General features: G+C 39.2%; 1 protein-coding gene across 1 annotated transcript; it reads left to right on the top strand.

The window, feature by feature from the left end:
* The first annotated feature begins 40,149 nt into the window (after positions 1-40,149).
* On the top strand, positions 40,150-44,163 carry MID1IP1 (MID1 interacting protein 1). The gene is made up of 2 exons (XM_007991403.3): positions 40,150-42,034; positions 42,307-44,163. The coding sequence occupies exon 2, from the start codon at positions 42,571-42,573 to the stop codon at positions 43,120-43,122; it is 552 nt and encodes a 183-aa protein (XP_007989594.1). The 5' UTR covers positions 40,150-42,034; positions 42,307-42,570; the 3' UTR covers positions 43,123-44,163.
* Positions 44,164-72,089: the final 27,926 nt, after the last annotated feature.

Below are 72,089 nucleotides of genomic sequence, written 5' to 3'. Positions count from 1 at the left end.
GCTACTTGGGAGGCTGAGGTGGGAGGATAACTTGAGCCCAGAAGTTTAAGTCTGCAGTGAGCTATGATCACGCCAGTGCACTCCAATCTGGGCGACAAAGCAAGACCCTGTCTCAAATAAACAAACAAAAACCCAAACAAATAGTAAATTAAGAGAAAATAGCAAATAATCTTCCTAATGGTGAAATCCCCATATATCCTTGAAATGAAATTTGGCTTTGTCTAATTCATATAAAATTCTTTACATATTTGTTTCCAATTATTCTACATTAAGTAAAATATGCAATATTGCTATGTTCTACCCAAATATTCTTCTCCCTCACGTATCTAAATCCTAACACATCTATAACACTCGTTTGATGAATAATAACATTTCAGTGCACTAGGTAATACATATGTTTTTTATTTGCCACAAAGAACTGTGTTTCCTCAACTGATTTATGTACCACCTGGACAAAATTATTTTTATTATGGTTTATTTCATTTTCTTCAGCATCCACAACTGAAAAATACTTGTAAACTGCCAATGACACAATGATAATGTAAAAAAAATAAATAAATAAAATAAAAAAGAACAGTCTTGGAATTCAAAAGCAAATCTCCACATTTCTTCAGAGAAACCCAATGAAAAATGTAGCTGCAACAATTTTAAACTAGCAAATTCAAAGTAAAATCAAACAGCAGCCTATCTTTTTGCTGTGTTCCCTTATGGACAACTACATAAAATTCACAGGCAGTCCCAAAGTCTTTGAAAACAGAGATAACCATTTAGGTTTAGAGTTTGCATAAGGGACTTATAAAGAAGCTATCCAAATCATAAAAAAGGTCATGAAATAATAACAAAGAATGTTAATGATATTTTCTAATCATATGACTTCATTTCTTGAATTATACTTCATGTAGAACCTGAGAAAAAGTACAAGAAAACTTCTCCTGTTTCTAAGTTAAAAGTACTCCTTCACAGATCATTGTAGGTATATTGTCTTGACGACTTCTACTTAATTTTCTTGATAATATTTAAACCAACTCAATTGCAACATGTTGAAGCCAGCAATTCACAGGATGTTTGGGAAACATCTCAAATGTTTGAGGCCATTTGCCTAATGAATATAACATGGACCCATTTCATTCCTCCTTTCCTGGAATTACTTTGAATTTCAAACATTTGTTAGCCATTAACTATACTTTGCATCTAATACTTCATATGTGTATAATGCATTTTAGAGTCCACATGTAAAACTAACTTATTTGTGATCCTATACCTATACTAACGGTCCTGCACAACAACCACTAATGTCAATCTCCCCTCTCCCTACACTTGCATCTGAACAATTAATTCTAACTTGAGCTAAACAGATCAACAGGACCCTTTATCCAAAGATACTTTCTGTGCCTTTCAAAGTAACCCAAGTAATGTTCTCAAGGAATTTCTCTAAAAGGTTCATTGTTTATTTTTCTATTTAGCTTTAACTTCTATCTAAGTCAGCATTTGCTTTACTATAAGCCCTCCTTCAAAATTTGGTGATACTTCAGTTACTTTTGAATGATTCTGTGAAGTCAACCAAAATAGACATGTTCATTTGCTAATGAACAGGCCCCTAAAAATAGACCATAGCACATACACACACAGTCACAATGTAGGTATTTCTTGACTCAGGAATAACTAACTTATGAATATCCTTATGGATACAGATAGCTAACCAACTTACAAATAACTTTGTGGGTTGCCTTAAGAGTCTTTTCTAGACAGGGCACGGTGACTCGCACCTGTAATCCCGGGACTTTGGGAGGCCAAGGTAGGTGGATTGCTTGAGCCCAGGAGTTCCAGACCAGCCTGGGCAACATAGTGAAACTCCATCTCTACTAAAAATACAAAAAATTAGCCAGCCCTGGTGGGCCACACCTGTAATCCAAGCTAATTGGGTAGCTGAGGCACGAGAATCGCTTGAACCCGGGAGGTGGAGGTCGCAGTCAGCCAAGATCATGCCACTGCACTCCAGCCTGGGTGACAAGAGTGAGATTCTCTAGTGCCCAGTTTTATTCTCTCCTCTGACCGATCCACAGACTTTGTGGAGGGGAGGGTGAGGTGTTCTGAATTATACCAAATAACATACACATTTGTAAATTGTGGATTTACAAAGTAATTTGCAAAGTAATTACACATTATGCCCGCCCCTATGCACACATACACTCATATACATGCTCACAGAGTTGTGGCTCTATGTGTGATCTCTATAAACACTCACATGCAGACAGAATATCTCCATGTGCATTATGAATTACCTATAGCTTCTAGAGCAGGTGCATCCAATCTTTTGGTTTCCCTGGGCCACACTGAAAGAAGAAAAATTATCTTGGGCCACACATAAAATACACTAATACTAATGACAGCTGATGAGAAAAAAAAAAAAAAGTCGCAAAAAAATCTCATGATGTTGTAGGAAAATTTACAAATTTGAATGTTGGGCCACATTCAAAGACGTCCTGGGCCTCATGTGGCCCATGGGCCTCAGGTAGAACAATCTTGTTCTAGAGCCTTCCAGATACATTACACACAACTGATTTGGAACCAGCAGTATCGAGTAACTTGTATAATCTAGTTGGGAGCTGCAAGCTAGTTCCCAGAATTGCGTAGCCTAACCCACATAACAGCCAGTATACTCTGCTGGATGGCTTGAGTTATTTCTCAGCATCCCCATAACAAAAGTGATTTTTTTCCTGTGGACAAGCCAAACAGAAAATTCTCTCTCATTTCTCTACTGAAGAGTGAATTTATTTTACATTTATTGAGAACGTACTGTGCTCAAAGCCGTGTTGCTTATGGAAAAAGAGGACAGACACACACACACACACACACACACACATACTACAAGACCAAGGTGAATATGGTAACTGCTATCAGGAATGTCCAAATGGAAATAAGAATGTAGAGGCAGGAGATATTACTTTTGACCAAGGAGTTCAAGGGTGATTTCATGAAGGAAGTCTTGGTTTGGCTATTCCTTAAAGATAGGTGTGAATTCAGTGGGTGGGAATGGGGTTAGAGAAGGGAGTGGGCAAGGAAGTAGAAAAAGTAAAAAAAGTCACTGAAGAGTACAATATGATCTGAGCATGGTGTCATGATGGAGAGATGATGAAGTCAGACAAGACCAGTAGCTGGGAGCAGACAAAGGGAGCTCCAATTAATACGGTGAAGAATTGGGTGGGCAATAGAGATCCGTAAGAAGGTTTTCATTATATGTTTTTAAACCGTTTTGTATTATGAAATATACCACAAATTCAGGGAAGTATATAGAAGTGTTAACTAAAGAAATTGTCATCAAACAAACACACAGGTCAAGAAACAGAACATTTGCTAGCACCTCAGAGGCCCCCTCTTGAAGTGTTCTTCTAATCACTTCATCACTCCCTCAAAGGTAACCACTAATCTGACTTTTATGATTATGGTATCTTCACTTTTCTTTATAGTTTTACCACCTAGGTATGCATTCCTCAAACATAGTTTAACTTTGCTGGTTTTGCAAACTTTGTGTAAGTGCAATGATGTAGTATATATTATTTTGCATCTGGTTTCTTACATTCAGTGTTGTATTTGTGAGCTTCATCCGTGATGCTGTGGGAGCTGTAATTCTCTTTTTTCTTTCTTTCTTTCTTTTTTTTTTTTTTTTGCTGTAGGGCATGTTTGTTCAACCCGCAGCCCATGGGCCACATATGGCCCAGAATGGCTTTGAATGTGGCCCAACACAAATTCGTAAACTTTCTTAAAACATTATGAGATTTTTTTTGAGATTTTCTTTCAGCTCATCTGCTATTGTTAGTGTATTTTATGTGTGGCCCAAGACAATCCTTCTTCCAATGTGGCCAAGGGAAGCCAAAAGATTGGACATCCCTGCTATAGAGTATTCCTTTGTGTGCATATACCACATTGATCCATTCTACTGCTGGCAGATATTTGGATTGTTTCGAGTTTGGGGTTACCATGAATCGTGTTGCCTTCTTGTGCCTGTCTCTTGATGCATGTATCGTCTCCTGATGAGAGGAGTGCTGCACTTCAGGCCAATCAGCGTCACAGTAACACATAAAGATAGAGTAGCCTGCAGAGAGACGTGCGACCTGAAAACTCCTTTGGAGATCAGGAACCTAGGTAGACATCCCTTAACTAGTCTTGAGGGTCCAACTTGGATTGTTGCCTCAGTTGGCAAAACTCACTAGGCGGAAAGTCTTCAGTTTCCAATATGCAAATCAAAGTAGGAGTAGTTTCTCTTCTTCTTCTTTTTTTTTCCCCCCCTTTTAGCATTGGACTGCAGGAGCAAGGAGTTGGTCCATGACTAACTCCATCGCTGGTCCACTCCACTTATGACCTACTTTAATTTTTCATTCTAGTTTTTGGTTAGTTTGAATACTGTAATAAGCAACTGCAAATCCACAGCCCCAAACAAAAGACAGGACCTTGGTAATGACCACAGTTAACTGTATGTTTCCCTCATCATTCCATCTTCTGCCCTCTCCCTACCTCGTGCAGAGGTATTTTTGAACATTACATAAAACCCTCAAAAAGGACTATTGACCCCAAGTAAGTATCCATTTGTGCTAGGCAAGTAGAAAAGAATATTGATTTCATTCTCTTTATGTCCTATTACTTCCAGTGAGGCAGACAAATGATAAAACGATAAGTTGTGTGAATCATGTGAACACACATTCTTCTGGGACAAAGCAATTGCAAAGTCTTTACAGTTTTTTTCATCTGTAACTACTCATTCCTTTTAGAAAGATTTCTAGCAAAAAATATAGCTTATGCAACAACAGACTTCAAGATGATCCGGGCTATCTGAGAAACCTATTCCTTGACGATAAAATCGAATGGCAACATGAAGTTTAAATGCCTCTTTAGTATGTTTTGCTACCAAAATTGCTTAGTTTTCAATTTAACCATACATTTAATCCTTTGGTGGACTGGGTAACGCCAGGACAGAGTGTGAAGGAATTGGAACATCATGAGTTTGAGAAAAGGACCATAAATCCAATATTGCAAAATTACAGTAGATGGTGCTAGATGGGTGCAAAAGACTCCAACAGCCATCTGGGCCACCTTCAAGATTTCTCCTGAGCTTAGCAGTTTAGAAAATGTGCAATTTAGATTTATCAATTCAGGAGAGGTACTCAGATAAAACAGTTGAATTAGTGAGATCAATGAATGCAGAACCCTATAATTAGACAATGTTAAGGTTTTTATGGAAATTAACAATGAAGACAACTTTAAAGCCGAGGTCAAATCGTCGATCTTTCTGGGGTGTTGGTGCCAATGTTAAATTACTAAAAGAATGATTTTCCATTCATTTAAAATAATGTCATTTGTAAAGTTAATTTTTAAACGAATTTGCTCTTGGTATTAGTTATTTATCATTTATACAGTATTTGTACACTTTGTAGGTTAGCTTTGAGATTTAAATGTCCTATATAGTGTATGCAAAGTAAATTACAAAGCATTACCTAGTATAAATTATTCTACACATGTGAAGTATTATTATTTTTATTATTATTAGCTAAAGTACTTATTAAATATTTGTATTTATTACTTTTTTACAGCCACTTTGTCCTGGTTATTCTTCTTATTATTCTTTTAGCTTTTCAGGTGAAACAGCTGAGACATAAGATAATGAAGTGAATAATTTTGAATATGTATATATTCCCCTTGCAGCCACAGTACAAAATGACTTTCAATCAATGAACCAGAGATCAGGCAAGCACCTGTCCTTAATGAGAGGGTTATCTAGGGTTAACCCTAGATGCAATGAAAATTAACAATGGGAGCAATTCCAAACCATCTCACTGTTGTGTCTCTATAACAGATGCTTCCCTCCCATGATCTGCTGAGCACTTGGTGGATGTGTTGGTCCTTGGCTTCCTTGAAGAAAGGAGCAACATGACAGCACTAACCACACTCAGGATGTGACTTATCAGAATTTGTCAGTGACTGCAGGAAAATGTTGGATTTGGCATTAAGTAGCCCTTTTTCTCTCCCCAGAGCCACATTCAGTTGAGGTTCATGTGTCGGACAGGGCGTGGAAGAAATTCCTTTTCTGAAAGGTAACCCCTATTGTCCAGCATCTGATATGTCCAGCCTAAAATATTCTCTTAAGTGCATATTAGCAAATCCTTGGAACTCCAAAGGCTTTTTCAGAGGCTGAAAGGTCAGACGTTTAAGTGAATTCTCTATATTTATGAATCATTATGGCCTATTGATTGAATGTGTGAGATGTAGTTCTAATGTCTGTCTGCCTTATGTAAAAAGTTCTATGGACACGGATACTATCCACAATGAGGGGGTTTTAATGGTGTTTTGATTTTTACAGGACCTAGCACCTAAATCGTTAAATAAATATAATTAATATTAGTTTTTGTATTTAAAAATAATAGTCAAGTGAGTATTTCTTTTATTTATTTTCCAATATGTGTTTAGTATTTACTGTCCCAGAAAAATATGCGTCGTCTTTGCTGTGATCAATAGTCACAGTAGTCATGGTGGAAATGTCTTCTCCAATCACACTGACAGTTTATGCAGAAACTAATATGCAATAGGTCTGTCCAGTAAGTATGAGATGAAAAATCTATCTATATTTTTACTTTGATTATTTATTTTGAGACGGAGTGTTACTCTGTCACCCAGGCTGGAGTGCAGTGGTGCGATCTCAGCTCACTTCAACCTCTGCCTCCCGGGTTCAAGTAATTTTCCTGCCTCAGCCTCCCAAGTAGCTGAGATTACAGGCTCCCACCACCACACCCGGCTAATTTTTGTATTTTTAGTAGAGTTGAGGTTTCACCGTGTTGGCTAGGCTGGTCTCAAACTCCGGACCTCAAGCAATCCACCCACCTCAGCCTCCCATTGTGCTGGGATTACAGGCTTGAGCCACCGCGCCCGGCCTAAAAATCTATATTTTCTAATGTCATAGAAGCTATTGCTGTAGTCACCCAGCATCCGACTTTCAAATGTTAATAATTAGGCTGTGGGCCAGGCCTATTGCTCAGCAGCTAATGCACTGTGCATGCCGCGCAGGAGACCTCGGTCTGGTGCTAGCCGGAAGCTCTGCTGTCTTCCAGCAGGAGCGAGGAGCACTGTGGAGGTGACACTGGGCGTCTTAGAGGAGAGAGCTGCATGATGTATCACCACTCACCAGCCCTTGCCGGAGACCTGTTTAGAGTGAGATTATAGTCTCACAGAGCCTCTCATTTCTCCTGGTCACGGGGTTACAGAGCACTTTACAACTTGTGCTACAGGAAGGCAGGGAGGGATTTAAATGAGAGACTGGAAGAGACCGTCCATAAACCTCAGCCAGAGCAACCCTGACTCACAGTAAGTTTCTGCTTCCACTGGCTTCGAGATAGCCAGATCAATGTTTTTAGAAAAATGTAAGCTTTAAACATGGAATGGAATATGAATTGGCCATATTTCATCTGATCACAAATGTAACAGACTACTTGGGAAGCCTCTGAAATTCTGGCACTAAAATGGTTCTTTCTCAGAATTGGGGTATCTTTACTATTTATCTCTACGGAGCACCTACTAACACTAATGGGAGAACAACCCTAATAAGGTCAACAAAAATGTTCTTGTAATAGTGTTCATTAACAGCATTGCTAGGTGACTGCTTAAAATCGTTTCTGCTATAGTCTCTCCCGTAGACGAACTCATTTGCTTCATTTTTAACCGTTGCTTGGAATTCTATGCTTTCCAAACCTTCATCTGTGTACCTTACCTTTAAGATGTGACTTAACAATTTTAATTCACAATTTCTGGGGCCAGGTTCAGCGCTTTTTGAACACTAATCTGCCAAAACATGAGATAATATTCCTTTCTTGAAATTGCTATCAGTATTACCATCCGAGGGCCCCCATCAGCTGCCCAGGTTCCTAACTTCATCACTTTGCTTTTTCTCCTCTCCTTTGCCTCCCACATACAATTTACCACAAAGTCAAGCGGTTTAGTCTTTTTTCTCCACAATATCTCTAATATGTATTTGTAATCTCATAAATATTTATGAAGTGCTAGGAACAATGCTACAAATGGGAGTTCTGTGCTAGGGCTGCGCATGGGCTCTATTTCTTTTCATGGTCATCACCTTGGACCATGTCCGTGGTGGACCAACGAATTCTTTGACAGTTCGCTCATTGAGAAATTTTATACATTTAATGAGATTATAAACCTTTTAAGGTATAGGCTCTATGATCTATACATGAATTGAATATATGACCCAGCACGGCTAACATTTGTTAGCCCACCAAAAATATTCATGTCAATTAGAACTTGACAGAATCCTGTCAGTGTTGATGTGATTCCTGAGAGTCTTCCCAAATATTTGAAAAGGCTTTTATCTCTAGAATCAGTAACTTTATTTATTTATTGACTGAGACAGGGTCTCACTTTGTTGCCCAGGGTTGGCGTGCAGTGGTGCCATCTCAGCTCACTGCAGCCTCAAATTCCTGGGCTCAAGTGATCTTGCCACCTTAGCCCCCAAGTAGCTGGGACTACAGGCACCTGCCACCATGCCCAGCTAGTTTTTTGTAATTTTTGTGGAGACAAAATTTCACCATGTTTCTCAGGCTGGTCGCGAACTCCTGAGCTAAAGCGATTCTCTTGCCTCAGCCTCCCAAAGTGCTGGTATTTCAGGCATGAGCCACTGTGCCCCGCTGAGAATCAGAAACTTTATATTGAATTGTCTAAATTTCCCTTGAAAAAGCTTATTACAACTTTTTCTTATGATGGTTTATAAAAATTGTGATTTTTTTTCCTATAACATAAAGAAGTAAATATTTCCAAAGGCTTTTCGTGTATTTTAACAGATCAGATCTGTACACCTGGTAGAGACTCCATAAATAGTTTGAATCTGCCATGTAAATTTCATTGGGCAGTGATAACTCATGTACTTAGATTAATTTTTTTAGCTTTATTGAGGTATAATTGCTGTACCAAAAATACGTACATGTAATGTATGCATCTTGAGTTTGGTCATGTCCTTAAATTTAAATGCTGATTTTAAGTTATCAATAAAACACTTAAACTCTACAAGTGCTTTGCAGTCATTCTGGATGGAATCTAACTAGCTTAATTTGAAATTTAGTGTAGCTGACAAAAAGCTATTAAGAGTAAAGCTGATGTGTCAAAGCATGGTAAGTTTAAGACTACATAAATACGCTACACAAACAAAAATAACGACCTTCCATTGTTCAGATAATTCTTATTTCTTCAGTAATTGCTTTAGGCCTTCACCCACCACTCAGTTGAGTAAAACAAAGCAAGTAAAAGGATGAGTGACATTCTTTTTTTTTTTTTTTTTTTTTTTTTGACATGGGGTCTCACTCTGTCACCCAGGCTGGAGTGTAGTGGGGTGATCTCAGCTCACTGCAACCTCTGTCTCCTGGGGTCAAGTGATCCTCCCACCTCAGATCCCTGAGTAGTTGGAACCACAGTTACACACCACCATGCCTGGCTAAGTTTTGGTATTTTTTATAGAGATAGGGGTTTCACCATGTTGCCCAGGCTGTTCTCAAACTCCTGAGCTCACGCGATCCACCCATCTCAGCCTCCCAAAGTGCTGAGATTACAGGCGTGAGCCACCATGCCCACCCGACATTCATTTGTTTCTCAAAGCCATAAGCGATGTTGGCCCTGGTTATTATGTGTGCTTTATTTTTACAGACATTTAATAAAAACAAACAATTGAAGGAATATACATTGATCACTTTACCATGTAAAAGCTCTGTGCAGAAATTGTTTTTCTGTGATCTACTGAGGTGGAGGGGGAAGAAATATACATAAATAACCAGAAAATACTGCAAGATGTAAGTTGCAAAAATGAAATATAAAAATACAAGCATGATGCTTTAGGTAGACCAGGGTGGAAGAGATTAATTTCACTTAGGGGAAGGTGTGGATGGGGACAGGACTCAGAAAAGGAATCCTGAAGGAAATTACTTTTCTTCTAGGCATTGAGGAATAATTTCAATCAACATGAAGGGCAGAGGTGGAAGGGGAGGGACTGAAAGGAAGAATAATTCTGGTTGAGGGAACTGCATGAGCGATATACAGGGTAAATTTGAGGAATGGAGAAGGCAGGTTCCACTGTGGCTGCCACACAAAATACAAGGTGGATGGGGGAGAAAAAAAGTGTGAAAAAATAGACTGGGATGGACTTTAAAAGACCTTCTAAGGCATTTGGATTTTGCAAGTGATAGAAAGCCAGCGTTTTTTGAGCAGGAGAGTGACACTGCTACCAAATTTATTTTTTATTAAATTAAGTGTCAATAAAAGTATTTGAAATAACCCAAATGTTCAATACAGAAGATTGGTTGGAAATAGAATAGTATATTCCCATAATGGAATATTATGTCCCCATAAAAAAGAACAAAGGTGGTTTCTATACATAAATGCATCTCCATGATATGCCATTAAGAAAAAAGATACAACCTAACGTATTTTGCATGCTATCTTATATTTAAGAAAGGGAGAAAATACTAATAAATACACACAGACACACATTTTGCTTGTATTTGCCAAAAATGAAAAAAATAACTGAAGGACAAATGAAGAACTAATGAAAATATTTACCTATAGAGGAGAGGGGGAAAGCAGGGTGGAGGGCACAGAAATAGAAGTGAAATTTTTCTAAACATAACTCGTTATATTACTTTGACTGGAAATATAGATCCATTTTCTATACTTAAATATAATTTAAACAGGAAGAATTTGGTGGCAAATATAGCAGGGAGACTGGAAGCAAGGATGACGCTTAGAAGGCCATTGCAAACCAGTCCGGTCAAGGAATGAGAAGTTTTCTGAACTACGTTACTGGTGGAAGGTGGTGGAGAAGAGGTGCAGACACTGGTGGTGGCAAAGGTATCGCTTCTAGATGCTGCTTGTCCAGGTCTATTGGAAGTGTCTGCCTGATTAAGGAGAATTCATGCAACTTTAGAGTTCACCCACAGGATAGCAGAAAGTAGTGGATGAGCCCCTACACCTGTATGAAGTAAGTCGTCTGGGAAGTGAAACTTACATTTTATTAAATATTGATTAATCCTTACTTGCCCAGTCCACACTAGCCAGGAGTGTGGACAGACAGGGGTGTGGGTAAAAATCGCTTTGATAATGGAAAGATAATGGAATGGCACTGAGCTCCCTGAACCTCACAGAGTTGCTAAAACCTCGAAGTTCATTCACTTCCCTCAGAATGACTCAGAGCCACTCAATTAGGTAGCAAATTAAACTTATCTCCTCTCCTTAGCTACTTAAGTTTTCCTGCTGCCACTACAGGTGCTGTCACTGGCTATGCTGTCATCCTTACCTTGTCCACCTAGAGTGTTCATCACCAGCTGTTTTTGCCCACTTGTCTCTCAGTCACTGTCCATTTTGATAAGACTGCTCCTAAGGCCACTAAAGCTGCCTCATTGCGTGACCTTACTCTGATTTCTCCTACTTCTCTTGGTGCAGAAGTTTCCTGAGAAGGACATACCTGAGAAGCATCCACCAGAACTATACTCACACCACCCAACTGATCTGGACCTTCTGGAGAGGCAAAGGGCCTGCTCTAACCTGAGCAGTGGAGGAGATTTTGTCTTCTTTACATTGAGGAATCTTAATCCTAGAGCCAATGTTATTTAATACCAATTGTGATCACTTCTATGAAGGCTATTTTGAGGATCTGTCACAGGCAAGTGTGTGTGGCTTAAATGGGGCGTTGGGTTATTTTTGTTCTTTGTATCATGATTCTCTATACTTACATATAAGTTATAATTTTTTTTGCCATCTATTCAATACTTAATCAATGTTTTAAAAATACTCAATTGACACTTCAGGAGAGGTGTTAAGTCTTATTCATGTGAGTTCAGGTTCAGCTCTAGCACTTACCAGCTGTGTGATTTTGGGCAAGTTACTTAACCTCCCTAAGCCTTGATTTTCTTATCTGTGAAATGGGAATGTCAAAACATTTACCTCATGGATGGTTGTGAGGATTAAATGAGAAAATGCATGTAAAGTACTTATCTCAGTAGTACTGTGTACAGAGTAAGTGCTTATTAATGTTCACTATAACTTAAAATATGATGATGGGAAATGATAGCATGGGAGAATACTCATGATTTGACATATGTATAGGTTATGTAATGATTACCACAGTCAGATTAACACATCCGTCACCACCCACGCTGTACATTAGATCCCCTGAACTTGTTCATCTTGTAGATTGTATCCTGTGACCAACATGTCCCCATTCCCCCAACCTCCTACTCTGGTAACCACCATTCTACTCTTTGCCTCTATGTGTCCGACTTCTTTACAGTCCACATGTAAGTGAGACCATGCAGTATTTGTCTTTCTATGTCTGATTATTTCACTTATCTTACTGTCCTCCAGGTTCATCCATGTTGTTGCAAATGGCAGGATTTCATTCTTTTTTATGGCTAAATAATATGATATATAAATATGAATATATGCTATATATACACAATGGAATATCTATACACATACACATATACATATATCAATCACATTTTCTTTATTCATTTGTCAATGGATACTTAGGTTGTTTCCATATATTGACTATTATGAATAATGCTGCAATGAACACAGGGGTGCAGATGCCTGTTTGAGATACCAATTTCATCTCCTTTGGATATATACCCAGAAGTGGGATTACTAGATCGTATGGTAGTTCCATGTTTAATTTTTTGAGGAACCAGCATATTTTTTGCCATAACGGCTGTATTAATTTACATTCCTACCAACAGTATGCTAGGGTTTCCTTTTCTCCACATTCTCACCAACATTTGTTTTATCTTGTCTTTTTTGCTACTGGCCATCCTAACAGCATGAGCTGATATACCACTTTGGTTTTGATTTGCATTTCCCTAATCATTAGTGATGTTGCACACCTTTACATATATATGTGTAAGTCATTTGTGTGTTTTCTTTGGAAAAAATGTCTATTCAAGTTCTTATCACATTTGTGAATAGAGTTTTTTGTCTTTTTGCTATTGAATTATCCTTTCATGATAAAAACTCTCAACAAATTAGGCATAGAAGAAATGTGCCTCAACATAATAAAGGCAATGTATGACAAACCCACAGCTAACATCATACTCAGTGGTGAAAAGCTGAAAGCTTTTCTTCTAAGATTAGAAATAATACAAGGGTGGTCACTTTCACTACTACTATTCAACATACTACTGGAAGTCCTAGCCAGAGAAGCTAGGCTAAGTAAATAAATGGCATTCAAATTTGAAATGAAGAAATAAAATTGTCTGTTTGCAGATGACATGATCTTATATATAGAAAACCCTAAAGACTCAATTAAAAAACTATTCAAACTAATAAATTCAATAAAGTTGCAGGATACAACAACATACAGAAATCAGCTGTGTTTCTATACACTAACAATGAACTATCCAAAAAAGAAATTAAGAAAAATGATCCCTTTATAATAATATCAAAAAGAATAAAATACTTAGGAATAAATGTAATCAAGGAGGCAAAAGATCTGTATGCTGAAAACTATACAGCACTGATGAAGGAAATTATAGAAGACACAAATAAATGGAAATGTATCTCATGTTCATGAATTGAAAGAATTAATATTGATAAATTTTCTCACTACCCAAAGTGATCATTGAAAATACAGATTCAATGCAATCCCTATCAAAATTCAAATGGCATTTTTCATAGAAATAGAAAAAATAATTCTAATATTTGTATGAAATCCCAAAAGACCTAGAGTAGTCAAAACACTCTTTGGAAAGGAGAACAAAACTGGAGATACTGCATTCTCTAATTTCAAACTATATTACAAAGCTCTAGTAATCAAAAGAGTATGGTTCTGGTATAAAAAACAGACACACAGATCAATGGGGCAGACTAGAGACCAGAAATAAACCCACATGTAAAATAAGCTTTAACAAGGGTGGCAAGGATTGACAATGGAGAAGGGAAAGTCTCTTCAATAGTGTTGGAGAAACTGGATATTCACATGCAAAAGAATAAAATTGGACCCATGTCGGATATGTTATACCAAAATTAACTTGAATTGAATTAAAGTTGTCAATGCAAAATCTGAAACTGTAAAACTCCTTGAAGAAGACAGGAAAAAAGCTCCTTGACATTGATTGGCAAGCACTGGCAAGAATTTCTTGGCTATGAAACCAAAAGCGCTGGCAACAAAAGCGAAAATAAACAGTGGGACTACGACAAATTAAAAAGCTTTCACACAGCAAAGAAAACAATCAACAGAGTGAAGAGACCACCTATGTAATGGGAGAAAATATTTGCAAACCATATGTATGAATAGGTGTTAATATCCAAAATATTTGGGAAACTCATGCAACTCAATAGTAAAAAAAACAAATAAGTGATTTTTATTTCTCTTTTTATACTTACATATATTTTCCAAGTCTCCACCAGTCTATATAGTTACTTTCGTAATTTGAAAAGGAAAACAAATGTTATCTTAAAGAATAAAAGAAGGTGAGAAAGAATGAAGCATCTAGATTTGGCAAATGAGAAGCAAGATGAGACTAGAGAGCTAAATAAAGCCAGATCATGTAGAGTATTGGAAGCTACCTTAGGGCTTTGAGATTGCATCTTTGAATAGCCATGAAAGCCCAGTCAAGGCTTTGACCATGGGTGGAGCAGGGCCAAGTCTGGATTTCTAAAAACTCATACTAGATTCAGGGTTTCCGCAAAAGATGGTGAAGTAAAGGAATTTTTGTTACACTCTTTTGCTCCAACCCCACAGATTTGAACAAAGGAAAACAAAAGAAAATTCCATCCACAATGAAACTAAGAAATTACTACTACTACCCAAATAGTGATGAATATTTGCTAAGTACAGTGAAACTTGGACAGAGTGATGGGTTAATGCTGGGGGCTAACAAATAGCTTTCCAGATCTAAAGGAGACTGTAAATATCTATGCACATAAGTAAAGGCATGCCTTTAGATATAATGTTATAGATGGGCTGTGGGAGTGAGTGGGCCATGGTGAAATAGGGATAGTCACTGTACAGACCTTTTCCACCCTGAAGAAGTACAGGGGAAGCAATGTTGAAGGAAATACACCATGGATATGCCATTTTTGTTTTCTCCAGCCCAGATAAACTTCCTCTAGATGAGGCAGGGATGACAACAGCTTGCCATTAAAACTGCTGTTTACCAGAGTCAGAGAGCAAAGAAAAACAAAACGAAACAAGACAAAAACCAGTAAGTCCATGAAAGAAAACAGTTCAGTAAGCTCAAAAGTTGAGCCAATAGATCATCCAGGTTAATGATGCACTCCCCTTAAGTGATGTGCCAAGAGCTGATGAAGATGTATACCACTCCCATGGAAAGACCTAGATTTGGGCATAGAGTTTTCTAAGCCATCATACCTGATTTAAAAACAAAGGCTACCACAGGATGCTCCCTTTTCTCTTCCTCGGTGTCACTTTTGTTTGTTTGCATTAAGTAAAATTTACCTGTAATAAAAGCTACAAATCTTGTGAACAGTTCAATAAATTCTGGCAAATGTATACACCTCTGTAACCACTATCCCAATCAAGAACATAATAGAATATTTCTATCACCCAAGAAAGCCTTTTTGTGCACCCTTGCAGTCGATCTCTAACTTCCCTTTTCTGCTTTCTTGCTATAGGCAATCACTGTTCTGATTTCTATCCACATCAAATAGTTTTGTCTTTTTTGAACTTCATATTAACATAATCAGAGAGTATACACTCTTTCCTCTTTGGCTTCTTTTGCTCAACGTAATGTCTCTGAGATTCTATGTATGTGCAATTCATTGCTTTTCATTGCTGACTGATATTCCATTGTGTGAATATACCACAGTTTATTTATCCAGACTTCTGTTAATAGACATTTGGTTGGTCTCCAGTTTTTTGATAATTATGAATAAAAGTGCTGTGAACATTCTTTCACAATTCTTTTTGTGGACATAAGTTTCCATTTCTCTTGAGTAAATTGAAGTGGAGTTAATGGTCATAGTATAGGTTTATAGTTTACTTTCTGAGAAGCTGACAGTTTTTCAAAGTGGTTGTACCATTTCACACTCCCACATCAATGCTGAATTTCAGTTACTCCCCATCTTCACCGAACTTTAGTGTGATTAGACTTAAATTTTGACCATTTAGTGGGTGTGACGTGGTATCATATTGTGGTTTTAATTTGTATTTCTCTGATAGCTGATGAAGTTGAACACCTTTTCATGTGCTTGTTGGTCATATATTTTCTTTCATGAAGTGTCTTTTTATTCATTTGTTCATTCATTTATTTATTTACTATAAATTGACATAAAATTTTATGCCTTTACTTTGTACAATATATTGTTTTGAAGTGTATATGCATTGTGGAATAACTAAATATAGCAAATTAATACATGCATTACCTCACATAGTTTTCATTTGTATGGTGAGAACACTTTGCATCCATTCTCCTAGCATTTTTCAAAAATACAATATATTGCTAACTACAGTCACCAGCTTATAAAATAAATATCTTGAACTTATCCCTCCTATTCAACCAAATTTTATGTCCTTTGACCAACATTTCCCCAACCCCCTGTCAACCACCCCAGCCCCTGGTAACCATGATTCTTTTCAAGTATTTTATGCATTTTTAAATTGGAATTTTTGTTATTTTATTATTAAAAACATTCTTTAAGAATTCTGGATACAAGTCTCTTGTGAGACATACATATTGTGGATATTTTCTCCCAGTTTTATAGCTGTTTATGGTGAGAAAAAAAGTTCATTTCCAGTTATTATGTCATAGTGGGAATCAGAGATCCTCCTCACATTATTTATGTAGTGACCCTCTCCAGAACTTCCACCCTTTAAAGATGAGCAATATGAAGAAAGGGCCCTGCATGGCTTGTCTAGAGATATTAGCACCATCACCCCATGTGCCACCTGCAAAAAGAGAAAAAGAGAAGAAAATAAACATATCGAAGGAAGAATGTACATCGGAAGAATCATCCTTGGAAACAGGCAAATGTCAGGAACTATAGGCCAGCACTGTTACACAGCAAAACTTTCTGCAATGATGGAAGTGTACAACTTCTAAGTTGTTCAACTTAGTAATTACCAGACACATATGGCTACTGAGCACTTGAGATGTGACCAGTGCAACTAAGGAACTGAAATTTTAATTGTATTTAATTTTAATTAATTTAAATGCATTTAATTTTAATTAATTTAATTTTGGCTAGTGGCTACCAACTGGATAGTGCTGCTCTGTACTCTCATTTTATACTGTCACATGGACTCCTTGGGGGATCAAAAAGGAGACATTCAGACCATCAAGTCAGAGAGGGGAGATTTGCTTTTTACCGAGCTTCGGAACATACCAAAAAGCCACTTTTATCAAATCAATATGATATTGACATAAGAAAAGACAAAGTAATCAGTGAAAAAAGAGTAGAGAATCAAGAATTATATCCCAGTATATATGAGAAATTAATAAGTGACAACTGTCATAGTTGAAACCCATTTTGGGGAAAAGTAAGAATTTGTTAAAATAACTGGTATATTGTAATTGGATGTCCATCTCGAAAAACATAAAAATGGATTCCATCTTCCATGAAATAAAATATTAATTTCAGAAGATATAAAAAGGCAAATGTAAATTAAACAACTAGAATCTTTAGAGAAAATTAGGAGACTATGTACAATCTAGGGTCAGGGGAACCCTCTTGACCAAGGTTAAAAACACAGAAGCTATAAAGGAAAAGATAGACATATTTGGCTATACATGTGCAGAAATGTATGTAGGTTGTAAGGACAGTTGTTGATGGTAGAAGTGGATTGCTCTACTCTGTCTGGGACAGGGACCTCAGTGGTGGGGCCTTTAGAATGAGGCTTTCCACTGAGGGGCTAGTAGATTCTATGACCATTTTTTTCCTTTCGAAATAGTCTATAGTATGCCATTCTCACCATTGTACAGTCGTGCATCACTTACCATTGAGAATACATTCTGAGAAATGCATTTTTAGGCAATTTCATCATTGTGCGACTATCATGTTGTATACTTAACCAAACCTAGATGGTACAGCCTACTACACACCTAAGCTATAGAGTGTAGCCTGTTGCTCCTAAGCTACAAACCTCTACAGCATGTAACTGTACTGAATACTGCAGGCAGTTGTAACCCCATGGTAAGCATTTATGTATCTAAACATAGAAATGGTATAGTAAATACATGGTATAAAAGATTTAAAAAATAGTACACCTGTATAGGGTGCTTACCATGAATGGAGCTTGCAGGACTGGAAGTTGCTCTGAGTGAGTGGTGAGTCAATGTGAAGGCCTAGGACATTACTGGACACTACTGCAGAGTTTATAAATCCTGTCCACTTAGGCCACCCTAAATTTATTTTTTAAATGTTTCTTTCTTCAATAATAAGTTAACATTAGGCCGGGGGTGGTGGCTCATGCCTGTAATCCCAGCACTTTGGGAGGCTGAGGCGGGCGGATCACCTGAGGTCAGGAGTTCGAGACCAGCCTAACCAACATGGAGAAACCCTGTCTCCACTAAAAATACAAAATTGTATTTTTAATTTTTAATTTTATAAAAATTTTAATCCCAGCTACTCGAGAGACTGAGGCAGGAGAATCGCTTGAACCCAGGAGCCAGAGGTTGTGGTGAGCCGAGATCACGTCATTGGACTCCAGCCTGGGCAACAAGAATGAAACCCCGTCTCAAAAAATAAATAAATAAAAAAAATAAGTTAACATTAGCTAACTGTAACCTTTTTACCTTATAAAAATTTTAATTTTTCAATTTTTGGACTATTTCATAACACAGCTTAAAACACAAACACACTGTATGGCTGTACAAAAATATTTTCTTTATATCCTTATTCTGTGTTTCTATTTTAAAATTATATTTATTTTTCTACTTTTAAAACTTTTTCGTTAAAAATGAAAACACTCGCACATACATTAGCCTAAGCCTACCCAGGGTCAAGACCATGAATATCACTGTCCTCCACTTCTACATCTGGTCCCACTGAAAGGTCTTCAGGGGCGATAACATGCATAGAGCTGTCATCTCCTATGATAACAATGCCTTCTTCTGGAATACCTCCTGAAGGACCTGTGTGAGGCTGTTTTAAGGTTAACTTTTTTTTTTTTAAATCAGTAAAAGGAATACACTCCAAAATAACAATAAAAAGGATAGCACAGTAAAAACTGTACTAACCAGTAACATAGTTGTGAATTATCATTATCAAGTATTATGTACTGTACATAATTGTATCTGCTAGACTTTTATATGACTGGCAGTGCAGTACGTTTGTTTACAGCAGCATCACCACAAACATGAGTAATAAATACATTGTGCTATGATGTTATGATGGCTATGAAGTCACTAGGCGATAGGAATTTTTTAGCTCCATAATAATTTTGAGACCATCATCGTATATGTGGTTCTTTGTTGACTGAAACATTGTTATGCAGTACGTGACTGTACTTTAGAAGCAGGTAACTTGTTTTCTAGTTTCCCAGGTCCATAGATAAAGAGGAATTTTGCCCCAGGATAGGCCATACCGATTCTTACACCTGATTTAGATAATGAGATTTAGAACTTTTTGAGATTTTGAAGCTTTTGAGTCGATGAAATTTTGGATTTAGAGTTAATACTGGAATGGGGTAAGACTTTGGGGGAGGTATTTTGCATGTAGAATGAATGTAGATTTTTTTTTGAGGGGATGGACAGAGGACAGACTGTAGTGGCTTGAATAGTGTTCCTGAAAAATTCGCAGACTATTACCTTATTTGGGTAACAGCACCTTTGCAGCTGTAATTTGTTAAGTTAAGATGATGTCATAATGGATTAGGGTGGGCCCTAAATGGAATAACTGGTGTCCTTATAAGAAGTCCATATGAAGACACACGTGGAAGGGGCTGGGCATGGTGGCTCAAGCCTGTTAATCCCAGCACTTTGGGAGGCTGACGTGGGCGGATCATTTGAAATCAGACAAGCCTCAGCAACAAAGTGAGACCCCGTCTCTACAAAAAAATTAAAAAATTAGCCAGGTGTAGTGGCACACATCTATGGCCCCAGCTATTAAGGAGGCTGAGACAGGAGGATCACTTGAGCCCAGGAGGTTGAGGCAGCAGTGAGCTGTGATCGTGCCACTGTGCTCCAGACTGGGATTCAGAGTGAGACTCTGTTTCAAGCCACAACAACACTAACAGCAAAGACACACAGAGAAGGCCATGAGACGATGGAGGCAGACTGGAATGGTATATCTAGAAACTGAGGAAATCACGCATTGTCAGCAACCACCAGAAGCTAGGAAAGAGGCATAAGATAGATTCTTTATCAGAGCCTCCCGAAAAAACGAACCTTACTGATGCCTTGATTTCATACCTCTCTGGCCTCCAGAACTGTAAGACAGTAAGTTACTGTTGTTTTAAAACACCAAGTTTGTAATGATTTGTTACAATGGTTCCACTTTTCTTTTAGTCCTAGTTAACCCAAAAGTGGGGTTTCTTCTGTTAGATGACAATTGTTGGGGCCTCATTCACATGACCTTTACCTGTGACTTCTCAGTTCTTTCTTTCCTTTTTCCATTTTGTTGAGGTATAATTGAAACATCCTATTTTAGTTCTGTTTTGCATGCACTGAGAATTTGGAGGAAGCTCCAGGCGGTGTCAAAAGAGACCCTCCCTTTCCCATTCAACCTCCTAATGGCTTACATTGGCTTAGCTGCAGTACCGGTATTTTTGGAACTATTTAATTCAATACATATTTAAACAGTAGCAACAGTTACAGACAAAACTTTTACATGACAAAGGATACCATAAACAAATTCCTTAAACAAAGACCTGGAAAAATACACCCGGAAGGCAACCACAAGTTTAATACCTGTAATATACAAAGAGCTATTACAAACTGACGAGAAAATTAAAAACAACTCAGTAAAAAACTGAGAAAAGCATATACACAGACTAGTAACAGACTTGCAAATTCAAATGGCCAATTACATGAAAAGATACTCAAATCTGTGAGTAGAGAAATAAAAAGTGAAGAAGCAATGTAATATTACTTTATATACAACAGAGTAGCAAAGATTAATAAAGAAAAATGCCATCTCTCCTGGGCAGCAGTGTAGGAAACAGTATCATAAATTGCTGGGAAAAGTGAAGCATTGCAGCCTTATCTGAAAAGCGTCCTGGTCATTTCTGTTAAGATTAACAATACACACACTTTTTGGCCCAGGTAATCTATTCCTGGGAAATTATCTTAAAAAGACAAAAGTCCCTGTATGTAAGGATATTCAAGAATCTTTTTCCTGTACTGTTTGGCCAAAAGTGGCCAAAAAAAAAAAAAAAAAAAGAATGCCCGTCAAGAGAAAAATGGCTAAATAGTTATAGTAAATTCATAAGATGGAATAACATGAAGCCATTTAACAATCGAATTAGAGATAAAGAAGATGACTTAGAGGTATTTCCATAAGGTGTTGTTGAGAAAAGCAAGGTGCAAACAAATAACATAATAGGATCTTATTTCTGTAAAGCAAACATTGATCAGATGAAAGCATATGTGTTTGTTTAACATACCTGCCCATGAGACAGATTGAATTAACGCCCTAATTTTGTACCACTTCCTGTATTCATGCCCTTGCAATGTAACATCACAGTTTCCTCCATCAAGAGATGAAATACAGTTCCCCACCCATTGATTATGATTTTAGCCAATAGGATGTTAGCTGTTACATAAACAGACACTTTAAAAAGTGCTTATGTGATTGGACTTGCCTGCTTGCATTTCCTCTATCTCCATGAGGAAGGAAAATCTTGGTCTAGCCCATTGATCCCAGGAGGAGGATGAGACAGAAGTGAAGCCACACTAACTATGTTACCCCTGACAGATCCTACCTAGAGCAGAGGCCAGAGGCCCCAGTCAATCCTGAAATGCATGAAGAAACTCAGCCAACAGTGGCCAAATTCCAATCTCATGATTTATGAACTATAATAATAAGTAATAGCTGGCCGGGCGCGGTGGCTCAAGCCTGTAATCCCAGCACTTTGGGAGGCCGAGACGGGTGGATCACGATGTCAGGAGATCGAGATCATCCTGGCTAACACGGTGAAACCCCGTCTCTACTAAAAAATACAAAAAAAAAAAACTAGCCGGGCGAGGTGGCGGGGGCCTGTAGTCCCAGCTACTTGGGAGGCTGAGGCAGGAGAATGGCATAAACCTGGGAGGCGGAGCTTGCAGTGAGCTGAGATCCCACCACTGCACTCCAGCCTGGGCGACAGAGCGAGACTCCGTCTCAAAAAAAAAAAAAAAAAAAAAAAAGTAATAGCCATATTAAGTCACTGAGTTTGGGAGTAGTTCATTATGCAGAATAACTAACTGATGCTGTGTATGTGTGTGTGTTTATCTGCTTATGCACACTCTGTATAGGATTAGATGTTTGTGGACAAAATTGAAAAGATACACAATAGGTTAGTCTGGATTATGGGGGTGGTATGATGTAGGTTGGAGTGGGAAGACAAGAATAAAGCAAAAAATTAAACATAAATAAACACATAAATAAAAGAAGCACTCTAAAATAAAAATGCATGTATGCCAGCCCATTTAAGTATGTTTAAAATTTCATACTGTACAGCTGGTTGAACAGCACCCCAGCTCCCCCCCTGAAAAAATATATCCAGAATCTCAGAACGTGAACTTATTTGGAATAAGGGTCTTTGCAGATGTAATTAAGGTAAGAATCTTGAGATGAGATTATCCTGGATTCGAGTAAGGCTTAAAATCCAATGACTGGTGTCCTTATAAGTGACAGAAAAGGACAAGGAACAGAGAGAAACAAATGGGGAAGGTCATGTAAAGCCAGAAGCAGAGATTAGAGTGATGCATATACGAGCCAAGGAAAGCTAAGGATTGCTGGCAGCCACCAGAAGCCGGGAGCAAAATACAGAACGGAATCTCCCTCAGAGCCTCCAGAAGAAACCAACACTGAAACCTTGATTTTGGATTTCTGGCCTCCAGAAAAAATGAGAGAATATAATTCTTTTGTTTCAAACCACCAAGTTTATGGTAGTTAGTTATGGCATCCCTAGGGAACGAATATGTACTGTGTACGTAGCGTCCATCAGTCAAGATGGTGTTCAGCTGTATCAGAAAACTGACTAGTGGCTTAAATAGGTACTCATTTTTCTCATGTAACAAGAAGTATGCAGATAGACAGTTCATGGCTGCTATAGCAGCTTGTACATGTCATCTACACCCAGGTTTCTTATAGATTCATGCTTTATTATTAATATGTGTTGCTATCTTCCTTATATGATAAATGGATGCTGCACCTGAGGTATCTAGCTGCTTTTCTGACAGTAAAAAAAAAGAAGAACAAATATTATAGAAGAAGGCAGAAGACACATACCAGTGTTGTCTGTCCTTTTATATAAAGTTTTTCCAGAGGGCCACAGAGAAATTTTTTCTTTCATGTCATTGGCCAGACCTGACCTCTCCTAGTTGCAAGGGGCAGGCATAAAACGTGATCATACTCTGGAGATATTTTGAAATTCGAGCCACTGTGATTTCAGTATAATGGGTTATATATTGAATCAGGAGCGTTATAAAGGAGCCAAAATGAGCAAGTGGAAAAAGGTAGCTTTCCCCAATTAAGAAGAAATGTACAATCACAAACAAATTACATGGAAAGGTTGTTTTTAAGGAGGAACAGGAAAATGCCTCAGTGATGAGATAGTAAGTGATGATAAGATGCGGAGAAAGAGCTATAAGATGTGCCAGCGGAACTCAGGAAATATGGATAAAAACAAAACAATTACTAAAAATAAAAACCATATTTGTAATGTAAACTATGGACTTTGGGTGATAATGATGTGTCAGTGTAGGTTCATCAATAGTAACAAATGCACCATTCTGGTGCAGGATGTTGATAGTCCGGTAGGCTATGCATGTGTGGGGTTATGGGGCATATGGGAAATCTTTGTACATTTCATTCCATTGTGCTGTGAACTTAAAACTGCTTTTTAAAATATATTTTTTTAGCCGAGTGTGGTGACTCACACCTGTAATCTTTGGCGCCTTGGGAGGCCGAGGTGGTTGGATCGCTTGAGTCCAGGAATTCGAAACCAGCCTGGGCAGCATGATGAAACCTATTTCTACAAAAAATACAAAAAAATTAGCCAGGCGTGGTGGTGCCTGTCTGTAGTCCCAGCTCTCTGGAGGCTGAGGTGGAAGGATCACCTGGGCCCGGGGAGGTTGAGGCTGCAGTGAGCTGTGATCATGCCACTGCACTCCAGCCTAGGCAACAGAGTAAGATGCCGTCTCAAAAAAATAAAATAAAATAAAGTAAAATAAAATAAAATAAAGTAAACTATTTTCTTAAAATGAAACATACAGAAAAATATGGAAAATAATAAAACAAACAACCCATGTACCCACAACCCAATTTTATCAAATGTTGGCATATTTGCCATGATTTTTAAAGAAATCTTTTAAAAAATAAAGTATTTCAGATTGTTGAAAAACATAGTGCCTTTGAAAGACAAAAAGTTAAAAAGATATTACTAAGATCAAAAGCATGTAATGCAGAAATAGGTTTAAAATTATGCGATATGAATTGGAAAAGGACAAATAATGAAAGTAAATAGGAAAAAAAAAGAGACAGCTATGGAAGAGGGACAAAAGAATGTGAATAAACTCCAGAAAAAAAGAACAGGAAGCCTAACGAAGAAAAAAAATATTCAATGACAAAATTTTAAAATACTTTCTGGAAATGAAGGTAGACATGAATCTGTGGATTGAAAGAGTACACCAAATTCAAGGAAAAAGTTGATTTAGCCTGGTAAATAGACAAATACTAGAGAAGCTGCTGAGCTTCAATGAATACGTTGAATCTTATGGGCATCCATAAAACAAAACCAGAATAAATCAGGTGGACTTCCTACTTCCTCATAGCATTATTCACACTTAGAAAACAGTAGAGCAATGTGTTCAGATTTCAGTGGTGAAAAAATGACCTGGTAATATTATAGTCAATCTAGCTGTTGTCCAGTTATAAAAAAAATCAGAAAGCTATTTTTAAAGTGTAATAATTTGGAGACTGCTGCATCCACAAAGTCTTCTTGGGGGAAAAAAAAAATCACCTGATGACAAAATCCAGCCAACCAAGAGATGAATCAAAATAAAAGACCCAAAGAATGTCAGAGCTGGTGACTGAGCGCGGTGGCTCACACCTGTAATCCCAGCACTTTGGGAGGCCAGGGTGGGTGGATCACCTGAGGTCAAGAGTTCGAGACCAAACTGGCCAACATGAAGAAACCCTGTCTCTACCAAAATTAGAAAAATTAGCCGGACATGGTGGGACACACCTGTAGTCCTAGCTTACTAGGGAGGCTGAGGCAGGAGAATCGCTTGAACCTGGGAGGTGGAGTTTGCAATGAGCTGAGATCATGCCACTGAACTCCAGCCTGGGTGACAGAGCAAGACTCCATCTAAAATGACGATGATAATAATAATAATAATAATAATAATAATAATAATAATGATGGAATGTAGGAGCTGGTAAAATCCAGTTACTACAAAAACAGTTTGATATACAGAGGTTTAAATTAAAAGAATGATCAAAAACATATTAGGCGAGTGGAAACAAAGTGAAAAATAAGGCACCAAAATTAATATCTGATAAGGTTGAATTTTAAAAAATACATTAAAATGGCAAAAAGAATTTTCAAAGATAAAAGATACAATTCAAATAGAGACTTAACACATTTATGCATCAAATAACATATAATCAAAATACATACATTAAAAGCCAAAAGGAACTACCATGAGAAGTTGATAAGGCGCCCAAAAGTGGGAAATTTGGACTTACTCTGCAGTAAGACACAATAAGTATACCTCCAACTTCCCATCTACTACCATCATCAAAATCTAAATAAATATGTAATAAAGGGTTTACCTCACCTAATTAGGAGAATCAATTGAATAGATAAATATATATTGAACTCTGTTGCTATGGACTGAATGTTTGTGTCTCCTCCTCCAAATTCATATGTTGAAATCCTAATTTCCAAAGTGATAGTATTTGGAGATGGGACCTTTGGAATTTAATTAGGTCATGAAGGTGAAGCCCTCATGATGGATTAGTGCCTGTATAAGAAGAGAAAGAGAAAGCTTACTTTTTTTCTTTTTCTCTGCTCTCTATCAGATGAGGATGTAGCAAGAAGATGGTCATCTGCAAACCAGGAAAAGGATCCTCACCAGAACCCAACCAACCCTACTGGCACTTTGATCTTGAACTTCTCAGCCTCCATAAGAGTGAGAAATAAATTTCTGTTGTTTAAGCAATTCTGTTTATAGTAATTCGTTATAGCAACCCCAACTAACTAAGTCATCTATACTCTGAAAACAGAATACCTCTTCTTTTTTATGTATCCATAAAGCAAAACAAACAAACAAAAAAACAAACAATATCTTTAATTCCAAGATATCATCCACAATAAGATACACTAATGAACCAACAGGAGATGTAGGGGGGAAAAAAACCTAACAGTTGTCAACTTTCTTTTAATAGAGGGTGTGAAATATGTTACCATTTTAGAATGATTTAAATAAAACATATTCATTAAATTTAAGCTGCCATCAGATTGCAAGGCCTAACATTATCTTATGTTGCACTAAGAAAGTAAAAATGCTGCCAATTACAACTGTAAAATGTCATTAATTATTGATAAGGTGCCACATTTCAGAGACTTTCATGCATCTTAGAATCAATAAAATGGGCAGTAAAATAAGGTTATGTATTAGAATTGATACTATAAGGCATAAACAAAGATAATGTTAATAAATTACTAAAGGTAAAAGTCATGCAGATTACATTTGCTGACCACAAAATAATGAAATCTGAGTTAATAACAAACATAGAAACTAAAATAACTTAACTATATAGAACTTGTAAAACTTTCTCTAAAACAATTCTTGGGCCAAAGATACTAAAGTCAGAAATAGAGTTTATCTAAAGAAAAATAATTAACACAACTAAACCTACAATCAAAGAAAAAGTCACACCCTTAAACACTTTTATGACTTAAACAGGAAAGAGGAAAACAAATGAATTGAATAATCAACCTAAGAAGCTAAAAATAGAACAGTGAAAACCAGCAAGGAAAGTCAAAGAAAAAAATAGTAAGATAAATGAAAAATAAATTAAAACAAATGGCAAGTTCATAAATAAATTCCAAAACAGTTGTGTTTTTTCAGAAGGAAGACGAAACATCAGATCGACTAAACAAGAAAAAAGAAAGAATATGAGAACAAATATAAAAATCTACATATGAGATTAGGATTATCATAATATAAACAGAGAAACTTGAAAGAACTAGATGAAAATATCTGGCACATCTCTGTGGATGAAGTGGTTAATTTTCTAGGAAGATAAAACGTCTTAAAATGGTCCGGGCGTGCTGGCTCACGCCTGTAATCCCAGCACTTTGGAAGGCGGAGGTGGGTGGATCACCTGAGGTCGGGAGTTCGACACCAGCCTAACCAACATGGATAAATCCCGTCTCTACTAAAAATTCAAAATTAGCCAGGCCTGGTGCCACATGCCTGTAATTCCAGCTACTCGGGAGACTGAGGCAGGAGAATCACTTGAACCTGGGAGGCAAAGGCTGTGGTGAGTCGAGATCGCACCATTGCACTCCAGCCTTGGCAACAAGAGTGAAACTCCATCTTGACTTAAGAAGAGATTTTAAAAAACTGAACAGACTAATAACCAAAGTTGTGTTATTAAGTGTCTTTTCAAGTAAATAGAAACCACTTCAGTATTTCAATAGGGAGGTCTTAATATGGGGAATTGATTATATAGGTTTTGGAGGGGTGAAAGAACACAAAGGAGAAATTGAGATAAAGCAGAGATATTTGTTGTAAAAAGCAGCTACCACCCCTACCTAGGGCTGGAGAAACAAGAAGGAAGAGGCTGGTATTACCAAAATCTAAGAGCTCAAAGAAAAGGCCCTGGGAAGTTGATGCTCAGACTCATGAAGATGGACCCTCCCATCTGCTGCTATTGTCTCTGTGCTCAGAACTGGGACTCAGACATCTGAGGAAGAGCATTACACTATTGCTGCTGCTAGGTTTTAGGGGATACCATGAGGCTGTTTCTTAGAGAACCAAAGAAGCTGCAGGTTGAAACCACCTGCTGCTGCTGGAGTGGACTCCCAGTGCTAACAGGAATAGCAGAAAACGTAAAGAAAGTCCATCTTCTCTCTGCTCACATTCCAATTTCTCTCTTGTTCCTCCTGTTACCAGGACTTAACCAGGGGCTGGCTGGCAAATGAGTCTGGAAAATGCAGTTTGCAAAATTCCAGCCCCAACATTTTTTTACTCTTGGGAAGTTTAAGTTTTAATGTATCGGCAAATTCTATTGTCTATATTTTTACATCAATATTCATTAGTGTAACTGGGCTACAGTGGTGTTTTAAGCATCTCTGTGAGGTTTATGTGTGTCATATTGGTTTGAGAAATAGAATCCACCAATACATGGAAAAAATAATATTCAACAACCAAACAATGTTTAATCTAGAAATTTAAGAATGATTTAATATTAGGTAGTCTATTAATAAAATTGGCCACACAAACTGGTCAAAAGGGAAAAACTGTAAAATCGTTTCAATAGCTGCTATCAAGTCATTTGCCTAAAATAATTCCTAATTTTCAAACTTGTTATTATATTGTAGAACATATCTGCTTATCAGCATCAAATTACACTTAATGCAGAAACACGTCATTCATTCCTCCTACAGATATTTACTAAGTATCTAGTGTATCAGGCCTTATACTATTAATAGATGTTGGGTATATAGCAGTTAATAAAACAGACGAGGTGCCTATCTTCATATATTCTAGTTGGGGAAAGACAATAAACAAATAGGCACATTAATAATCACTGATTATGCTAAATACTATGCAGGCTATCAACAGGGTAATGGAGTATGGAGTCACGCCGATGGAGATTTGTCTTAGGTAGTATGATTAGGGAAGAACCCTCTGAATTGAGACCTAAAAGACAAGAATGAGTTGCCCACAAACAAAACAAGAAGAGGATACCAGACAAAGGCAAGGGGGTTGAAGGTGACAGTTTTGAGACGGGTTTTGGACTTGATGACTAACTGGATATGAAAAATGGAGAGAGAAGTGTCAAGGATGGCTTCCAAGTTTTCTGGCATGAGTAACTGGCTGGATAGTGGTGCTATTTCATGAGAAAGGCAGTAGTGAAGGGGAGTAGGTTTGTCAAGGTGAAAGTATGGTTTTGGATATGTTGGGTCTGAATGTCTGAGAGGCATCAATGTGGAGGATTGTGCGGTGGGGGAGGGGGTCGGGGTGGGTGGTGGGTGGAGAAATAGAATAGATAGACCAGAGGCTAAGAAGAAGGATTTTGGCTAGAGACACATATTTTGAGCCAACCATATATGGATAGCATCTGACACCATGGATGGATGATATTGCCCAGAGCAAAAGTGAAAACTGAGAAGAGAACAGGGTCTAAGAGTTTTTAGAATCCTTAGGAGCTCCAACATCTAAAGATTGGGTAGAAAAGGATAAATTAACACTGGAGACTGAGAAAGAGAGAAAGGAGGAAAACTAGAAGGGTATAGGGACATGGACGCTAACGAAATGGCACATTTCAATGGAGATAAGGTTAATAGTGTCAAATGCTGGCAATGTCAAGTATGATGAGAATCGAAAGGTGGATTGGCAACATGGACAGTGGCTAGTAACATCAGCAGGAGCAATTTTTATGGAGCAATGGCACTGGAAGCCAGAGTGGGGTGGGTTAAAGAATGAACAGAAGGTGGACAGAGATTGTAGACAGCTCTGGGAGAAGGCAGGCTGTGAAGGGGAGGAGGGAGATGATGAAGCTGGCGAGGAGACCAGGGATATTTATTGTTGGTGGTGGATCTTTTATAATGAAAACCCTTTTTGATCCATTGAATGCTATTGGAACTAGAATTTAGGGCAACACCTTAAAAACACTATGATTCAGAAGCTATATCTGAATGCCTAGGCAGTGTCTGTACTTGATGTCTAATAAATATCTCAAAATTAACATGTTTAAAAGAGAATTTTTGATCTTCTCACACAAATATGCTATGCTATCTGGCTTTCCCAGCTCAGTGTTAACTATCTTTTGGTTGCTTGGGTAAAAAACTTACTTCATTGAATCCCTTTTTTTCACACCTAAATAAAATGCCAGCAAATTGTACTGGCTCAACTTTCGAAATATGCACAGAACACAACCACTTCTCACTGATGCTACCTTTGGCTAAGCCACTTCCATCTCTCCTGGATTATTGCAGTGGCCTCCAAACTACTCATCGACCTCCTATCCTTACTCCTCTAAAGTCCATTCTCAACTCAGATAATAACACAGGTCTCCTTTTAAAATGTAAAGGAAATCATGTCATGCTTTTCCTCGAAATATTTCAATGCTGCCATCTCCCCATTAAAACCCCAAGTCTTTAAAATAACTTACAAGTTCCTATGTGATCTGACCTCATCACCTAACACTCTCCCCCTCACTCTGTTCTGGCCCCAGAGCATGCCTCTGCCTCAGGAGCTTTGCACTGGCTCTTCCCGCTGCCTGGCCTGCTCTTTCCCCAGGTAATCTGCATGGCTCATGTTCTCTCCTCCAATTTATAAATTCTTTCTAAATGACTTGTTCTTCACATGTCACTCTTATCAGCCTATATAGTCTGAGAGATTTAGGCCACAAGTGTTACAAATGCTCAGATTATGTATAATTAGGAATTCGTGGATTATTTAAGAATGTGTGCTGACGTATAAAGTTTCCAAGAGGCTACAGTGAGGCTTCATAAAGAAAAGGAAAGGAAGAAAGGAAGAAAGAAAGACAAAGGAAGGAAGGCAGGCAGGCAGGAAGGAAGGGAGGAAGAGAGGAAGAAAGAGAAAGAAAGAAAAAAGAAAGGAAGGAAGGAAGGAAGGGAGGAAGAGAGGAAGAAAGAGAAAGAAAGAAAAAAGAAAGGAAGGAAGGAAGGAAGGAAGGAAAGAAGGAAGGAAGGCAGACAAAGGAAGGAAGGCAGGCTGTACCTCATGCATCTCCAAGTGGAAAAGTGAAAGTAGAAAAGATTCAAGGTCCCAATCATGGTTCCACACTACAAAAGATAGATGAGCGGCAAAAATATATAGGTATTTATTTTCAATCACGATTCTCATAAATAGCATCATGATGCATGTTAATACAATATACATTAAAAAGGTATCTCAGCCAGGGAACATATTAATATTTACTGCTTACCATGCACCTGATATTCTACAAGAAGCACACCTCATCTTTAATTTTTCCATAAACTCTGCAAGGTGAAGACACTGAGGCTTACAGAGTACATGTCTTCTCTGAGCTCACAAGTTAGGAAGTGGCAGAGAGGTAATTTACATGGGGGTGGAGGGTATAGGGGATGGGTTTGACTCCAGACATTTTGCTTTGTTAATTATACTACGTGGGCTGCCAGCCCATCCTCTCAAATAAATAGAATGTCTGTTAGAGATGATTTACTTCTACCTAACTTTGATATTTTAACACAAATCTACTCAGATGTTTTATGGCCTTTATATGAATGCTGTCATAATTCTAGAATTAGTCACTTACTTTGCAATGTGTGGTGGGTTCATTTATTATTTTTTTTGTTAATTTATTATATGGCCTTAGACAGTATCTTGTAGGTGAACTTGGCCTCCTTGTACATCTTGCTTTTTTGAGTAGATTACGGAGCATTCCAAAATAATTAGGGGCTTGGGACTGCATTATCTTCCCATTCCTCCCTTTTCAATTTTTGACCTTTTTGATGGGAAAAGAGAGGGGAGAAGAAAGGAAAACTGTTTCAGAAAGGTAGGTTGAAGGTGATATTCTAGAAGGAAGGCAAATAAATACATTGTGCTTGAATAAATAAAACATAGAATTTTGAATGAACGTGACATTAGATAGTAAAAACCCAAGCCCTCTATTTTTCTGTCATGGAAAAATTACACAAATGGTACACGTGTGAAGCACTCGAACCAATTGTTTGAACACATTAAAATTATGGTCCCTACAGTAGGTAAAAAACAACATTTATAAAAGCAGCTGAACTGACCGTTTTTAATGGCATCCAATTTGCTTCAACCTGGATATAACAGGCAAGAACAACATTTATAAAAGCAGCTGAACTGACCATTTTTAATGGCATCTAATTTGCTTCAACCTGGATATAACAAAGCTGAATGTGCTACATTCAGTAGCTGAATGTCTGAAACTAATTTAATTTTTTAATTTAATATTTCATAAACTCCCAAGGATCATCAATTTGGAGTATTTTGGATTCTGCCTCCAATAATTTAGATAATCTCCTTCTAGTTTGGGAAACTAAATGAGAGTGATGTGTTTTAATACCTGGCTACGCTGCTCTTTTTCTCTTTTACTTATCACACTTCCTTTTTCTGTTTCATATGATCTGCAGGGATAGACTTTTTGTTAAATAAATTGTGGTTGTTCTTTCGAAAACCCAAGATCTAATTACTATGTGAATCACCTCAGCATTTGTGTTTACATTTACTCATAGTTTAGATCAAGATTGGAAAGATATTTGAGTCTCTTCTGTAGAAACTAATGAGGTCATTTTGATAGACACCGTGTAGCCTCAAATAAACATTTATGACAAACATTACTAACTGAGCCCTATGCCACAAACAAGCACCTTATACTTCCAGCCAAGGTAATCATCCACTTTGTGCAAAATAAAATTATGCAAGACACTCTGTGCCTTAGAGATGGAAAATATATGTTTCCTTGTTTAATATTTTTTCTAGAAACAAAATGATAGTTATAATAAGGTTCAAGGTGTCTATTAATGGCCTGCCCATAAATTTATTTCCAAATTTCTATTAATTGTGAAACTATTTAGGAAACAAGGAAATTAATCATGTGCCCCAGTTGAATTTTGGACTGCCCAGGATTAATGCTGATCTAAACTCGAATCTTTGCAGGCCAAATTGGTAAAGCTAATCTTTGTACAGTCGTGTGGTTAAAAGAATATACACTGTAGATAAGTAAGTATACCTCTGACTAGACTTAGGGTATCGATGAGGGCATACAGAGACTCTTACAACTCCACTGACATGATTTTTTCCACCTTTAGTAAAGTACTACAGACTTCATAGAAAGTAGAGTAGATCTCATTGTTCAGTTCCCACCTACGAGTGAGAACATGCGGTGTTTGGTTTTCTGTTCTTGCGATAGTTTGCTAAGAATGATGGTTTCCAGCTGCATCCATGTCCCTACAAAGGACACAAACTCATCCTTTTTTATGGCTGCATAGTATTCCATGGTGTATATGTGCCACATTTTCTTAATCCAATCTGTCACTGATGGACATTTGGACTCGGGAAGGGGAACATCACACACCGGGGCCTATCATGGGGAGGGGGGAGGGGGGAGGGATTGCATTGGGAGTTATACCTGATGTAAATGACGAGTTGATGGGTGCAGCACACCAACATGGCACAAGTATACATAAGTAGCAAACCTGCACGTTGTGCACATGTACCCTACAACTTGAAGTTTAATAATAATAAATAAATTAAAAAAAAAAAAAAAGAAAGTAGAGTAGATATAAGTTTTCCAGATATTTTGAATCATCAGCTATAGATCATAATAACAAAGGTGAATAGCCATCTCTATATGTGCTTTGCAAATATGCTTTTAGAAACAGTATTTAGGGGGGTTACAGAAAAACATTGTTTTAATAGAATTTCCTCTCCAAGACTAAAACTTGGAAGCTCCCAACACTGGATTTCTTAAACTGCAGTTGACAGGAGCAGAGAGCAAAAACAACGGTTTCTGCCCCCAGCATTCAAAATTTGGAGAACTTACTACTTTCCTATTCCCATTTAAGTTGAGCTCACAAATGTTTTTATGCAATACTGAGAGCATTTAATTCCAAACCAGGTCACCGCATCAGACTGTTGACTCTCTTACCCCCTCTCTCCACGCCTCCTAGAATTTTACGTGAATGGAATTTCAAAAAATTTATTTAAGTATAAGATTATAAGACACATGCAAAAAAAGATTATAAGATACATCAAACATAAGTGTCAGCTCAACAGTTTTTCACAAGATGAACACACCTGTGTAGCTAGCGCTTTGCACCCAGATGAAGAAAAAAAAATTATCATACGTACTACTTTAAATGAAATGTTAAAATTAATTTTACTTGAAATTACACTGAAAGCAATACTGAACTTTAGAAAACAGACGCTTTGCTATGGAACGTATTAGTTCCTAAAAGACCTCTTTAAATTGAGAAAAAAAAATTTTGTAAAGTTTTAACATGTTTGTGTCTTTAGTTTTTAAATGGCATAATTTGGTTTTAGGCATCATTGATTGACCTGCTGTAATGAAAGTTGGTTAGCTCTGCTATTTTTCATTCCCCCATCTTCCAATTTTGTCGCTTGCATTATTTTTTCGTCCTCGGGGTTTAAAATATTTACGTTATATTCTGCAACCAGTATCTACATTGTTTTATCTTACTTCTGCATTTCAATTGATTCAAACTCACCATGAATCTCTTCATCAGGGTTTCTCCATTCCTGGATTACTCATTTCAATTACTTTTTTTTGTTAGCAGGCTTCTACCAGTAAGTTTCTGAAGAAAAACCCTGAGTTCATGTTTGAGAATGTCTGCTTATTGTTTTTTACTTGAGTAATATAATATTTTTGAATCATACGTTCTTTCTTCCAGCTCCATTGTCTCCTGTAGTGGAATGTTTCTGTAAAGCTGGTTGGATTCTCTCCTCTCCTGCAGCCACCATCTTTTTGGTGACTTCTTTTCCTGCTTGGACACTTGAAGACTTTTTTTCTTCTTCTTTGAAGTTGAAAAATGCAACTAACTTGTTTTTCAACTGTTTTGCATAAATTTTATCTGGTATATAGTGCGCTTATTAAATCTGCAGATGAATATATCTTGTCAAGGAAAATTTTCTTTATTACAACTGAATTTCTTCTATTTCATTTGTTGAGGTCTCTTTGGAAACATCAGCTATGCTTATATTGTGTGTGTGTGTGGTGTGTGTGTGTGTGTGTGTGTGTGTGCATGTGTGTTTTGAGACGGAGTCTCACTCTGTTGCCCAGGCTGGAATGCAGTGGCATGATCTGTGCTCACTGCAACCTCTGCCTCCTGGGTTCAAGTGATTCTCCTGCCTCAGTCTCCCAAGTAGCTGGGATTACAGGCATGCGCCACCATGCCCAGCTATTTTTTTTGTATTTTAGTTGAGATGGGTTTCACTATGTTGTCCAGGCTGGTCTCGAACTCCTGACCTCAAGAGATCTACCCACCTCAGCCTCCCAAAATGCTGGGATTACATGCGTGAGCCATTGCGCCTGGCCTATATTATGTTGTCTTTGTCTTCTCTATCCAACATTTCCTCTCTTATTTTCTTTCACTCTGTTGTGTCTTTTCATTGTGATTACCTGAACCTTTTGCCCTATGCCAGTAATTGAACTTTCTGGCATGCCTGTTTTGTTCCTTGTTTGGAATTACATTTATTGACTCTCTAGTGATGTGTTTGGTTCAAATTTTGTTTCTTTTGCTCTGCAATATCCTTTTCCAGATCTTCCTAATGGTTTATTATTTTTCTATTCTTATCAAGATCTTCTATAGCTGGAAGGACTTGTAGGTTGTATGTGCCTCTAGACTTATATCTTTTGTGTACTAACTCTGTCCAGACTGTCTAATATGATGTAGGTGAACTCGCCTTGACTTCATTGTACCTTGTCTAGGTCTAGTTTTCTTCATTACTAAGGTTGGAGGAGTAAATTATGGAAGACTTGGGCATGTAAGTATTGAACCTGTCCTTTGGATAATGCATTTATGACACTGTAGCTTCAACAAAATGAAGCTACAACCCTTATGTATATGTATATACATGGATTTGTTATTAGGACTTGAATATATGAAATATTGATAATTATGTGTTTTCTCCCTATGTTAATTTGGTGTTATAATTTGTAAACTTTGAATCTAATTTCAGAATTGAAACTAACCAAGCTGACACACTTTAACAGGATAGAGTGAAGAACGAACATTCTCATTGTTCCTTCTATGCTGATGGTACAAGAAAGTCCTGGAATCCTAAGGATCTAGGAATAATCAACCTGAGAAGTTTCTATGTGGTAAGAACAGCTATGATGTGTCTTGCCCTTTTCTCATCTACCATATTGAAATTGAATGCACAGTTCTGTATACAGTTCAGAGTTCTTAAAGATGTAGAAATGATGAGAACATAACAAAAGGTATTCTTTAGTATTCTCAACTTTCCCTGTGCTCTACTTCTTCCAAATGCAAGGCTAAAGATGCTTTAAAAAATGAGATTGTGACAAAATGCTAACTATGGCATACTCAGACATTCCAAAACCTGAAAGTAGGTCTGAAGCCAGCAGATTCACTACTCCCTGTTCTTAGGTTTTGGAGTTTTTCTGTCTACCTTCTCTCAACTAAATATTCATGATGGTTTTTCCTGTAAGGACAATTACAATGAAATACACTCCCTTCCCCATCTTAACTCAGATTATTACGGTGCTATTTCTGCATTTTTGTATCATGTGATGGTGGTTTCTTCGTGGATATGACAAAAATGCCCTTCTTCTTGACTCCATAGGAAGAAAACTGGCTATTAGCTTGGGACTTCAGCAAGGCACTTAGCAAGGTCTCTCATAATATCCTGTGGTCAAGAAGAAAAATATAGGCTGAATGACTGAACAATTAACATGATTCATAGCTGGCTGAAACAACATATGCCAAAAGGTGCCAATTAATGGACTGATATCAAACTGAAGGAGCTCTCCAGATGTTCTACAGCAATTTGCCTCTTGCCCAGTGGTGCCTGGTACTTATTATCAATAACTTGGATAAATATATAGAATAGTTATCAAATATATGGATAAGATCCAAGTGCATTACAGCACAGAATCAGGACCCAAAATAATAAAACAGGCTGAACTAATGGGCTAAATCTAATGAGATAAAGTTTAAGTAGGATAATATAAAGTTCTGTACTTTGGTCCAAAAAAATCCCCACTACTCAAGACTACGGTACACAAAATTTTGTTGTATAGATGGCAGCATATATCTATAGCTGTTAAAATAAGTCCATTAAATGTTAGGCAGTATTATAAGCAGTAGATATCTATTGAGTAGTAGAAAGAACATTGGATTTGGCATCAGAAAACTGGGTCAAATTCCAGTTCTGACAGTTTGGCCCTTAAACTCTTTGATCCTTGCTTTCTTCTCAGGGTGGTTGTGAAGTTAAAATGAGTTAACATGTCTTTTGAGTTAACATGTCTAAATTCCAAGCACTTGTGCTCAACAAATATGACCTAGAAAAATTACCATTCACAATAATATAAGTGGCTGTGCCACTCCATTTTGTCCTAGAAAAGATGGTATTTGGAATGAGAGGGGCCACACTCAAAAGCAAACCAGAGCTACTTCTAAAGATAGTGACTAGGATGGATGAGCGACTCAAAAGAGAGCATGAAGAATGGCTACAGGAACTGAGGATAACTGACTTGAAAAATAGTAGACTTAAGGAGACCATATCTACCTTCAAACATCTGATGGTGTGCTTCATGGCCTTCTGTAGAGCTCCAAAAGATAGAACACTGGAGAACGGAAAATACAAGAATGTGGGCAAGGGCGACCACTTGGTGGGGATGTTGTGAGCGATTTCAGCACAAGTGGATGGTTGGACTACATGGCCTTTAACAGGAGAGTCTGATTGTCATATTTCTAGGACATTTTTCATGAAGTGGATCCTTCTAAGTCTAGTCTCAAAATAATCCAGGATCTCTCCTATCACGGGTTGGGCTGGCTTCTTGCCTTAAAATATCATCTTTCTTCCAGTTCTAGGCCAGATCTCTTCTTTATCCAGTCTGACTTTCTTGCACCAGTTTACTCTTGCTGACTACTTTGTTTAGGGATTTCTGGTCACTTTTAAAATGTAATTTTCCCCCCTAAACTATCCAAGGGACACAGTACAAGGGATAATTTGTGGACATTTTTGGGGAGATGAGCAAGCAAAGCATGATTTTCAGGTTGCTTAAGTAAAAGAGTGGGAATTAAGAACCAGAATTTAAGAGTTCCGGCCGGGCGCTGGTGGCTCACGCCTGTAATCCCAGCACTTTGGGAGGCCAAGGCAGGCGGATCAAGAGGTCAAGAGATCGGGACCATCCTGGCCAAGATGGTGAAACCCTGTCTCTGCTAAAAATATAAAAATTAGCTGGGCGTGGTGGTGCGCGCCTGTAGTCCAAGCTACTCGGGAGGCCGAGGCAGGAGAATCACTTGAACCCGGTAGGTAGAGGTTGAAGTGAGCCGAGATTTTGCCACTGCACTCCAGCCCGGCAACAGTGCGATACTCCGTCTCAAAAAAAAAAAAAAAGATCTAGAATTGTGAACCAAGAAGTTGGGGTGGGTACCTTAGACAAGGCTTTTGCCGGGAATTTAGCATATAGGATAGAAAGCAGAGACCAAAGGCCTCTTGTTTTGAGGCTGGTGGCGTGCTACAAGGACTTAAAAGTTATTTGTTCAACGCATGACTACTGTTTTCTGGAGGCAAAGTGAATATCCGGCAGTAGGCTCGGCACCTCCAGCTTGTTCCAGATCGGGATAGGGAAGGTGCCTGGGGCAATCAGTGAGGTTGCCAGCCTTCCTTAGGCCTGGGCCAGCCTGCTCCCCTCCCATGTGACCCCAGGGAACCATTTTAATTTTTTTACAGCCAAGCATAGGGGAGAACTGGCTGTGCGCCGGTTGCCAGGGACGCAGCAGCCAGCTTGGCTGGGCTGGGGTGAAAGAGGATGCTGCGTGGGGGAGGGCTCTGCGGCTTGTGACTGGCGGGAGCCTCAGGACTCATTTGCATAATATTTTCTGACGGCTTCTGATTGGCTGAAGCCAGAGGGGCGGTGGTGGGGTGATTCCAAGGGCCCAGAGCTTTGGCCCGCGGACCTTTTCCTTCTGGAGTTACCCCGGTGGGTGTGAGTTGTTGCGGGGTCTGGGGGAGCTGGGAGGCCTGGTTTGGGAATTTTTGCAGGCAGGTGCCTGAGCCATCTTTCTCTGAAAGTGTTTAAGAAATGTACAAGAACAGCGGCCAGAGTCAAGAAACTGGGGGATGAAGGGTTATCTCGAGACCAGACTGAAGGAAACGTATCAGGGGAAGGGTGGAGGCCAGAAGGAAGGAGTTAGGTAGGGGCCGTCTTCCAAGCTGGCGTTTTTTGCTGGGTGGAATCCTTTTGCTAGATCCAATGGATTTCTGTTTTCCGTGAGTTATCACACTGTTGGAACTGGGAAGAAGAGAAAAAGAGGCAAGATTTTAGTAACTTAAGTCTGAATACCGAGTTTTCATCCGGGTGCATACTTTCTTAAAATACCAAATGGGTCCAAGAAGGGGGACAAAGTATGCTTTAATTTATGAGAAGACCAGCTACTAGAAACTGTATATCTGTTTTTCTCGAGTTTTCCTCTTGCAGTGCTCTTTCAATCTCATTGGACATATTTTATATTATTTTCCTGCTTAAGAACTGGGAGTTGGGTGGAAGGATCTGTGGCTCATCATAGCCGATTTCCACACTTTTAAGGTTTCTGACTCTTCACATAAACACCTCTCACTATGATAAGGTCCTATATCAAGTATAATTAATCTTTGTACTTTACAATGTACATAGTGATTTTTATTTACATTATCTTATTTGAACTTAATAGAAATCCTTGGCACGGCCCATGGAACAAGCTCCATTTTTTTGATAAAGAAACTGAGGCTAGAAAAGTTTCTAAGTCTATGTGTGCAGAGAGGGAAGGTGAAATTATTTTAATGCTTCAGAGTTATATAATGCTTCCCCGCCTCCCATCCCTCTATATTTTTCTTTCCATTGATCTTCCTTCAAAACCCTGATAGGTCTATCCCAGTTTTGCAAGTAAGAAAACATGGGCTATGATCTAGAGCTAATAAGTTTTGGGGTAGTGGGTCCCCAGACTTGGTTCTGTCTCCAAGGGTCACTGACTTTTTTTTTTTTTTTTTTTTTTTTTGCCAACAGATTAGTCCTTGTGGCACCAAGCCAGAATTTCATTCAAAAGACCATTAGGAAGATGGTTTTCTATGGAAAATATTTAAGTATAAGTCTTAATGTGAAAGAAAGAGAGAGAGAAAGAAACCCCTTTATTATGTTCTCCCTTCCTTTGGCATTTTTTGTCCTGTGGGAAAAAACTGTACTAGGGACAGAGACCCCTGTTAGGTTTTAGAGAAAAGGGATTTTTTTTTTTTTTTTTTTTTTTTTTTTTTTTTTTGAGACAGAGTCTTGCTCTGTCGCCCAGGCTGGAGTGCAGTGGCAAGATCTCGGCACACTGCAACTCCGCCTCCTGGGTTCAAGCAATTCTCCTGCCTCATCCTCCCGAGTAGCTGGGATTACAGGCGCCAGCCATCACCCCCGGCTAATTTTTGTATTTTTAGTAGAGACCGAATTTCACCATGTTGGCTAGGCTAGTCTGGAACCCCTGACTTCGTTATCCGCCCACCTCGGCCTCCCAAAGTGCTGGGATTACAGGCGTGAACCACCGAGCCAGGCCGAGAAAAGGGATTTAAAATGAGAAGCTTGAATCTTATTGAATATAATTGTAGGACTGTCAGAGAGGACTGGTGGATGAGGAATATGGCAAGGGACATAAGACGGGAAAAATTAAATAGGCTGTGGTTTGGAAGTCTCAAAGTGAAATTCAAGGTGCAAGGCTCTTAAAAGTTAAATCGAGAGATTCGGTACATAGCTTAGCCCCTATTAAATGACCCAGTGCTTTAAGAACTATCTTTTGAAAGGAATGCTTCACACATGCACCCTCAAAAATAATTGGACACCTCCTCACTTCTCTGTTAAATGGTGAAAGACACCCAAGACTAGACCTAACTACTGTCACCCTCTCCTGCCCTTTTGGCAGCCAAAAGGCCACATAGCCCAGGCTCTCCAGCATCACTGTGTAGCCGACTTGGACAAAAATTGACTTCTTCCCGTTGCCACTTTCAGAGCTCTTGAAAGAATCAGCAGATGTGATAGTGTGCCCCTCTTCATCCCTGGCAACCACTGTTACAGGAAAGATTGGGAAAGATCCCGCCCCGCCGGGAGGGAGGCAAAAGCTTCTGACCCTCCCCTCCCCCAATAGCTGACCAAGGCCAGGGCCACTGCGGAAGCATCGCGCGTCCACGTGCACCCAGCATGCCCGGCCACCCTTCTTACGTAAGAGTCCCAGGATGGTGTTGTACCTGCTGCTGGCCCCTCTCCCCCGACGGCTAATAATAAACCCGGGTTCCTGTTTCCCGGCCGCGGCCACTCCACATTCGGGGTTGAGGGGCTCACTCTGCAACCAAGACACGTGCATTCCAGTCACCCCACCCCGGGAGCGCACGCAAGGCCCGCCCAGCCCCCACATGCCATCCCACCCTCCAGTCGGTCGGGACGCCGGCGCCTTTTTGACCCTCGCAGTGCCCGGCCCTCCTCCAACTGGCCTGCCCAGGACTTGGTGCTGGCGGGGTCCAGCTGCTCCAATCCCTCCTCCTCTGCCCTGCCCTGCCCTGCCCTGGCGCCCTCCCTCAGCCCGGGTATCAGGCGAGAGGCGGAGCTGGCCCGGCGCGCCCCGCCCCCGCTGTAGAAAGGGCCGGGCGAGTGTTACTCGCGGTCATCCTGGCCCGGGCCTTTTATCTCTGTGCTGCCGGGGGAGGCGGGAGGAGGAGACACCAGGGGTGGCCCTGAGCACCGGCGACACCTTTCCTGGACTATAAATTGAGCACCTGGGATGGGTAGGGGGTCAACGCAGTCACCGCCGCCCGCAGTCACAGTCCGGCCACTGACCGCAGCAGCGCCCTTGGGTAGTAGCCGCTTGCAGCGGGAACACTGAATTGCCAACGAGCAGGAGAGTCTCAAGACGCAAGAGGAGGTGGGTGTCCCCGCCCCATCTCTGCCCCGGCCAGCGTGGTTGCTTGAGCTCAGGCTTTTCGGAGGGAGAAGTTGTGGTGGTGGTGGGGGGACACCCTTCTCCCCGCGGCCCTAAGTGGGCGAGGAGGTGGGAATGCCCAGCCGCGGGGAGCCACCCAGGCGCCGTCCCGGGCGAGCTGTAGCCAGAGAAGGGGGTGCGCGCGGGCAAGGGCGCCAGGCCCCCTAGCCGGGTGAATAATCTAATCTGTTCTTTCGTCTCTGTGTATCAAACAGGCCAGGGCTCGACCCACAGGCCACCCTCAGCCATCGCGAGTTTCCGGACGCCAAAGCCAGGAGAAGCCGCCCATCCCGCAGGGCCGGTCTGCCAGCGAGACGAGAGTTGGCGAGGGCGGAGGAGTGCCGGGAATCCCGCCACACCGGCTATAGCCAGGCCCCCAGCGCGGGCCTTGGAGAGAGCGTGAAGGCGGGCATCGCTTTGACCCGGCCGACCATCCCCGTGCCTCTGCGTCCCTGCGCTCCAGCGCCCGCGCGGCCACCATGATGCAAATCTGCGACACCTACAACCAGAAGCACTCGCTCTTTAACGCCATGAATCGCTTCATCGGCGCCGTGAACAACATGGACCAGACGGTGATGGTGCCCAGCTTGCTGCGCGACGTGCCCCTGGCTGACCCCGGGTTAGACAACGATGTCGGCGTGGAGGTAGGCGGCAGTGGCGGCTGCCTGGAGGAGCGCACGCCCCCAGTCCCCGACTCAGGAAGCGCCAATGGCAGCTTTTTCGCGCCCTCTCGGGACATGTACAGCCACTACGTGCTGCTCAAGTCCATCCGCAACGACATCGAGTGGGGGGTCCTGCACCAGCCGCCTCCACCAGCTGGGAGCGAGGAGGGCAGTGCCTGGAAGTCCAAGGACATCCTGGTGGACCTGGGCCACTTGGAGGGTGCGGACGCCGGCGAAGAAGACCTGGAGCAGCAGTTCCACTACCACCTGCGCGGGCTGCACACTGTGCTCTCGAAACTCACGCGCAAAGCCAACATCCTCACTAACAGATACAAGCAGGAGATCGGCTTCGGCAATTGGGGCCACTGAGGCGTGGCGCCCGCGGCTGCCCAGCACCCTCTTCGACCCATCTCACCCTCTCTCATTCCTCAAAGCTTTTTTTTTGTTTTTCCTGGCTGGGGGCGGGAAGGGCAGACTGCAAATTGGGGGGCTGCGTACGTGCAGGAGGCGCGGTGGGGCTGCGTGGAGGAGGGGGCCTCGTGTGAGAGAGAAGAAAATGGTGGCCGGAGAGGGGAGGGCCCAAGGAACCTCCTGGGAGGGGGCCTGCATTCTATGTTGGTGGGAATGGGACTGGGCTGACGCCCTGCATTCAGCCTGTGCCTTTCCTGGGGTTTCTTTTCTGTTCTTTTCAGAGGAGAAGGGCCCGAGAAGGGCCATACCAGGGCGCGGCGCTGGGTTGCCACACTTGGGAAAGCAGCCCGGAGCTGGGTGCTGGGGAAGGCGGGGCGCATAGCCTCCCGCCGCCCTGCGGTTGGGCCGGTGGAGGCCCAGGCGTTGCTAGGATTGCATCAGTTTTCCTGTTTGCACTATTTCTTTTTGTAACATTGGCCCTGTGTTAAGTATTTCGAATCTCCTTCTTGCTCTGAAACTTCAGCGATTCCATTGTGATAAGCGCACAAACAGCACTGTCTGTCGGTAATCGGTACTACTTTATTAATGATTTTCTGTTACACTGTATAGTAGTCCTGTGGCACCCCCACCCCATCCCTTTCGTGCCACTCCCGTCCCCACCCCCACCCCCACCCCAGCGTGTATAAGCTGGCATTTCGCCGGCTTGTACGAAGCTTGCCACTCAGTGAAAATAATAACATTATTATGAGAAAGTGGACTTAACCGAAATGGAACCAACTGACATTCTATCGTGTTGTACATAGAATGATGAAGGGTTCCACTGTTGTTGTATGTCTTAAATTTATTTAAAACTTTTTTTAATCCAGATGTAGACTATATTCTAAAAAATAAAAAAGCAAATGTGTCAACTAAACTGGACAAGCGTCTGGTCCTCATTAATCTGCCAATGAATGGTTTCATCGTTAAATAAAAATCAATTGATTTACTAGCAAAAGTAAATTTTGTGTTCTCTCTGGTGTTTCATGGTGGTGGATATTCATCTATGCGAGTATTTAGCTTTGTTTGGGAACTAGGTACTGACAAAATTTACTTCCAAACTTTATTTCTAATTCAGTACCAAGATAGGACCATACATCTCAACAAGTTCAGAAATATTTAGAGTATTTGGGAAGGTACATATATTGTATCTTTCAACCAATTTGGCTAACTTACTGGAGTGCGTAATTAATATTTTGAATTTTTTAAGAAGCTCAAGTACAAGCTAAAGTGTTTCGAGGCAATAAAAACAAGGCTGAAATTTCACTTGGTTACTGAGAAGTGAAAATTAGAAAGGGAAGACCAGCTAATCCCAGTGCACACACCTTACAGGTTTTTAAGTTTATCTGAGTAGATATTTAAATGCATTATAACATGATCGATGACTTTTTTTCACTAGTTCCAAAAAGGGCTAAGCTTTGTTGAGCGGCGTCCGGTAATGCTTCCAGTTTTTCAGTGAGCCAGTCTGCAATTGTGGACAGCAGTTCTGATCAAGGCTGCTGTGGAGCCCTTGGGAATGCTTAGATGCCATTATGATGCTCTACTGGGATGGTGGGAAGGGTAAAAGAATATGCTCTGCATATTCTTTATTTCATTATTTGTTTGGGGGGATAAATGTCAGATCAATTTGTTGAAGTCATGAGGCATTCTCTAAGCTCATAGGGCTTGAATTTAAAATATACATAAGTTTGCAGTCTTAAAAAACAAGCAAAATGTTTCGTGGTGCTGGCGGGCAGGGGCAGCTCAAGTCTATTATCAGCTCTTAGCTGCAGTGAAAAAAAAATGGGGAAGTGTCAAGATGGGTGCTTGCCAGTTGCCAAAGAAAGTTAATCTTTAATTTGTGTAAAGATAAGCTAGGCGGCACCAAATGTAAGACATACAGCCTCTTGTCTTGTGTCCCCTTTAAAATATCAAAGTGTAAGCAAAAAATAAAGGAAACTGAAAAAAAAAAAAAAAAAAAAAAAGGCCGCATGGTAGAAATACAAAGACTTTCAAAGACTTTGGAGCCAGAAACTGTGTGCAAATCCTCTTGCTACTAACTAATTGTGTGCATTTAACTCCAAGCCTGTTGCCACATTAGTAATCAGGCATAATAGTAACTACACTGCTTACTTCATGGAGTTGCAGTGAGAATTAAATGAGACTATATATAAAGCGTTTGAGGCTTAAAATTTTCTTTAGACACTACTGAAGTGCTTTACAAGTTTCTCTCTTTTTTGATGTTTACAGTGATTACATTTAAGCAACTTTCATACATGTTCAGTTTTAGCATATTGACTACATTTCTCTGACAAATATGCTTAAAAAAACCCAATAACATTATAGAGTTAATGCAGAGTCCTAAGAATAATCTAGTAGCCACTAAGTTTTTCTTAAATCTTCACTGTACATGCTGTTATTTCTAGCACAAGTGAGCAGAGTCTTTCATATGCTTAAACACTGGAGTCTTTGGTTGCTACCATTATCAGCTGGCTTGCAAACAAGAAGCCAACCATTTTAGGCATGCTTTAAGTGAACACTTGCAAACCCCAGGGATGGAAAAAAATCCCTAAGAATGCCCAATTGTGAGCGTTTACAACCATCACAGCTGTGGCTGAAGACTATGCCCTTCTGAAATGAGATCTCAAAGCAGTATAGCTCGAAACAAAAGGTTTTAGCAAAAAAATGACATATGCACAATTTCTCCACCACTTTGTGTGCGTCAACCATTTAGTTAACTTTTCCACTTGAAAAAATGCAATAGAAAACTTGACACCATGTTTCACTATCTCAGTTAATATTCACAATTACAGTGGCTACAACTCAAACAGCATTACCAATGCTGCCCAGAGTCACTTTATATTGAAATTAAGTTCTTTACACCAAGTAAATGGTCGTTTACAACCACTGGCTAGTGTCAGTATGTAGTAAATTGTATGAAGTAAAATTTCTAGATTTGGGGGGAAAACAAATACTGCTCCAATCATCTCCTCTGCTGCTTCTGTTCCTCAATTCAAGCTTGAAAACCTTTCATGTTGCTCTCTTGGTTTTGTCCGTTTGCTTGCCTGTGGGGATTTGGGCCTGCTGACCTGCACCTTTCTCTCTTAATCTAAATGTTGTTTCATGTCTCCATTTCTGCTCCCACCCTACATTCTTCGTGAATATATGAGGCTTAGGACAATGTGTCCACTTTAAGGAAAAGCATAATTTTAATTACATACGTGAAGCAACAAGTAAACGATCTCCTTTCTCAAAGCCATGAAAGAGAACTTGACTTAAAACCAAAAAAATAAAATAAAATAAAACTAAATAAATAAATTCACAGTTTGGGCAAGTGATAGCAAGCACTTTGGGGACATTCACTGAAAGTTGTTTTTGGAATATTATTGCAGTATATATAATACAGAAAAGTACATGTAGATAGCAAAACTAAACTCGAAAGAGTTATCAATTTTTAACTTTATTTTTGAAAGTATTTCTTCATGTAAGAGACTTTTTATATATAAACAGTGATTCTGACCTAGGAATAATGATGCTCGCTGTTAAAGAGCATTGGGATATTTATGAACCAATAAGGTTTCTGGGCCCAGTAAATACTATTCTACTAGTAGTAACTACTTACTGTGAAACAAAATTAGGACAAATCCCCAAAAGATTCTCCAGTTAAAGCTTCTCAAGCTATTGAAAATTTTGCTGAACGTTTGAGGTAAAGCAATAAGTGACTTCATATTTTCAGAAGGTCTTTCGTGAGGAATCTCAAAGTCATTTATAGATTTTAGGAGTTGAATAGAGTTGAATTTTAAGAATTGAATACATTGTGTGGCATACCCCTCAGAGAGCTCTCAGACATACTGTTGCTAGTTGACAGTGCCCAACTCCATGGCAGTTTATGACTAAGGGGAAGGCACAGAGAGATGAACTGGGCAAAAAGGAACAGCTTAGGTTGCAATTGATTACCCTCCAGATATTTACATTTGATAAGAATGTAAGAATTTTTTACATCAAAATCTTGTACCAAAGCTTCTGAGAAAGCCTGGTTTTGCCCCTAAACACAGCTTTCTGCTTTGTTCACATGGGGATTTTCGTGTTTTACATTTATCCAATATTTCTTGGTGGTCTGGCCTAATTTACTCTTCCCGTGAACCTGAAAACAGTTTGTTAGAGAACATGCCATAATTACACTTTTGAGCCACTTGAAAACTAGCCTTCTGTTGACATTTTTTAAAATTTTTAAATGAAGTTTATTGGCATTTGCATATGCCTCATCATTTCCCCTTTATTTTTAGTTGCTGAGCAAAAATCATTTGAAAAACAGTGTCTCTCCCGTCTCCCTCTTTCTCCCTCTTTGTCTCTCTCCCTCCCCCAGTCCCTTCCTCCCTCTGTTCTGCATTGCCAATGGTTCTCAGATGTTTGCAAATTGGACACAGTTCTGGTGGATTCAGAGCTCAAATCTCATGCAATGTACCTTTTTTCCCAAAGTTATTTATCTTTTGATGGTACATCTAGTACATTTTTACCAATCATTGCATCTTTCTTTTATTTAATTTGAAGAGTTTTGGATACAATAATGACAGAAGGAATGTTTTCTTTTAAAGTTTTGGAGATAATGCTTTGCTCCCAACTAATAAAAAAACTTGATTGCAAGTTTTTGAAAACTCTAAAGATGTAGCATATTGGATTTGTTTCTTAACATTAATTACTAGTCTTTTTAAAGTTGAAAAGTTTATGTAGCTTCTAATCAAGGCTAAATTGCTTTAATTATTAAGATAATTTAAACTTAAAATTATTTATTTTTTCTTTTAAGTCTGGCATAGTCTTTTTTTTTTTTAAATAACTCGAGGAAATGCAAAGATTGTTCTTTGAGTCAATTCGAGCACTTTCACTAGGCCTCTAGCTAGTTTACTTGGAGCTGTGTAGAACTTTCTGATAGGTGGTGGACATGATGACAATGTATTACCAACAACTGTTTTCATCTCTGAAAACTAATATTATCTTTTGACGCACGCAAATCTCATGCCCAGGACTCTCCACTATACAAGACCCCAACTCTGACCGTCATAAGGCCTTGCCACTCTCCATGGGGCAAAGAATCCTCAGAGCCAAGGAATGCCCAGAACTGTGTCCCTACTTCTAGACCACACTCTGGGCACTTGGATACCCAGAGTTCCCTGTCCAAATGGCTCTGAGCCCATTCCAGGGATTTCATAGGTATCTGTTCTGGGTGTATTCTCCACTGGCAGATGAGCTGCTGACTGTGCACCCCTAGGCCTGGGGCTTGGTGGGGAGCTGTGGATGGAGCTTGGACATGCAGACTGGGCTGTCCATATTTGTGCACACAAGGCCTTTTATGGTGCAGAATGGAGTCTGGGTAGGAAAATAAGGAGATGGAGCAGAGGCTGGAGATTCCTGTTTGTTCTCTTGCCCTTTCTCCCTGGGTTTCAGGATGAACAAAGGGGTTGAAGACTGCAGAAAGGAAACAAGAGGTGAAAGCAGCTCAAGCCTTAAGGTCTTTTTTGGTTTCAACAAAAGAGGATTCTGTGCTTTTTCTCCCTAATACCCACATACCTCAGGAGTCACCTTGCTCCATTGAAGAAACATATTTAATTAATAAAATGTTGACTGAGGAAAAAAAAACCCACATCTGTACACAGAACTCTTCCAGCTGCTATTCAGTACTTGAATAGTGGTGATTGCAGCAAAGGTAGCTATTCCAGACTCAGATACATATCCCTACAACCACAAGGATTTCAGCTCCCCAAATAGTCTTTCATCTTTTTTTCTTTTTTTCTTGGTTGAGTTAGCTGTTTTCTTTTTAGTGTTAAAAGTCTTGGTCAAGTTAAAGCAGAAAATGGAGAGTTGTGAATCTGTCTAAAGAAGTGCCCTAAAACCACGAGTATCTTATCAATCCTTCCTGTTTTGGCATTCTGTATTTTAAAGAGAAACATTTTTTTTTTTTTTGTAACTTCCAATGCTTTTTGTTATATTTTATTACTTCTTTGTCTATTCTTTCAGAATGCTTTGCCCAGCAGTTTTCAAAACGTATCTGCCAAGGTGCCCAATTTGAATAATCCCAAACTGGTAAGAATTTGGGTTGTAGAATATCCTCATCACCTAGTTAAGAACAGGGCTGCACATGAGAACTTTCTGACCTTGGACTGTCTAGAGAACACTTTCTCCACTGTGGTTACACACACGGTAGATAATAAAGACTAGGAAATTACTAGCAAAACATAGAAACCAGTTCTTTATTTTACCTAGCTCAATAAACAATGTTGGAGGTGGGGCATTTTCTAAAATCTATTTTACTTTTCAATATCAATATTACTAGTGTTGATATGTGCACTTTTATCAATGAGCATTCAGTTGAAACTGGACATGATTCATTTGATGTTGTCAAAGATAGAAACTAACTTTGTAGGGTTATTTTTTTCCCCCTTTTGAATACCACACTGCTGAGGTAGCTTGTGGGCGAGCTCAATAGGGCCAATTAAAACCTGACTACTCTTCCACCATGTTGAAATACCTGACAGAACTTGCTGTGCCCTTGGATAATGGCCTTGTTTCTCCCGTCTTAGATATCTAATTGAGGAGATTTCCTGTTTGGTAGTCAAGGAAAGATGAAAATGAAAGTACCACATTGCTAGTTCTGACCAAGGTATTTAAAATTGTCCAGTTGTTCACAATGCAATATTAATTTTAAGCCCTGATTTTAAAAATGAAATGTAGACATTGTGAAAGAACACATACATGTTCTATAATAGCCAAAATATGTGTAGAATGCAAGGAGTGTGGTTAGTGCAGTTTGGTAATTCAAAAGAAGGTGTAGTATTTTATAACATCTAATTGATATTGCAGCTTATAACTCACAGATGCTTTGAGGATATAATTTTGTTTCTGTTGTGATAAGTACTTGTTGATAATTTCTTCATAGCTTAAATGTTTTGGGGGAAGTGCCAATTTAAGTGGTTAACTCTTGGGGTGGGGTCTGGGAGGAATCTCAGGGACCCGCAGCCCTTTTCTTCTAGTGGATATGGGAGCCGAAGAAAATGCCTGCTCCCTGCAGCCATATTGGCTCCATGTGGAAAAAGGGAGGCACCAAGCCAAGCCTGTTTAATATAGTCTTTCCAGATTTTCCAGATGTTATTCCCCACTCCCTGATCCTGGGTCAGTGTAAGTAACAGGAGTGATGGAGAAAGGCAAAATATGTTTCAGGACATTCCTGGCCATTGGAAACCTAAGTGGGAAGAAATTGTTCTCTTCTGATAGCCAGCTTTGATACCTTTTTCTCTGACTTGAACGGCAACAAATATTAAGTAGAAGCATATGAAATTGCCATTTTTGTTGATCAACCAACATGGTCATTTTGTTGGTCAACCAAAATGGTTGAATGCTCCCTGATTTCAGCAGTTAGATACCTCTCTTGTGGGTGTGTTATAGTATTTTCCCATCACTTTATGAAACTATTTTTCACCAACTCAGAGTTGGCCTGATGTTGAGGTAGAAGGGGTAGGGGGCAAAAGGAGATGGGGGTGGGGTGGGGAGGATATTATATAGAGGAGACAAATAGAATGGAAGAAACAGGAGGATATATAGATAAAACGAGGGAATGAAAAAGTGGCAGAGAGTCTGTGGCAAAATGTATTTTCTAAAACTGGATGCAGAGTTATTTCCAACCCTGCATGTACTTCTACAACCTTGCCACTTTCCTTCAAGAAGTAGAATCTCTGTCTCCTCCAATCGAATTTAGGTGGGGCTTTGTGAGCTGCCTTGACAAAATGAATGTGGCTGTCACTTCCAAGGCCAGGCCATAAAAGGTGGTATATCATCCTCTTGTATGAGATATGTGACTCAATATTGAGATGCTGGCTCTTGGAACCCAGCTGCCATGCTGGGAGGAAGCCCAAGTCACACAGAGAGGCCACCTGTAGGTGTTCCAGCTGACGGCACCACTGAAGTCCCAGCCAACAGGCACCATCAACTGCAAAACATGTGAAGATGCCTTCAAATGATTCTAGCCCCCAGCTTTCAAGCCACCCCAGTTGACGCCAAGTAGAGCAGAGACAAGCTGTCCCCGTTGAACCCTGCCCAGATTTCAGACTTATGTGCAAAATATTTTTATTCTTTAAACCACTAGTGGTTTTGCTATACAGCAATGGATAACTGGAACAGAGACATTCTTTTCCAAATTTCAGGATAGTGTAGAACTAAATGGAAACAATTGAAAGTAGAATGTAATCTGTGGAGCAGGATCTGTTCTATCTCATTTACCTGAGTAGCCGCTTATAATAAACCTGGAACCTTTGGAAACATTTATCTGATGGCTGGCATAGAGAACAGAAGGATTTGAAGTGATGGTTGATGAGAGAGGTGCTCAAAGTAAAATTTTACAATGCTGTGAAAACTCAGCATGGTGGACAGAATAATGGCCCCCCACAGATGTCCACGTTCCATTCATTGGAACCTGTAAGTATGTTACCTTGCATGGCAAGGGATAATTGAGGTTGCAGATGTGATTAAGGTTGTTAATCACCTGACCTTCAGATGGGGCGATCATCCTGGATTATGGCCTTGTATGGGTCCTTGATGGATCCAGTGTATTCACAAAGTCCTTTAAAAGATGGAAGTCGGAGGTAGAAAAGTCAAAATCAGAGGGATGTTGCATGAGAAAGACTCTATTTGCCACTTCTGGCTGTGAAGATGGAAGAAGGGGCCATGAGCCAAGAAATGCAGGCAGCCTCTAGAAGCTGAAGAAGGCAAGAAAACATTCTCCTCAAAGCCTTGAGAAGGTGTGCAGCCCTGCCAACACCTTGATTTTAGCCCAGTGAGACGCATTCTAGACTTCTGACGTCCAGAACTGTTAGATAATAATCTTGTGTTGTTTTAAGCCACCGTGTAAGCGAGAATTTCCTGCAGAAGCAATAAGAAACTTATTTTAGTTTTCTATTGGTATCTAGCATATGGCCAGGAAACAAAAAGGTTATATATTCTTGGCACCTAATCCATTTGTTGCCTTTTGGATGGTTAAAATAGAATTTCTAGCACAACAACCTGTTGAAACAGTACTAAAAGGTCCTTTTCGTCTTGTTTTGTGAAGGAAACTTGATTTTTCTTTTAAGCTCTAATCTTGGTGACAGTGGCTCTGCATAAAAAGATACTACTTATGGTGCTGTCATTGTATTACTAAAAAGCCTTGCTTCTAATATAGCAGCACTATTTATTATGTATTTGTGATTAAGATCTTAGACCCAACTTCTCTTTCTTCGTGCACCATTCTTACTTCTTTCCTTTCAAAACATTTTGTGATTCTTTTGTGTAGCATTTATTATTTTTGTTTTTTATTGCCATATAATTGCATGTAATAAATGCACAGATATTACATATATAGTTTGTTAAGTTTTGATAAATGCATACAGCCATGACTAACACCTCAAAGTACAGCACATAACCTTCACTTTAAAAAACGTTACTGCTTCTTTCTTTCTTTCTCTTTCCTTCCCTCCCTCCCTCCTTCCTTCCTTCCTTTCTCTCTCTCTCTCTCTCTCTTTCTTTCTCTTTCTTTCTTTCTTTTCTTTCTTTCTTTCTTTTTCTTTCTTTCTTTCTTTCTTTCTTTCTTTCTTTCTTTCTTTCTTTCTTTCTTTCTTTCTTTCATCTTTCTCTCTCTCTCTTTCTTTCTTTTTACTCCTTCTTTTCTTTTTTCTTTTTTTTTTTCCGAAATGGAGTCTCCCTCTGTCACCCAGGCTGAAGTGTGGTGGAGCAATCACTGCTCACTGCAACCTCCTCCTCCCAGATTTAAGCAATTCTACTGCCTCAGCCTCCCGAGTAGCTGGGATTGCAGGCATGCACCACCACACCCAGCTAATTTTTGTATTTTTAGTAGAGATGGGTTTCACCATGTTGGCCAGGCTGCTCTTGAACTCCTGGCCACATGATCCACCTGCCTCGGCCTCCCAAAGTGCTGGGATTACAGGCGTGAGCCACCGTGCCCCGCCTTTTTTTTTCTCTCTTTTTTTTCTAAAACAGAGTCTTGCTCTTCACCCAGGCTGGGATACAGTGGCATTACCTCTGCTCACTGCAACCTCTGCCTCCCAGGTTCAAGTGATTCTCCTGCCTCAGCTCCCCAGGTAGCTGGGATTGCAGTTGCCTGCCACCACACCCTGCTATTTTTTTGTATTTTTAGTAGAGACAGGATTTCACCATGTTGGCCAGGCTGGTCTTGAACTCCTGACCTCAGTCAGGGTGCTCCACCTGCCTTGGCCTCCCAAATCACTAAGATTGCAGGCATGAGCCACTGCACCCGGCCCCCGCATGTTACTTTCTGATCAATCATCCTCCTCACCCCATCTCCCACACAACCACTGTTCTGATTTTTATCCCCATATAATTAGTTTTGGTTGTTCTTGAACTTCATATTAAGAGAGTTGTACAGTATGTTCTCTTTGATGTCTTGCTTCTTTCACTGAACATAATATTTTTGAGATTTACCCATGTTCTTGCATCAGTCAGTAGATCATTCCTTTTTATTGCTGAGTAGTTTTCCATTTTATAAGTGTCCATGACATGTTTATTCATTCTTTTGTTGATGGAAAATGAAGTTGTTTTCATTTTATTTCTTTTAGCTATCATGCACAAAGCTGTAAATATTCTAGTGCAAGGCTTTCTTTTTTGTTTTTGATAAATGCATAGAAGTGAGATTGCTAGTTCAAAAGATAGGTATAGATTTAACTTTATAAGAAACTTCTATTAAATGAAAAATCTTACACAAATTAAATTTAGCAGAGTTTAATTGAGCAGAGAATGATTTGTGAATCAGGCAGCCCTGAACCAGAATAGGTTTATTCAGAGAGACCGGTGTGCTGCCGAGTGGTTGAAGATTTGTAGACAGAAAAAGGAAAGTGATGTTCAGAAAATGGAAGTGAGGTACAGAAACAGCTGGATTGTTTACAGCTCGGTGTTTGCCTTATTTGAACACAGTTTGAACAGTTGGCCACCTCTGATTGGCCAAAACTCAGTGATTGGCAGGAGAGTAGATTGCAGTCAGTTTACACATCCAGTTAGGTTACCATTCACTATGTGAAATCTTTAGCCTGAACTTAAAATGTGTCAGGAAGCAGCTTTAGGCTAAACTTAATTTAACACTGCTAAGGAGTTTCCCACAGCTGTTATAATATTTACCCTCTCACCAGCAATATTTGAAAGATGCAGTTGTGCAGCCCCTTTGTTGATTAGTGGCTCCTCACCATTGATTCCTTACCATTGGGACCTAGTACTCCTGGCTCTCATTGAATGGTGATGAGTTAGTCTGGAATGCAGCATAAAAGCTTTTCAAAGGAGAGAAGCATATTAGATATTGTCTCGGTGAACATAAGGATCATAATAAGAGAAGTGGTGTTTGCTAGTTGTTAATTAAATATGAGGGCCAGGGAAGGGAGAAAAAAGAAACCCTTGAGGAAGGAGCTTCTTTTCTTTCACCTGATTTGTTCTTTAAGGCTTTATAAGACACTGCAACTAATTTTGGATTGCTCTGACTGGTTATTTAATCTGTAGATTTTCCAGGCCTTTCTTTCTCCTCTTTTTTCTACCTTCATTTACTTCACTGCTTGTTAGTATATGCACTGATGAAAACTCACACTAGAAGCTTTAGATTTTTGTTGATAACACTCATAAAGACTTGTAAAGACCATAAACTCAAACTCAAAGCAATCATTCCTGAACTGGGCCCTGCAGGGATTGGGAAGGAGGTTAAAGGAACTGGACTGGCTCCCATCCCCCTCCCCTACCCACTGTGATTCTGGGAGGCAGAGTAAACAGGAAGTGGGGTATGAGGGGAAGGAGTAGCTGGGAGAGACGCTCCAGAACAGTCTGCACATGCTCAAGGCAAACTCAGAAGGAACAAAGTTTTAAAACAAAAGCCCAATCCCTCCCTCTCTCCCTTCTCTCCTTCCTTCCCTCCTCAGTCTATTAAGGTGCAGTGGAATCAAATGCAAGAACTCAGATGTGGTTCCAGGAATTTTCCAGTTCACTGCAAAGACGGAGTGTACACAATTTAGTAATACCACGAGAGAGAGAATGGAATGATGCTGGGCTCTGGGAACATGCAGGAGGAAGCTTGCAAGGTCAAGGAGTCTTCACAGCAGTGATACTTCATTCAGGAACGATTTATTAACACCTACTTACTATATGCCAGGCATTGGCCTATGTGCTGGCAATGATAGTGAACATTACACAGTCTGTACCTTAAAATGCTTATTGTCCAGAAGAGGTTACAAACAAGCAAAGAGGTAGTTACAATGCAGCCTAATAAGTGCTATGATGGCTGGGTGCTGGAAACTCAGGAGGGGCCCCAAATGAGGGCTAGGATTTGAGGAACCATCTCTTGGCAAGTGACCCCTATGCTGAGATCTGGGGGAACAGTGTGGATTAACTAGGTGACAATGAGGTTGGAATGGAGTCTCTGGGGCTACGTCTAAGAGCCTGGGAGCAGCGATGGGCAGAGGGTGAGAGGGGAGGGCAATACATGAGCACAGGCAACATTATGAAGACGGTTTAAAAATGTGTGAAAGACCCGCTTCCTGATAGTATGTGCTGAGAAGGACACATCACTTCTGCCAAATATGCATAACCTAAATTTAATCGCGAGGAAACCTCAGGCAGATTCGAACTGAGGGGAATTCTACAAAGTATCTGACCTAGTCTCTTCCAGAGTGTCAAGATCATGAAAGGTAAAGACAGAGGAACTGTTCTAGGAGAAATAGAGGCTTAAAGAGATAGGAAAATGGAATGCAGTATGTAATCCTGGATTCGATCTTGGACCAGAAACATCAACATCTATATGTATATTTGCACCTCTTTTGCTGTAAAAGACATAATTTGCTTAATTGAAAAACATGAGTAAAGCCTGTATGAAATAATTATATTGTAGCAATGCTAATGTTCTGATTATGATGATTGTACTGCAATTGTAAAGGTTATTTTTGTCATTTAGAGGAAGATATACACTGAAGTATTTAGGGGTACAGGGCATTGTGTTTGCCATTTATTCTCAAATGATTCACCAAGAAAGACATTGAGAGGGAGAGAAGTAAAATTAGATATTTGGGTGAGGAGTATTGGAAAATTTTTGGCACAGTTCCTGCAACTTTTCTGTAAGCCAGAAATTATTTCAAAACCAAAAGTTTTAACAAACTGTGCTCAGTGCCTTATCCAAGGACAATAGGAAGTGGTGAGCCATTGGAGGGAGTTTGCTTAGAAAGATGTCTCATGTTGCAAGGTTCAATCCAGGGAAGACTCATCACCAATTTGGAGGCTGTTATAATAATGCAAGTGAGAAATGATGCTGACCTCAAACAAAGTGGTGGCTGTGGACAAAGAAGTGGGTAGATAAATGTGATAGGAAATAGAAATCAAAGCACATGATGGGACTTTATGGAGATTTTAGAGAGAGAAGAGTCAAGGGTGGCCTTTGGGATTCTTCCTGGGTGACTGTGTAGGTCTATGTCGAATGTGTGAGATAGCACTAAACAAAAGAGTAGATTTTAGAAGGAAGGATGGTTTTAGTTTTAGACATTACCCCCAAGCTGACTCTGGCTGCAGTCTTTCCTATCTAAGTTGATGACAACTCCATCCTTCCAGTTGCTCAGGCTTAAAACTTTGGAGACACCCTTGATTCCTCTCTTTCTCACAATCCATGTTCAGTTTGTCAGGAAATTTTGTTGGCTCTGCCTGCAGAAAATATCAAACATCTGACACTTCTCACCAACTCCACTGATACTATGCTAGTTCAAACCACCATGATATTTCACCTGATCTCTTTGTATCTATGCTTTTCCACTACAGTGGCCAGATGGATGTCACTAAAATAGAAGTGATATGTCACTCCTCTGATCCAAACCCTGCACTGATGCCTCATATCTTTCAGTGTAAAAGCCTTCCAAAGGCCTTCCAGACCCTTCGCAGAATGGCTTCAGTACTGCTCTGATCTTATCTCACACTTTCCTCTTGTTTCCTCTGTTTCAGCCACATTGATGCCCCATGCTCCAGCCCTTGAGCCCTTGCTCTTGCTGCTCTCTTTTCTGGAACATTCTTTTCTCAGTTATCAATGTAACAGAAAACCCCCAAATAACAAATACTTAAACAAGATCTCATTATTTCTCACTCTTGGATAAAGAAAATGTGAAGTTAAGTTATCTGGGAGTGCCATTGTGGCCCTGTGGTGTGCCATCCAACCCTGGGCTCAGACATTTATGCTTCCATAGCCTCAGTACCCCTCCTTAAGGATATTTCATGGCACAAGATAGATGCTGGAGTTCAAGATATTACATCTATGTTTCAAGCTGCCAGCAGGAAAACAGGTAGAAAGAAACAGAGGAGTACTAAGTAGTTGCTTTCAATTGAGTCAGTTCCATCATAAGCAGCAACTTACTCACAACTTACAATTTGAAGGCCTTTGGAAGGAATTTGGCTTTTACACTGAGAAACTGTATTTAGTTGCTATGAAGGCTGGAACATGCAGTTGTTTAAACAGGTGGCAACATGCCCTGATAAAAATTAAAGTTGTGTTACTAAGGAGAAAGAGGAGAATGGATATTGGCATAGGTAGCTGGTAGTGTTTGCCATAGATCTTTTGTTTTTCATGTTGATAGTCTCACCATTCCCCTATCCCCTGACAGCATGACCACAGGGGCTGGTTCCATGTGGCCCATCTTCATTGTGGAAGATGAGTGGTAGGGAGCCTGGGTTTTGAGCCACACTGGTGAGGTGGTAGGAAGAAAGGACAGGCTAGGATAGAGGATGTGGGAAGCCTGAACATGTAGGAAATGGGAGGAGAAATAAATGCAGGAATCAGGGCTCTGCTCTTTGATTAATTTAAGCTGAAGTTTGAATCTTGCTCTTGATGTTTATGCTTGTTTCTTTTTCCTCTGTAACCATAAACACTCAGGGTGGTCTCTGGGTGATTCGGCATGACGAGACCTAGTTGTTCTGCTGAGCCTGGGTGTGAAATGTGTCCATGTTCAGAGTTTCTAATATTTTTCATTCTATTTTCATTTTCATTGCAGGGAAGGACACTGATAATGCTTTCTAGCCATGTGTGAAGTTTTGCTGCAAAGAGGTAAAAAGGACTTATAATTACAGTACATTTCAATAATATATTTTCTGAGGCATAAACTTTTGTGGGACAGAAATATGTACTAAATTCATTTATTTTAATAAACTAGCAGAATTAAAGGATTGCAGGAATTAAAACAAATAAAACCCAAGAGATCATTTCCTAGAATTTGACATGTCCATAAATAACTTTTAAAGACAAGGCAAAATATACATAGTACAATATATCTCGTAGAAAAGACTTTAGGGATATCCAACATTCTCCAACCGCTGGGCATCTCTACCTGAGTGATAGGAGGACTCTTATTTTTTGTTGTCTCCTTTTAAAATTATTGATTTGTATAATTTTTAAATGTACATAAAGTCCCACCCTTAAACCCAGAGCAGGCCAAATAGCTAAGAGATGATGACTATTACTCAATGAAGAGACAACCAATACATGAATGCTTTTGTGGGACACCAGCCATGCAGCCTGTGGCACTGCAGTGGTGGCACATGTGTTGGAGGTAGGGGGAGCCCCTACTTATCCCAACTCTTGAGTTACCAAAAAACTCTGTTCTAACTTGGTACAAACCAAGTTTGGGGGAAGTGTGGTGTGGTCAAATAGTTTCCTATTCTATTGTAGGGTTAATGGCTAAGCAGAGGCCCCTGTGTTTTTCTAATAAGAAACCCAGGGCACAATAATCAGACTGTAGCCAACCCAAATAATTAGTTCTAACATTTCCGACTTATCTATTTTGAGAAAGATTGGAGGAAGAATAGAGATCTTTAAGGTGAGGAACACTTGGAAATGAAGATTGTTCTAAACTTCTAAGGCAACAGTAATATGGACATCTGGCAAAACATTTAAATGTATGTTAAGTATTTAGCAAAAGATGAAGGTAAAGGGTGGGGCTTAACTACTGAACCGTGGAGAAATGGAGACAGAGAAGATGAGATAGCATGATTAGTGTAGAAGACGACTCTCATGATGGCAATGAGACTGTGAGGAGCACAGCATAACTGGGTAGGATGAGCCTGCTGTTCAGGAAAGGGAGGGAGTCTATACACATGGTCAGAGCCATGGTCTATGAGACTAGAGGAAGGGAGAGAGTCTATCTCAACATGTTTTTCTCTGGAAGATGCTACTCAGAAAGGTAGAAATAAAGGTCTTGATGTCTGTTGTATTTTTGTTTTTTTGTTTGTTTTTGTTTTTGTGGTTTTTTGTTTTGTTTTGTTTTGTAAGATCAAACACATTCCTACCTCAGCAAACTAATTCCTTTCCCAAAGACGTGTTTGTAATTCTGTGGAAATAGCCTAATTCTATGATATAATGCCTGGTAGGAATTCTAGCCTTTTCTCCATAAAGGTCAATTTCTCACTAGCAGTTCTTCTCTCATGGAAACGGAGATCTGATGATTATTCCAAGATAAAATAATTGTCTACATTTGTTGATTTAAGCATTTTGCCAAAAGAAACCATTTCTTCTCTCAATTGAGAAAATGGTCTCATCTAAAAAAAAAATCATTATTTAATATGGTAGAAATTTTCATTTCAAGATGAGACTATGATTCTGTGCATTCATGGGTACCATGTCTTGATAGGTCATGACAACATGAGCATCCATGTTTAATAAGAAAGAAGCCCTTTTATTGGACATTATTTCTTAACTCAGGTAATAATGTTACCTCGGCCAGGTGCAGTGGCTTATGCCTGTAATCCCAGCACTTTGGGAGGCTGAGGTGGGTGGATCATGAGGTCAGGAGATCAAGACCATCTGGGCTAACACAGTGAAACCCCGTCTCTACTAAAAATACAAAAAATTAGCCAGGCGTGGTGGCGGGCGCCTGTAGTCCCAGCTACTCAGGAGGCTGAGACAGGAGAATGGCGTGAACCCATGAGGTGGAGCTTGCAGTGAGCCGAGATCACGCCACTGCACTCCAGTCTGGGCAACAGTGCGAGACTCCATCTCAAAAAATAATAATAAATAAATAAATAAATAAATAAAATTAAAATAAATAAATAATGTTACCTCTATGTTAATAGTAGGACTATTTATTTATTGGCTGTTTTAACAATATAACTATCTTTACTTATTCTGGGCATCATGGTTTTTAAAATATGGCTTATTCAGATATGTCTGCAGGTATTATATTAAGATTTTATTCAACTTGAAAAAACAGTGCCTTTTGTTTTTAAATCATGAAAGTTAAAATTTACAAAAATAATCCACTGTGTTACTTGACTCTGATATTTTAATCACCTAAGTCGAAGAAATCAAGGTTGCTCTCTCGTGGCAAATATAATTTGCAGATGATCTTATTGTTTATTTCCATCTGTTCATAGGACAGATTAGAGGTTTTACAAAATCTTCAAACCAAGAGAGTTACTGAGGTGTATACTATTAGGTTAACATGGAAAACATCCTCATTCATAGGTTTTTCCCCAGTTGAAAAGCAGATGAGTTTATGACTTTAAAACAATCACCAGAATAAGGGATGTGTCTCACAGAGGGATATTGTGTGGAAAGAAATGTGTCAAATACTGAGAACCCAGATATAAAAAGAGTAATGTGATACATGGAGAAGAGGTAAATATGTTAATCTTGACTATATGAAAAGGAATGACCTAAGAGACCTAATGACCTATTTATCCCTTAGGAAGAGGATCGATGTGCTTTGCTAGAAGGAAGCTTGCTCCAACAATAGTTTTATCCCTTCTCAGATTTTTATGATGGTTTCACACTAAGGTGGCATATATTTCCTGGAAATATTTCCTTCTTCCCAGAACAATTATTTCCATTTAAAAATCCAAGCTCACTTTTAAAAGTCTCCTATGAGAATTAACTTGCATATGATACTTAACAACTTAGTAAACATTAAAGTGTCATAATGATGCTGAACCTTACAACAGGGGTACATAAATCCACCTGAAGATAAAGAAATAAAAGGGAATGCTAAATATTCATCAGATTGTAACTAAAATAATAATTACAAGACATATTGGTATTATAGTTCTTATAAGTTAAGTAGTAATTCTATGTAGGAAAATAAGTTAAGAAGTGCTTCTAATCTAATATTCCCCCTCCCCAAGATTACTTTGAAGTAAGTTAAAAACCCTGATGGAAAAGTTGTTTATATAAATGTATGTAGTATATTATTTATGTGTGTATTGAAAGCCAGACAATGAAATTCACAAAAGATTAGAGCTAAAATGAACCTTAGGGATCACGTAGAATATTTTCCATCAACTAATTTGTGACGAAGGCAAGACTAGAATTTAGGTCTCTCAATTTATAGATCTTTGTTTCTTTCATTACACTGAATTCTTTGTTGTCCCTATTTAAATTATTTAATTTGCTCAGAAAATTAATAATTTTACCATATTCTCTTACAATTTTATCCTTGGAGATGAATTTCCAAAATTTTGGGGATATTAGTTACTGGTTTCTATGGGAAGGGATCATTTCATAAAGTGTATAATACAAAATTTTTAAGGCTAAGAAATAGGTTTGTTTACTTCACACATGGGCTAGGAATGCTTACTAGCAAGATAAATCTCTACTTTTCACATTGAAAAGATCTTACTTTTATTTTATGAGTTTCATCAACTTTTTCTTCCTTGATGGTCATTTTGAACCCCTACATAAATAAAACATTAAACTCTCAAACCTATTGTAACAGCGTAAACATCCAAAGTTTTGGTACTACAACTTTAAGGAAAATCTAAAGTCCTTTCTTTGTCGTTGTCTCATTCAGATCATAATAAATATTTCATTCCCAATTTAATGGATTTGGCTTGGAGATGCCTTACATAGCCATATTGTAATGTTCGAGTTTGGTTTGTTTTAAAAATTTATAGTAGTTCCAAGCAGAAGTTAGATCTGTTCTCACAACTGCCAATACCACAGGCCATTTTCTATAAACATCTTCTCAAAAAGAAATCAAACACACACTACCCAAAGAACCACAGACACAGCTGTTTCTGGTTCTGATCTTAAGAGACATCAACTTTTGCTTGGCACAGTGCAAGTGAGAAGAGAACTGATGAAGTCTGATCACCTGTTCCAAGAAGTTCTGCCTGGGAATGGAAAGAATGGAAGAGGATGTCTCTGACGTCACCTTCTTATTTAATTCAAAACTTATTTCCTAGCTGAGATGAGAAAGTAGGAGTAGTGAGAGAATCCATATAGCCCAAATAAGATAAAATGCCATTTATGTTGTCTTTCTTTTTTAAAAAAATATAACCCCTTTGAGTTAAATGTATACTTACCATATGACCCAGCAATTCCATTTGTAGGTGTTCATCCAAAAGAACTAAAAACATATATCCACATAAAGACTTCTACACAGTTTTCATTTTATTCCTAAAATCCCTAAACTGGAACCAATCTAAATGCCCATTAGTATAGTATAGCCATACAATGGAATATTATTCAATAAAAAAAGAACAAACTACTGATACATAACACAATACAGATGACTCCCAATATTATGCTGAGCAAAAGAAGTCAGAGATAAAAGAGGAAATAAAGTAAGATTTTATTTCTATGACGTTCAAGAACAGATGAAACTACTCTCTGGAAGAACACATAAAAATAGTAGTTTTCAAGGACAGGTAGTGGGGAAATTGAAACGAAGCACAAGAAACTTTTGGGGTACTGCTATGTCTTGATTTGGAGTAGTGGTCATGTGAGTGTATATCAGGATTTCTCAACCTTAGCACTACTGACATTTTGGTCCAGATAATTTCTTCTTGAGGAGGGCTGTCCTATGTATTATTGGATGTTAAGCAGTGTCTCCAGCCTCTACCCCTTTTCTATTGTGACAACCAAAAATTTCTTCAGAAATTGTCCCCTGGGTGGCAAAATTACTTCCAGTCGAAAACTACTGGTGTAGTTCATCAATCCCCATCAAGGTGTACACTTAGGATGGGTGTGCTCATTTTACTGTATGTAAATTATACCTCAATAAAGTAAATAAAAATAAGCCCTTTTAGGGAAGAGCTTATTTGGGCAATAGTAACTTTATAGTGGAGAAATCTAACAAACACCTTTGAAGCCAGGTGATCAAGGTCAACATCAATAGTGATCAGTCATGTTGACAGTGTTTACCTTTGATGTGATGATGAGAAGAGAATGACACTTTATCTCTGTGGTCTTCCTTATAAAAATACATAACTGCAGTCTAATCATGAGAAAAACATTAGACAAATCCCAATGGAGGGACATTTTCCAAAATATATGACTAATACTCCTCAAAACTGTCAAGGCTATCATAAACAAGGGAAGTCTGTAAAACTGTCACAGCCAAGAGTAGCCTAAGGAGACATGATCACTAAATGTAATGTGGTACTCTGGATGGGGTCTTAGGACAGGAAAAGGATAGTAGGCAAAGAAACTAAGGAAACCTGAACAAAGTATGGACTTAGGTTAAAAATAATATATTGGTCAGACATGGTGGCTCACTCCTAGAATCAAAGCACTTTAAAAAAAATTATTATTATTACACTTTAAGTTCTAGGGTACATGTGCACAATGTGCAGGTTTGTTACATAGGCATACATGTAGCATGTTGATTTGCTGCACCCATCAACTTGTCATTTACATTAGGTATTTCTCCTAAGGCAATCACTCCCCCAGCCCCCCACCCCTCGGCAGGCCCTGGTGTGTGATGTTCCCCACCCTGTGTCCATGTGTTCTCGTTGTTCAACTCCCACCTATGAGTGAGAACATGTGGTGTTTGGTTTTCTATCCTTGTGATAGTTTGCTTAGAATGATGGTTTCCAGCTTCATCCATGTCCCGCGAAGGACATGAACTCATCTTTTTTTATGGCTGCATAGTATTCCACGGTATATATGTGCCACATTTTGTTAATCCAGTCTATCATTGATGGACATTTGGATTGGTTCTAAGTCTTTGCTATTGTGGATAGTGCCACAATAAACATACGTGTGCATGTGTCTTTATAGTAGCATGATTTATAATCCTCTGGGTATACACCCAGTAATGGGATTGCCGGGTCAAATGGTATTTCTAGTTCTAGATCCTTGAGGAATGGCCACACTGTCTTCCACAACGGCTGAACTAATTTGCACTCCCACTCACAGTGTAAAAGTGTTCCTATTTCTCCACATCCTCTCCAGCATCTGTTGTTTCCTGACTGATGATCGCATTTCTAACTGGTGTGAGATGGTATCTCATGTGGTTTTGATTTGCATTTCTCTGATGACCAGTGATGATGAACATTTTTTCATTTGTCTGTTGGCTGCATAAATGTCTTCTTTTGAGAAGTGTCTGTTCATCTTGTTTGCCCACTTTTTGATGGGGTTGTTTGTTTTTTTTTTTTTCTTGCAAATTTGTTTAAGTTCTTTGTAGATTCTGGATATTAGCCCTTTGTCAGATGGGTAGATTGCAAAGATTTTCTCCCATTCTGTAGGTTTCCTGTTCACTCTGATGATAGTTTCTTTTGCTGTGCAGAAGCTCTTTAGTTTAATTAGATCCCATTTGTCTATTTTGGCTTTTGTTGCCATTGCTTTTGATGTTTTAGTCATGAAGTGTTTGCCCATTCATGCCTATGTCCTGAATGGTATTGCCTAGGTTTTCTTCTAAGGTTTTTATAGTGTTAGGTCTTACATTTAAGTCTTTAATCCATCTTGAGTTAATTTTTGTATACAGTGTAAGGAAGGGATCCAGTTTCAGCTTTCTACATATGGCTAGCCAGTTTTCCCAGCACCATTTATTAAATAGGGAATCCTTTTCCCATTGATTGTTTTTGTCAGGTTTGTCAAAGATCAGATGGTTGTAAATGTGTGGTGTTATTTCTGAGGCCTCTGTTCTGTTCCACTGGTCTATATATCTGTTTTGGTACCAGTACCATGCTGTTTTGGTTACTGTAGCCTTGTAGTGTAGTTTGAAGTCAGGTAGCGTGATGCCTCCAGCTTTGTTCTTTTTGTGTAGGATTGTCTTGGCTATGTGGGCTCCTTTTTGGTTCCATATGAACTTTAAAGTGTTTTTTTTCCAATTTGAATCACAGCACTTTGAAAAACCGAAGTGGGAGGATCACTTGAGTCCAGGTGTTGGAGACCAGCCTGGGCAACATAGTGAGACTCTCGTCTCTACAAAAAATTAAAAAGGAATAATGTATCAATATTGGTCCTTAAATCCCAGCAAATGTACCACACTAACGTAAGATGTTAATAGGAGAAACTGTGGAATATATGGGAACACTGTACTCTCTATGCAATTTATCGGTAAATCTAAAGTTATTCCTTTTTATTGAATCAAATTAAGTCCTACTCAGCCCTAACGTGCCCAGAGCAGGTTTTAAGATCATTTATGAGATCAAAGGACTAGGTGTAGATGACAATGACTTAATAAAATGCTGTTTTCATGTTTGTGGTTTGCAGTATTATAAACAAACAAAAACAACAAACTTACCAAAAAGCACAATCTGTAGATTTCAGAATGCTATATAAGCTTAGTGTCAATTCTAAAAGGGTTTCTTTATACAAAAAATTTCATGTTAAAAATTAAACCTCTTGATAGGTCATTGGATGGGAAGAAAGAAAAAAAATAAAAAATAAGCCCTTTTAGAATTGACATTGAGTTTATATAGCATTTAGAAATCTACAGACTTGTATGAAGAACTACATGCCAACAAATTGGAAATCTAGAAGAAATTGTTAAATTCCGTAAGACATACAACCTTCCAAGATTGAATCATGGGGAAATAGAAAACTTGAACAGTCTTCAACAAAATAAAGGCCATATATGACAAACCCACAGTTAACATCACCCAGAATGTGGAAAAACTGAAAGCTTTTCCTCTGAGGTCTGGAACTAGACAAGGATGCCCAGTCTCACCATTTATATTTAATATTGTGCTGGAAGTTCTAGCTAGAGCAATTAGGCAAGAGAAAGAAATCAAAGTCATTCAAATTGGAAAGGAAGAAGCTGAATTGTCCTTCTTTGCAGATGACATGATATTATATAGAAAAAATCCTAAAGCCTCCACCAAAACACTAATAGGACTAATATTTGAATTCAGCAAAGTTGCAGGATACAAAATTAACATATAAAAATCAGTAGTGTTTCTATAAGCCAACAGTGAACTATCTGAAAAAGAAATTAAAAAAAAATCCTATTTGCAATATGTGCAAAAAAAACCCTTAGGAATAATTTTAACCAAGGAAGTGAAAGTTCTCTCCAATGGAAACTATAAAACATTAATGAAAGAAATTCAAGAAAACACAAATAATTGAAAAAAAATCCCATGTTTATAGATTGCAAGTATTAATATCATCAAAATGTCCATACAACGCAAAGCAATATACGGATTCAGTGAAATTCCTATAAAATACCAATGAATTCTTTATAAAAATAAAAGAAATCCTAAAATTTGTATGGAACCACATAAGACCCTGAATAGCCAAAGTAATCATGAGCAAAAGGAACAAAGTTGTAGGCATCTTATTACTTAACTTCAAATTATACTACAAAGCTATAATAACCAAAACACTATGGTCCTGGCACAAAAACAGACACTGACCAGTGGAATAGAATAGAGAACCCAGAAATACATTCATGCACCTACAGCTAACTGAATTTTGACAAAAACACCATAAACACCCATTGGGGAAATGACAGTCTTTTTCAATAAATGGTGCTGGGAAAACTGAATATCCACATGCTGAAGAATGAAACTAGACTCCTATCTCTTACCATATACAAAAAAATCAACTAAAAATGCATTAAAGGCTTAAATATAAAACCCAAAGTTATGAAACTGCTAGAAGAAAACACATGGGAGGCTGGGTGAAGTGACTCACACCTGTAATCCCAGCACTTTGGGAAGTCGAGGCAGGTGGATTGCTTGAGCCCAGGAACTCAAGACCAGCCTGGGCAACATGGAGAAACCCCGTCTCTACTAAAAATACAAAAGCTATCCAGGCATGGTGACGGGTGCCTGTAATCCCAGCTACTTGGGAGGCTGAGGCATGAGAATCACTTAAACTCGGGAGGCGGAGGTTGCAGTGAGCTGAGATTGTGCCACCGCACTCCAGCCTGGGTGACACAGCAAGACTTTGTCTCAAAAAAAAAAAAAAAAAAAAAAACAAAGAAAAGAAAGAAAGAAAGAAAAGCAAAGAAAAGATAACACCTGGGAAACAATTCATGACATTGATTTTTTTGGGATAGAACCTGAAATGCACGGGCAACAAAAAGCAAGAATAGACAAATGAGATTACATCAAACTAAAAAAGCTTCTACACTGGAAAGGAAACAACCAATGAATGAAGACAATCTGCAGAATAGGAGAAAATATTTGCAAACTATGCATCTTGACAAGGGGGTTAATATCCAGATATATAAGGAACTCAAATAACTCAATAACAAAAAAAACAAATAATCTGGTTTAAAAATAGGCAAAAGACCTACTCAAAAGAAGACACAAATGGCCAACAGGTATATGAAAAAATGCTCAGTATCACTAATCAACAGGGAAATGCACATCAAAACCACAATGAGGTATTACCTCTCCAGTTAGAATGTATATTATCAAACAGACAAAATAATAACAAATGCTGGACAGGATGTGGAGAAAGGGGAACTCTTACACACTGTTGATGGGAATGTAAATTAGTAGAGACATGATGGAAAACAGTGTGAACTTTCAAAAACAAAAATAAAAATAGAGTTACTGCTGGGTACAGTGGCTCACGCCTGTAATCCCAGCACTTTGGGAGGCTGAGGCAGACGGATCACCTGAGATCAGGAGTTCAAGGCCAGCCTGGCCAACGTGGTGAAACTTTGTCTCTACTAAAACTACAATACTTAGCCAGGTGTGGTGGTGGGCGCCTGTAATCTCAGCTACTTGGGAAGCTGAGGCAGGAGAATGGCTTGAACCCGGGAGGCAGAGGTTTCAGTGAGCCGAGATCACAGCACTGCACTCCAGCCTGGGCGACAGAGTGAGACTCTGTCTCGAAAAAGAAAAAAAAAATACAATAAGACAAAAATAGAAATATAACTACCATATGATCCAGGAATCTCGCTACTGGGTACATATCCAAAATATATAAAATCAGTATGTTGAAGATATATCTGTGCTCCCTTGTTTATTGCAGAACTATTCACGATAGCCAAGATATGGAACCAACCTAAGTTTACACCAATGGATGAATGGATAAAAATATATGGTACATATACACAATGTAATAATACTCAGTCATGAAAAACAAGATCCTGCCATTTGTGACAACATGGGCAAAGCCAGAGGACATTATTTTAAGTGAAATAAGCCAAGCACAGAAGGACAACTATAGCATGATCTCACTCATATGTGGAAGCTTAAAATGTTGAAGTCATAGAAGTAGAGTAGAATAGTGGTTACTAGAGGCTAGGGAGGATAAAGGGGAAGCTGTGAAGGGGAAAGGCTGCTCAACAGGTACAAAATTACAGTTAAACAGGAGGAATAAGTTCTGGTACTCTGTTGCACAGTAGGGTGACCATAGTTAACTATAATGTATTGTATATTTTCAAAAAGCTAGAAGAAAGGATTTGGGATATTTTGTTGGTTTTTAATTGACAAATCAGAAGAATCATTCGGAAGTACATTTATTTTATTATTATTAGTTTTGAGACCGAGTCTCACTCTGTCACACAGGCTGGAGTGCAGTGGTGTGATCTGGGTTCACTGCAACCTCCGCCTCCCAGGCTCATGCAACTCTTGTGCCTCAGCCTCCTACGTAGCTGGGACTACAGGCATGTGCCACTGCATGGAGCTAATTTTTGTTTTTGTTTTTGTTTTTGTTTTAGTAGAGGTGGGGTTTCATCATGTTGGCCAAGCTGGTCTTGATCTCCTTGCCTCAAGTGATCTGCCCGCCTTGGCCTCCCAAAATGCTGGGATTGCAAGCATCTGTCACCCTGCCCAACTGTAGAAGAATTTTGAATGTTTTCACCACAAAGAAATGGTAGATATTTGAGGTGATGGATATGCTAACGACCCTGATTTGATCATTACATATGTATCAAAACATCACACTCTACCTCATAAATATTACAATTATTATATGTCAATTAAAAACAAAATAAAACTAAAAAGAAAAAACAAAAAGAAAAATCTACAGACTTTTTGCTGTTTTTTGATTTTGTCTTTGTTTTTAATACTACTAACCACAAACATGACAAAGGTTTTTATTAAGCCATTGTCATCTGCTGCTAGACCTTTGATCTTGTAAATGACCTTAAAACCTGTTTTATATATGTTAGGGTCAAATAAGATTTAAAGCAATTCAATAAAAATTTATTGAGCACTTACTATATGCTGAGCACCGAACTAGTTATTAGGAATGTGAAGGTGGATGAGATCTGGTCCCTTGGCCCCTGCTTCCGGGGAACTCAGAGTATTAAAGGAGGGCATTACCTAGCATAATGGTAAGTTATTTATTACAGGAATATCAAGGTGAAAAATATGGTTGTGTAATGAGAGAGCCTTTTTGTCTCCCCCAAAACAGATTGCAGTGATTCTGCCCTAGAGAGAGTGCAAGCTTGGATTCCGGGGGCCAAGGACTATTTTGAAAAAGAGAAATACAGGTCAACGGGAAGGAGGAATCTTTCTTCAGCCTGCTCCCATTGCTCTCGTTGCTCTTTCCATGTTGGCTTGTGGGAGCAGTTCAGGGAATTTTGTGAACCATAACACTTGCTTCCTGTATTAACAGCCAAAGAACAATTGTATTCTGCCAGGTAGGCTTTCCTGCCCTATTGACCTCTGAGTCTCACTGTGGCCAACACTTACGCTTACATCTGCACAGAGCTGTGGAAGGTTTAACCAGATGCGCAAATCACGGAAACTCCCTGTATCTCCATTTTCTTATCTACGAAGAAAGGAAAACCCAAAACCTCATAAGACAGTTGGGGTAGACAAAAACTCCTTATAAATGGTTAAGTGTTTGGCAGACATTGGTCATTTTTACTATCCAGGCCTCTTTCTTGACCTGAGATTTACATGGAGACTTTTATCCTGTGCTTCTTTGCAGTTTTAGAAAGTTACCTACCATACGGGAATTGGTATGGCATGGTGATTAAGAACATACACTTTAAAATCAGAGAGACCCTGGGTTTAAATCTCAGCTTGACTATTTTCCAGCTGTGTGGGAAGAAACAGTGCTTCCCTTGGAGGTTCCTGTGAGGATGAGATGAAATAATGTAGAGTTAAGTGCCAAGCATAGTGCCTTTGGTGGGCAGCAAACACTTGATAATGAAAGTTGTTCTTTTATCCCATTTCTTCATTTATGTTCCACTACACTGTAAGCTCCAAGAAGACAGGATTTTTAAAAATTTCACTCAGATATATTTCAAGTACCTGAAATAGTGGATAGCATATGGGAGTGCTTATTAAATATTTGTCAAATGACTGAATGAACATGTGGGCTTCACTCCAGGCTCTATCTGTCACACAGCACAGAAGACACTCTGGTGGAGACAGAAAACTCAGAGGCTCAAGGATATCTGTGCCAGTTTCTGGTATTTTAATGGTTCCATTGCCTCAGGTGGGCAGGTATTTCATTTACGATCCCCAGTTCTGGTGGACGAAAGATGGCCACACTTTTTTTTACTGTCTTTTCTTAGAAACATGGGGGTCTATGACCCCTCCCCTTGAAACATAACAGTCTTTGTGACTGCTTTGACTAACAGAATATAATAAAAATTAAATCATGCCAGTTTTCAGGCCCAGGTATTCACAGAATGATAGTCTCCATTTCCTGTCTCTTGGATGCCAGCCACTATTAAAGAAGTGTGACTACCCTGGGACCACCTTGCTGTAAGAAGCTCAAGCAACATGCAGAGACCTTGAAGAGTGGTGCGCTATGTGAAGAGAATAGACAACTGGAACACTGGCTATAGAGAAAGAAACTACAAACTGTGTGGAAACTGAAATTGGTTTCAGAGTGGTTAGTTACTTATTTTCATCATCCCTCTTCTCTTTGTTCCCAGAAATAAAATTGATGACCTGCCCACTTTGAGTAGAGGAGAGAAAGTGGGAACTGGCCCCATCAATGAATCAAAAAAATTCCTCTTTGGGGTGAGATTATAAAACAAGTGGGCCCATGAATTACCATAATTCCTTTGATGGCCACTGTGGCAACCAACCACCATGGCACCCCACTGATTCTCTCCTCCTGGTATCCACATCCTTGTGTAGTCCTTTCTCAAATAGGACATAGGAATAAGGCTGACCCGGGTCTCCAGTAGGGAGGGTGGTTTCTGAGGAGTGTGATTTCTGAGTGTAAGTCATGAAAGATTGCAGCTTTCACCTTGCTTCTCTTGAATCACTTGCTCTGAAGGAAGAGAGATGCCCTGTTGTGAGGACAATCAGGCAGCTCTATGGGGAGATCTACGTGGTGAGGAACTGAGTGAGGTATCCTGACAACAGCAGGCACTAATGTGCCAATTGTATGATGAAGCCACATTGGCAGTGGATCCTCCAGTCTCAATCAGGCCTTCAGATGAATGCAGCCCTGGCTCTGACATGCTGGCTGCAACTCAATGAAAAACCATGACCCAGAAACACCCAACCAAGCTGTTTCTAGATTCCTGATCCACAGAAACTGTATAAGGTAATAAATGTTAATTTAGAGTTTTAGGGTAATATATTACATAGCAATACATAACAAATATAGCCACTATCTGCATCCATATGGTATTTGTTTTCGTTTCTTTGCTATTTTGTTGCTATGTTCACTCAAGTGTAGCTTATACTTGGAGCTCAGAGCTTTAACAACAAAATTGTTTTCTAGCTCTATGGTGTCTCAGGAAACTAGCTTCTGTTTT

This window comes from Chlorocebus sabaeus, chromosome X, assembly GCF_047675955.1.
Source record: "Chlorocebus sabaeus isolate Y175 chromosome X, mChlSab1.0.hap1, whole genome shotgun sequence".
Classification (NCBI taxonomy): Eukaryota; Metazoa; Chordata; class Mammalia; order Primates; family Cercopithecidae; genus Chlorocebus; species Chlorocebus sabaeus.
The sequence above is the reverse complement of the archived record's forward strand: the minus strand, read 5'-3'. Positions and strand labels throughout refer to the sequence as shown.

What these genes read in the sequence shown, in the direction of transcription:
- MID1IP1 (XM_007991403.3), top strand. Translation starts at nt 42,571, where the DNA reads ATGATGCAAATCTGCGACACCTACAACCAGAAGCACTCGCTCTTTAAC.